The sequence below is a fragment of the Anopheles nili genome, chromosome 2, assembly GCF_943737925.1.
Source record: "Anopheles nili chromosome 2, idAnoNiliSN_F5_01, whole genome shotgun sequence".
NCBI lineage: Eukaryota > Metazoa > Arthropoda > Insecta > Diptera > Culicidae > Anopheles > Anopheles nili.
In genome coordinates this window covers 51506857-51575127 of record NC_071291.1, presented here as the reverse complement: position 1 = coordinate 51575127, position 68271 = coordinate 51506857, and the positions used below count along the sequence as shown (strand labels likewise).

The following is a 68271-nucleotide window of genomic DNA, read 5'->3' as shown; positions in this document are numbered from 1 at the left end:
TTACCGGATGGAGCAGCTCGTTTTGAAGTGGTCCTCCCTGAGCCAGCCCCTGTAACGGTGCTGCCCGCTTGCTGTTTCTCCTGCTCAACACTAGGCTTGCCTGAAAGGCGCTTCTGTCGTTTTAAAGCCTGCAACAGGTTGCTACGACATCGCCGGACAGCAGCGGACATCGGTAAGTGTGCCGCTGCTTGCTCTTCACCGGAATCCTCTTGCTCCGGATCGATCTTCTCCTCTAGCACGTCCTTCCGCTTGGAGGCTCTTTTCTGTATCGTCGATTTTCCTACTGGTACGGGCTGCTCTGGCTGACGTTGAGCCTCGACCGTGGCCTGCTTTGCCACGGGTCGATACTTCACGCCTTTGGGAGGCCTCCCACGTAACCCCGGCACCCAAACGCTACCCGTTGACCGGGCGGTGGACGAGGACTGCTTTTGCGATTGTTCCCGGTCGTCTTCATCTTCTTCCTCTTCGTCTTCCAACTCGTCTTCCTCCGAGGACCTTTCCGGCGAGACGGGTTCTACTTTCTCTTTCACGTTTGCTGGCTTGCCGGCGCCACCGAGCGTTGGTTTCTGTTCCGTGAGTCCCGCAAAGGACCGTTTAGTGGCGACCAAAGGTGATTCGGACCGCCGCTCCTGTTTCACCTTCAGTAGAGATCGTTGCGAACCGCTGGACGCGTGAACCGGCGAAGGTGTTGGTGTCACATTGGCCGACTTGAGATACGTTTTGGTAACGGCTTTTTTTAGCTTCTTTTTAGACGGCTTTGGTTCGTCGGTCCACGGTTCCGGTTGGGCCGCCTCGTCCTCCAACCCTCCCTCCGGTTCGTCCTGTACCGCGGTGCCGTGATGCATGAGAATGGCTTCCAAGCTACAAAACAGACCAAAAGAACGGTTAAAAAGATCGCCTCATAAGGACATGGACAAGCACGCTCCACTTACCAGTACTTCTGTGACAACTCGCTCGCATTCAAACGTGGTGAAATGTGCTTCGGCGATATCTTGAAGTGGGCCATCTCGTGGTGCGTATTCAGCTGATTCGACACATGCCCGTACAACAGCTCATCGGCAATCGAGATCATTTTGCGCGTTTGCATGTGCAGCTGAAAGCGCTTAACCCTCGCGGACAGATGCCGCACTAGGCCTTCCTGTTCCTTGCCGATCGAGAGCATTTCACCCTCCAGCTCCAGCATGTACTCCTTAACCTTCGCACGCTGCACCAAACCAACGGTCCAACGGTGAGCGGTGAGTGGAAGACACGCGACGAGTCAGCATATTTGGGGTGATTTGATTGAAATGTCGTCATTTTTGAAAAACATTAGCCAACATCCCGGAAGAGCGGAAACAAACGAGAGAACACACAGAGCATGAAAATTCGTAATCCGTGAAGCCATAATTACTTCTCGAATTTGACAGTTGCCTGTCGTTTCGTATGAAATGCAGTTTTCGCATCGCTTACCTGGTGCATGGGCAGTATATTGATTTTGGAAGCTAAAATCTGTCAAAGCAACACATGATAAGAAAGAAACGTGTGAAAACGTACAATTCCTTTTTGCATCGTTTTTTTCTTTTGTTCTTTTTGCATCAATCGCTGGATTGGTAGAGAAAAAAACGAAATGCAACACAAAACGCTTTTTGTCTTGCACATGATGTCGCTCGCTTGCGAAATCCCACCACCGACGGTTAGCCCGTTCCGTCGCGGAATGTCGCTTGAGCAAGCCTACCTGGTGCTGTAGGACACAATCCCGTAGGGCCCGCTGGAGATACACGATGCCATCCTTTAGCTCGTTCGGCAACGGGAACTGTTTGATCAGTTGCCTTTGTTTTTGCATCACGGGGCGTAAGGATGTTTTCCACCGTGCACGGTTCGGTTTGGGAAACGGTACGCCTAACTCTGCACGCCAGCAGGACCTTTAATTTTCACAAAAAAAAACCCACAAATCCACCGGGGGACACAAATCGTAACGAAACGGCGGACAGATGCAACCTCTTTCGCGCTTTTACTAATGACGGGTAATACAACGGCCACCCTCCTCCACCAGGAGTCGTCCACGAACAACCGAAGAAACTGTCAGATTTTGTTCAGAGCCAGGCCCAAGAACAGCGAGCTCATCGATTGACAGCCAGCGCGGTGGTGTGAGTGAGACAGCAAACGGAAAGTGGCTGCGTGCGTGGTTGCGAAGGAAGATGCGTGCTCTGACAGACTACTACGAGCAGCGTGGTTTCGAATTTACGGTACAACAAAGTTATGCACTCAAAATTTGAGAACGAAAATGTCCTTCCGACCAATCGGGTCTGTTGTAGGTGTTGGGGGAAAAAAAATATAACGTTAAAAAACGACTTTTCCACGCTATGAATTGCTCCCTTTTGCTCCCGGAAACGTGGTGGCATCCTTTTTCATTTGCAACTGAATGTTTTCCATTGCTTCGTTATGGTAATTTCAAGCAAACGCGAGAATGTAAATGAAGAATGTTTTTTCGCTGCATTGCGAGCTGTAAACGATGCAAATTAAACAACCGCCGTTGGAGGGTTTTTGATTTGCGTTTTGAAAAATGAATCACGAATCGCGTGTATTCCTGCGAGCCACCAGTAGAGGACTTTTGTTGGCAAATATTAGCACACGCCAGTGAAGATAAAACCCACGCAAATGACGGTTTTCCTTCATGCTAACGCGTGCGATAGATGAGAGGTTGCGAAATTGTTAACCAGTGGAACATTTTCCTTCATTTCGATGGGCAGCATAAATCAATGAAACGGATATGAAATATTTAATGCCAAACGACCGACGGGATGGCAAATGCAGGGTTCGCATTGTATACTTTTAAACGAACGAACGCGAGCATTAGACATGCTGCGGGTGATGTAAAAATAGGCATTTTGTTTAGTGAAAAATAGCCTGATTCCGCAGCATGATGCTACGGAAATTGTGTAATTCACTGATTGGGGGCGCATTATGTAAGAAGCAACGGCGAATTTAAGCAACGAAATTCTTAATTCGGTCGCAAGCGCGATTTCGTATAAGCATAGGTGCAAATTCAAAGCATAATGCATGCTCGTTCGATTAGAAACGTATATGGATGGGTTTGTTGCTCACAAAACACGTTCGAGAATAAAAATTACACGCTCAACACCAAAGCACGATTTTACATAAATAGCTCTCTAAGCACATTCATCGTTTATTTTCTCTGTACGTGTAATAATGCCCAGACATGGTACAGTAAAAAACAAAAAAGAATATTTAGGAAGCATATTCCATACCTATGCACTATGAACGCTTAGCTAACATTAATTACTTCGTCCCGTCGATGACCCTGACCCTTACGGAAGCCTGACATTAGTAAACTTCGTTAATATTATTATTTTTTGTCCTCTAGCTAATGGTGAATGCGATGAGGCTACGCGGAAATAATGGTTATAAATAACCGTCACAAAAATCCTCTCCGTAATGGTAAACGAAAAACGAAATCCTTCAATAGCAACAATAGAAAAAGCGGCATAAGTTAAAAAATAAATCGCACTACAACCCTTTCGAGCTCCCCACCATCGTGCGCTAATGACTCGTCGTCATCATGTAAGGCGCCTTAATGAGCCTTCCCCAAAGTGCGCTCGTCTTCCTGAGTTTGTGGTCGATTATGTTTTACGAGGTCTGTCTTTTTTCCTTCTTCTTCTTCTGAATCTCCTCGCAAGCCCCGCAGCCCTTCAGAAAATCATCTTCATCGCTGACAACAGATGCAGCGAGACGATGCCTCGGTAAAGGTAGTACAGGTTCAGCTTCAGTATGCACCACTGTTCGCGCAGACAGCTGGCCAGCTTGCTCCAGGTGTCGCTGGCACTGAGATACTCCTTGCTGCCGATGCTCTTCACACAGCACTTGGACATGACCCAGAACGCGGTCATGCGGTTCTGTGTCCGGAGCGTCGTCTCAATCCCTCGGATGAGGTCGTTGGTTTTCAGCACCAGCAGCATCTGCCGGTCGACCTTCTCCAGCACGTCGGAGATGTGCGGAAGCACCAGCTTTCCCTCTTTCTGAATCAACTCTTTCTACAAAAACAGAAAAAAAGAGAGTTCAAATAACCGCGACGACATTCAGCATGCCTGTGTCGCTCGTTGGTTGAGCTCCACGCGTCACTTACCTCCGCTTCGTTCTGCTTCACCTTTTCGATCCCGTGCATGACCGAGTCCCAAGGACGTCCTGTCACCATGCATGCGAACAACCCCCACAAGCTGCCCTCAACTCCGAGCGCATGGGCGTACTTCTTCATACCGGCCTGATCTACGCGCAGGATACTCAGCCACAGCTTCGAGTAGTTGTACCGGAACTGCTCGGTCAGATCCGCGTACAGCCCGTGGTCGAGCAGTACGATTTCGGTGCCGTCGTTTTGGTCGCTACGCCGCACCAGGATGTTACCCGGGTGCGGATCGCTATGCACGAACCCCTTCAGGAAAATCATGTTCGAGTACAGCTGGCCGATCTTGTTCGCGATGTCGTACGGATCGAGCTTCTCACGCTGGATGTACTCGAGATCGTTTACCTGGCCGCCCTTAACGTACTCCATCATAAGGACGCGCGACGTCGTGTACTCCCACACGACGGAGGGGATCTTTAGCCACCGGTAGTGGCGGAACATCTCGCGCACTTTGTCCGCGTTCTTGCCCTCGTGCGCAAAGTCCAGCTCGACCGGCAGATTGCGTTTCGACTCCTTCACCAGCCACTGGAACTTGAAATCGGGAAAGGTCCATGCCACCAGCTTCACCAGCACCTCCATCGTTTTGATGTCCACGATCGAGTTGCCCTTGACGTACGGGTGTTGCACCTTCACGGCCACTTCCCGGCCGTCTCGTAGCGTCGCTCGGTGCACCTGCGCCAGTGAGGCCGTCCCGAGTGGTTCCGGATCGAACGACTCGAACAGGTCGTCCGGTTCCATGCGCAAATCTTGCCGGATCACGCGGTACAGATCCTCGACCGGGTTCTGAGGTGCGTTGCTGTGCAACACCTTCATCGTGTTGACGTACTCCGGTGGCAATAGGTACTCCAACGCACCGATATGCTGGCCCACCTTAATGTACACACCCCGGTTCGTGCGGCACAGTCCCAACAGCTTTTCTGCGGCTGCTCGGTGTGTGTCACTTTTAAGCTGCAAATACTCGGAGGCCTTTTTGTCTGGCCACTCGCGGGTGTACAAGTTCGCTTTGTACGTCATCGCAATGTCGAATACGGTGGCACCGGCTCGTCCCAATCGCACAATACCGACCGAATTGAGGTCGTAATCGTTTGCGTGCAGGCTAAGGCCCGTCCCGAGCAGGGCACTCCCGGCCACACCATACTTCAGCACACGTCGGAACGTCATCCTTGTCAGCGGGAACGTCTTGGTCACTCGGTCCGCACGAATCGACTCACTGTTGTTGCGGCACTTTGGCCCATCTACGAGCGGATTGGTTCCGAGGCGAGTAACTGTAAAGTGCAAAACGAGCTAATTAGAGTCCGATTTGGTAGATCGTGTCCTGCCCTGGCACCTCCAGCCAACGAACGGATGTCAGCAGATTTTTTTGTTTTTCGTTCTTCGATCACGACCAATTGCGAATGACCAAGGCAGGCTGGGTAAATGTCCGTGTCAGCATAAACACCCCGGATGGTACGGCACACTTGCACATTGAAAGCGAGTCAGCGATCGCTCATTTCGAAGGAATCCGGTGAAAGCGCGCCACGCTCGGTGAGTGCGATTGGCCGCGATGATGAAATCGTTATCCATACGGACGGACGGATGGACGATAACGCACGCGACGCGATCACCACACAAGGGAAAGAGGTGTGTCTTCCCCGAACATATGCACAAGGACTTACGTAAATGGGGCCGCAACTTACCCTGGCGAACGAGAGATCAAATTCACCGCATTCGGTTGTACCATGGGTCCGTAGTCTAGGTGGAAGGAGAAACGGGAACACACCAATGTCAAGGATACGGTTGCCGATCCGTGGCGTGCGCTCGAGAAGTCCACGCGGCACTCGTCCCCGTTTGGTTCATGCACGTGAAAGCGGACCAGCGTCGAAGCGCCCTCTCTTTGTCGGACTGGTTTGAGTGGGTGCGATGGGAGAGGGTGGGGATGCGCGGAACTGATGGGGATGATGATGATTCCGTAAACATAACCGGCTTTGACTCCGATTTCATGGTAAAGCTGTGATGCGCACTTACGGGAGGTTGGAGCGTGTGGTCGGATAGTGATTTTTTATTTTGATTATTGTTTTTAATTTTATGCCTTTCAACAAAAAAAGGTATGCATATTTTTGACAACAAAAATCATAAATATACATTTTAAACTTGTTTCTCGATGTACACAAATGTGGCGATATATGCAAAAACAGGTTGGCCATCAAACGGTATTGACAGACTTTAAGACGATTGACGTTTTGGTAACGTAGTAGCATGGGAACTTAAGGCTCCCATACACAGGGCGAGAATCATCTCATTTATGTATATTCGTCAGTGAAGCTACAGGTGAAAATTTTAACACCTTGAACTCCAAAAATGGGTGACGGCAAATTTTCCAGGCGTCTATGACACCCACGTTTGGCAAAAACGCTTTATTTTAAAACGTGATTTTGGAATATTTAAAACAGCTATAACTCACAAATATCAAATTAGGACCAAACTGGAATACGAATGAGCGTAAAGAAGGCCAAAAGTTTATCACAAACCTAGAACGTGAAGAATTAGAGCCAGTGCAACCGTTGCTAACAGATATGAGCACGGTAACGCTTGAATCGTGGCGTTCTGTAGAATTCCCTAAAAAACACTTAACACTCAAAGTGTTACGATCGCTATATTTTTTTTTTTTCAAAAAACAAAGTTGATTGGAATCTGTACGTTGATCAAAACTAGGTAGGAAAAGCAAAATAAGTTCGTAAACGATAGTACAAAGAATAGCATACAGTTTAGCCGTGGCTCAAAGGAATCAAAAAGGGATGGCAAGAATTTAACGACCAAACCATTTCCGTGCATTTCTCTCCATGTCATCGTTCTGCGACCCACCGCAAACGAACGATGAAGGAAACAATACAAACACAGTGTTTAAAACTTTTTTCAGTTTGTTTATTTTCAGTTTCATTGACTTCGATTCTTCCTGCCTCACCACCAGTGCACTCTTCAAATACGCCGCCATCTAACCGGCTACCCCAGGGGGTGGCTTTGCTAACGCGTTCCAACGCTCACATGTTTACTTATTGGTGGTTTTTTTCTTTCTACAGTCTCTGGGGAAGCAATGCCCCAACATGTGCTTGTTACCGATCTCATGCTCGAGATTCCAGAGCGTTTCCTCGCAGTAATACGATAGAAATAATGTTCTTACACACAAACAGTACGATTAAGGAGTATTGATTGGAATATCCGCATCCCGCTCAAAGGGCGCAGACTGAGAGGAAGGTGTTTGCTTATAAAGGCTACTTAGTAAATGATTATATCGATAACTTAAAGTTAGTGTACCTTATGAGTCGGCTGGGGTTAAAGTAATAAATTATCTCATTTCGGAACTCGCTTGGTTACCCATTTACGTTCTAGCAAAATCAAAAAATTCGCTAGTAAACCATATCAAGAGAGAGGGAAAAATTAACAAGCCCGAAAGACTCGGCTTGTGCTTATTCTACTAAATACTAAATAGCGTTAAGTACAAATGCAGCAATACGCGCCGCCAACCCACGTTTCTCTTTGTGCTAGAGTGAAGCGAGATTCACAGATTGCATCTATTCTCGTTTGGGATAATTCTTACAAACCCCCTTTTTCAAAACGTTATCACACATTTGCGCACTGATTAAAGGCTGTGATCGGGGCGATATAAATGCAGTTTCGGTTTAATTGATTCATTTGCTGTTGCTGATATTTGAATGTTGTTAAATCGTATGCGCCACAAACCTAAAGCGACTTTTAACGAGACTCTTTCTGGAGCCTCAATTGGCGCGCGTTTGAGGAATAGTTTGGAATATTATACGTGATGGAACTTACTTTACTGATAGCTAGCCGAGAGCGAAAAAACATAATCACGGCAGTGATAAAAGTCCGTTGTATTGTCAGCCTTTAATTCGCCCCTTCAGACAGCAAGGGGGATGTTTTTTTTTCTCTTCAAATTTATTTTCTTTTTATCTGATCCCAATATCGCATTTCTTTTTTTTTTTCCTTTTGTGCTTACATCTAAAGTTGATGAGTATGTCTTCCGAGGGCCCTGTTCGTGCCCCCACTTTCGTACATATGCTAGCGTGAAAGCCTTTAAATGATGCGTTTTTTAGCTTCCTATTTTGTGCCGTTGTGATGCGTTATTGACTTTTAAATTTAAAGCCAAATAATTGTGCTACTAATCAGTCGGGAGGGACCCCTGGTTCCAGTCCTTCGTTCGAACCTCGGGGGAAAAACGGTATCTAAAAGTTTATACGCCTTCTCCTGTTAAACGCTAAATTGATCATGTTTAGTGATGTGTTTTTCCTTCCACATTCCGTTTCAGACATTTTCTTTTTTTACCTTTTAGGCGGGAGGAGTTTTGTTTTTACACATTACAATTACTTTTTCTCGCCGTTTCTTGCACCGTACGGGAAAACACTTTGCCATCTAGGTCAACCAACCAACAAACGAAACGGATTTTCTTATCGATATCTACACCACCCCCGTTAGTAGGGGTGCGGTTTCCCTTTCGGTCGAGGGTGGTATGCTGTTTTTTTTTCTTATTTTACTCTCTCTCTCTCTCTCTCTCTCTCTCTCTCTTATAACTCAATATAATTAATTTATCACCCTCTCCCAGTGGTGTGCGTCCGGTTTTTTTGTCTTTTCACCGCGGAACAATATCATTTTAAGGGAGCTGTGTTGATTTCATCGTTTCGTTTTCTTTTTGGCAATCCTCAACGTCTCTCAGTGTCGTTCCGGAACCGCACCCGCCGGAACAACAGTTCCGCGTCCGTTGTATACATATACATTTAATGAAACGGTCAACCGGTGTGTGCACCGGAATTTGAAGTGTATTTTGACACGCTCCAAAAAACGATTCCTCCCTCCCTCCATGTTGATAGCACACCGAAAGGATATGTAGGTCGATTGGTGGACGACCGGTGTATGTGTGTGTTATTTTTGGCCAATTAAAACACCACCAATGATTTTGAAAAACAAAAATAAAAGGAATTACACCAAACAATACCACCGGTAATCCTGTCTCTCTCTCTTGCTCTCACTCTCTCTTTGTTTTCTCTTTAACTGTGGAAATAAATGTAATGAAAAGAAAGCACCCTTCGCACCTTTTTTCTTTAACCAAAAAAAAACTAAACGCTTGAAAAGGAAATACAAGCCAAATATTTCTCCAAATAACGGGTACGGCCACAGGAAACGAACAATCGCTTGGGATTGATGACAGTACGAGATTTAAAGAATACACCCCTTTTTGGCCATGCCTTGGTCTTCTTCCTCGCTCTTTAGTAGTTCCGGCAATTGAACGCCACATACACGCAAAAAAAGTCATGCGATTGGAACAATTCTCCTTCCCACCATTTTGTTGCGTGTCCCATCTCACCCTCCTTGAAGAAGGGTGTGTGTCGAATCCGACACAAAAAAGAAAATAAAAAAAATAACCAAACCGAAAGGTACACAAATACTCGTATTGAGCAATTTTCCAGCAACGACCTGGGCGCCCAGCTTGTGGTCGTCCCACATCTCTCATCGCCAGGGTTTTAAGGGTAGGAAGAACAAAAACGCCACGCCGCGTCATCGCGGATCGTGACGGAAGTGGCCACTTATGTGATTACCTTTGTGTTCGTCTTTTTTTTTGTTTAGTTGGTTGCCTCTCCTCTTTTGTGTCCAAAGGCTCCTCCTGGAACGCGTGTTGTGGAAAAACTAATGAGCCCCAGTGAGGTCGCGAGATCCCACCGTCCGGAAGATTGGGGGACCCCAAAATGATCATTTCCTTCAAATGGGGACACCCGAAAGTCGGTACCTTCTTGATTTGTAGACTGTCCCAGGCTTCGGCGTGTGTGTGTTTGTGTATTTTATCTCACACCCGGTAAAAAAGGAAAAGAGGTGTTAGAAGGGAAGAAATAGAAATTGCCAGGGTTATGCGGAGAATGAAGAAGGAAAAACACCTCGCAAGGGTGTATCGAAAAGAAGGGAACCCGTGATACCTGCTTGTTTCTCTCTCTCTCTCCCTTAACAAACCATCCTGCGCTTCTGTGTGACTCACGGAAAAATACCTCCGGTCGGTCGAAATGCACGCAATCGTTTTCGTCCCCGGGGATTGGTTTCCTGCGGACGGACCAGACACCGGCAACCGGAACCGTGAACCAAACCACAAAAGGGCCGCCCCGATGATCTTCCAAACGAAAGGCCTAATTGACCTTCGATGGCACGGTGCGATATGTGTTCGATCGAGGGCAACACCTTGCGCCGTTGGGTCCGGGTTGTAGCCCATGATCGTTCGGGATGTTTGCTTTTACGTTTCGTTCGAAGCATCGTGGAGTTTACCACGCAACCGCATGGGAAAAAAGAAGCCTCCCAAGCATGGAAACGCCAGGCAGAGCAAGAGAAGTGTTCTAATACTCCCATCGTGTGGCTCCCGAAAATCCAATAAACCAATGTTCGAACGAAACTCGCCCGTTCATCACGCAGGTCTTTCCAATTTTCTCACCAACGTTACACACACCACTGGGATTGGAAGCGAAATTACAATCCCCAGTCTGGCGGGGCGTTATCGGGGAATTCGAGTCATAAAAGTCGAATATGTCCATAAAACCTTGGGCACCTTACCGTCGGTGGCCGAACAACAAAAGGGCGCATGATTAGTGAGGGACGCGTTCGAACGCCGATGAAAAAAAGGCCCTACACTTCTGATGCTGCAAAGGGGCGCTTCGAAGGCGACCATCTGTGTGTGTGGTTGCACAAATTCCCATCCCAAAATGTTAGGGTAGACCGGCGCGTATAAACGCTGCCGCCGCAGGTAGCAACCTAAAACGGATACCTTTCGACAAGGATTCACCCTCGATAAGGGCCATTCGCTTTCATCGCCCGCCGGAAATTGACCACCCTCGATCGGGATGGATGCCTTACCGTTTGCATCGAATCGTCCCACACACACCAGCTAATCGAACGGCGATTAGTACTGCCGATGAAGGATACAATGTACAATGAATATTCCCACTGCTCTAACGCACCGACAGGACAAGATTTAAATCGATCAACGGATGAGACGCGTTGAATAACTTCCGGCCCTGGGTTCGGTGAAGATGAACCCCGTAAAAGTACAGGCACACATTCCGATTCAATTCCGAACAAATCAGATTAACCCACGGGAGCCGAAAGGAAACCTCAAAAGTGTCACGGGAGGGCAACTTCGAACCAAATCCCAGCCCAGCTTGTGGATGCAAAAACCGGTGGAGGACCAAAAGAAGGCAAAGCAAAAACCACAAAACCAAATCCCGCCGTGCCTGATCATCAAATTATCCGCTCGGTGCAGGTTCAAAGAAGCTCTCGGGTTTAAGTTTGATGAACGAACCTCCAAAGTCAGGACGTTGTGTAAGCGGTTTCTCTTTCTTTTTTTTTGCGGTGAATTTAATCACAACCTTTGCCTCCCAACGTTTGTACGTGTTGAAATGCACATCGAAACCGAGACACCGTGATTCTTTCGAGGGAGCAACCACATCGAACTCGGTGATCGGGATAGAACTATTAAATCCACAACATCGGAAAGGAATCGGTCCTCGACTAGCAAAAGTGACTTCTTCCCAACGGTAGTGGTGGAGAACTTGCCATCACACACACACACGCGCTTCCTGCAAAGCTCACAGGTTAGTTTTCTACTAGCAGAGGCATTTTCCTTCCAACAAAGCGCGTCTAGGCGTTTTTAAATTGTCCCATAAATTTGCCTCTCCCTTCGCTTACTAGAGATCCACCATCGAACGGCAATCGAAGGATAATTGATGTCGCTTTTGTTTCGTAGTTTTGTCTTCCCGAGAAAAAAAACACTCCCGAGACCGGTACCCCGCTCACCGATTATTAGCTGGCGAGGGGATTATGATTTGATTAGTAAATGATATGCAAATCCGGCTAATAGTTTTTCGGGCGGTTTCGGTCCTCGCTTCTCGACGAGCTGGACACAGCTGGATACACCGTTGGTGACCACCGCGGTGCCGTTTGGTTCAATTTATGCACCCGTACACATTAAATGTTTCCCTGACGTGAAAGAGAAAGGGTAAAGCACGCGGCAAGAATGGAAACGAGGAGCCAAAAAAAAACACGGAATAAAGGTCGCGATTGCGCGGGTTTCGCGCTTTGATCTTGGTCTAGTGGATTTTTGTTTCTCCTCCTCGAATGCTCCAAAGACGCGTCGTCTAGGGTACACGGATGTTGCTACATTTGCACGTCCATATGTGACAATGTTGGGCTCAACAGCAAGATGAAGAAAAGGCGCACCCCAATCACGCCAAACTAATGCTCACGGTGTACAAGACAACGTTTTTTTTACGAGAACGAACATCTTAGGCAACGACGACGTCCGTACAAGCGTTACATATTAATCGGTGGCCCGCGATCCTACGTTCTGGATAGATCATGATTTGCATGACTAATTAGGGTGATGGGCTGAGTGGGATAAAAAAATGTGAAAAAAAGAATTATCCCCACCGGAGGGTATGGCTTGCGCGTGTTCCAGCGTGGCTTACGAACCGCCTCGTAAGAAAATCAAGCCGCAATTTTCCCCACTCGATCGATCGCGGGAAAGCCGCGGCCAGATGATTCGATCGGCTTCCTCCTCCGGTCACGAATGGTGGAAAGTGAGCGAGAAAGAGAGACACACACACACACCCAACGCTGGTGGCAACAAATTCGATCCGTTCCGGTTGTCATTCGTCCGATCGTCGCGATCGAAGGAATGGAAACTGCTATCAAAGGAAAACGGCGAGGGTCACAGATCGATGGGAAAATGTTTGTGGGTCTCAACGTTTGCGAGTTACCGGTTCAAATAATTAGCCATCGGTGGCAGTTTTAGAGGGCGGATCGCGATACCACCCGTACGAGTTGGAGGCAATTTTCTTTAACGACACCCGGACTCGATGGAAATTAATTTTCCCAGCAGAGCGGGAGTGCTGCGATTTCCACGAATCACCACCGGATCCCGGGACCGGTGGAAGTCACAATTGTTTTCCAATAAACATTGACCACCGACCGGCGCGCTCTCAGGGCAATAAAAAAAGGCCTCGTTACGATCCAAAAAACGAATTAAAGCTTCGTGGAATCGACACACATTCCAGCTTTCCCTGGCCGCGTGTGGTTCTGCTGGGTTAATCAATCGGCCCAGCACGAATTTCGTCGCTTTTGGGTCCATGGTTTAAAGTCCACCTAAAATCAACCTCCAGCTCGGGTGCGTCCTCATTAACGGTCCGGTGATCACGGCGTTAACCCTGCCGTCAAGTTCATCAGTAGCGCCACCCAGGGTGACAGACCTGTTTCCCTCTTCTGGAGGTTTTTTTTGATAAAAGAGAAATAAAACCGAGAAATTAAGAAAGAAGAGAAAGAGGACGCGATCGAGAGAAACATGTCATTTAAAACTAATCTAACCGTCGGAACACAACCTCACTGGGTCATTCACCCAGAAGGGATTCGCTTCCGGTGTCCAGCTCTTCTTCTTCTTCTTCTCGTGCGAACGACACACCCACCCACACTCTGACTGCATTCGTCTCTTTGGAACCGTGTGCACGAAGGAACCCGGTTAGTCAAGCCTAACACCCGCTACACCTAACCTTTAACGCACTCGAACACCCATCCACGATTGGTCCTAAACCAAGCGATCCTGCACCTTCCGATTCCGGCGCTTACCGGTAACGAGTAGGTGGTTCAGTTGGTGCAATATCTCGGCCCTCCTGCTCAACTGCTGCTCATTGCCACCTGACTTGGTTTTACCGCTGCGCTCCATTCCATCCACCCCCACCGGTCACACACTCGTCTCCGAGTTGAGCTTCAGCACAAACTTATTCGATTTGGGATCGACCACCTCCTCGCTGACGGTGAAATGCGGTATCCGGTGGATGGACACCGTCAGCGAGACGTCGTTCTGGATCAGCTGAAATGTGCAGCCATCGGAGAGTGGCCGGGATAGCAGCTCGTCGCAGATAAGCGACCAATTGTGGTTCGGTCGACGTTCCTTGTCGTTCTGCAGAACCGGTGCCTCGACGAGGTATGGCTCAAGGAAGGCACGTGGCGTCATGTCGTGCTTGAGACAGTGTGCAAGGTGCTTCAGGATCGACTCGACCGTGTGTCGGGGTTGTTGGCGTGTCACACGCAGATATTTCTGAAGCGCGCGTGCCATCGACGGGAAGATGGCCTGAGCGGCTTCCTGCGGATCAAGCGGAATTGCTGGTGGTGCAGCACCAGCATCACTTTGCTGGTCGTGCATTTGCTGTTGCTGCTGCTGCTGTTGCGGTTGCTGCATGCGCTTGATGTGTGTGAAAGCTTCCTCGGCGGCGGTTACAAGCCGTGCACGGCGCTTTTTCACACGCCGCTCGTACTCGTGCTCCTCGTAGAACCGCTCGTTGTGTGAGGAATCACGCCGGCGTGCGTGTGCCGCCAGGACAGCACGTGATTGGCTTTGCTGCTGTGCAGGAGTCGCACCGTCTACGTCGTAGTACTTGAAGGACGACACGGCGGCCGCTTTTCGCTGTGCCTTTGAGACGGGTAACCGCTCGAGGTACGGGTTGTAGATGCTGAATTCGGTGTAGTACCGCTGCAGGACCCAAACGGCCGCACGCTGGATGCTTAGCTGACCAATGCTGTAGCTGTGTGACTCCCCATCCGGGCTGCGGATCACTTTCACGTGGTACAGAGGTTGTAGGTGACGAATTTCAAGCAGCACCACGGCCACGTAGTGGACGAACAGCAACGTATCGCAGTAGCTCGTGGCGTACGCAACCAACGTCCGGTAATCGACGACATCCGATCCGGCCACAATCGCACGGGCACCTTCCGTCACCTGCACGATGTAGAACAGCCAGTACGCGAAGGACGCAATCAGTACGAGCAGCAACGCGCACGACCGGAACAGGAAGATCCGGGGCATGATGGCGGCCGGTTTACGCAGGAACAACGCCCACAAACCGATCGCAAGCAGCAACAACCGGGCTGCCAGTGACACCAGCATGCCTTTGCATTCCGCATTACACGCCAGTAACCGTACGCGCTCGTTTGGCGTAAGATCCAGGCTCTCGAAGGCCGATGGGAAGAAACCCAACTTTGGCAGGATCACCATAGCCAGGGGACCGGCGAATGCGACCACACACAGCAACACGGCAAGACCCCGCTCGAGGTACCGCTGGCAGGCGAATCCTACGCCACGGTCATCGGACATCTGGAAGTAACTGACATCCTCCATCGAGATGCTCTGCTCCGACGTGTTGCCTGTGATCGCGGTCGTGTTGTCACCCCACGTTTCGTCCTGCGGCAGAATTGACACCTCGATGATCTCCTGCCCATCACGGCCATCCTCCCCGAGATTTACGCTCGTCTGAAACGGGGCCATATCGGGGCGTTTGTTAGGACCACCACGCGAATGGTTGTTGCTGTTGCGATGCGAATGACGCGTCCTGTGCGATCCTCCGAGGGTGCTGTGTTGTTGCTGCTGCAGCTGCTGGTGATGGTGACCACCTGAGGTGCGTGATCTTCTGCTTTTACTGCCCGGTTCCGACTTCACCGACTCCGTTTCCATCATCGTTCCCATCGAGACGAACAAGCTACTGCTGCTGCGCCTGCTGTGACCGGCGGCTGCCGAAACGTCATTAGCAGTGCTACCAGCTTTATTTCCTCGGTGTGTGTGAGTGTGTGTATGCCTATATTTTATTTATCACTCGTCTGTCGCCCACGGCAATCACGCTGCGAAAGGAAAATTTGTGCAACCCGGCTCGCGCTAGGGGTTTTCGCCGGATATCCTACGTTTTCTTCACAAGCGCGCAACGTAGAAAGACGCGTTCACGTTCCATTCGCCCGCCGTGAGGTATGTTTGTGAGAGAGCAAGAGAGAGAGAGAGAGCGACCTGAAAACTAGAAGGAAACACACAGCTCAAGGAGCTCGCGTGCGCGCGTCGTGGCGTTGAGAGGAACCGCGCGGTGGCTGGACGCTGAAGGGTTTGCGGTGCGCGCTGGTGTTGGTGACGAATAACGACGAAACAAATGAAAAACCGGCCCTTACAGTTAGCTATTTAGCGCTGTCTCTCTTCTTTCACGACCCCCTCTTACACTCGCGCGTGTTTGTTCTAACCCGCCTCGCAGGGATGGATGCTGCCTTCGTACGGTGGCCGGAATTCGACGCACGGTTCGCAAATATGTCGGTCACTTTGCGACTCAAATTTTCCGTTTTTCTTTTCCACACACCTTCCACCCCGCGACCAGTTACTTTCATACACGCACAAACATACACACACACATACGGACGCGCATTCGGGAATGAATTAATGCGTTAGCGATTGCATGCACAGGTGAATGGAATACATTAAACAAGAGCACCGCCAATTGCATTGGGTTGCAACTTACGCACTGGCACCCTACTGACACCAAAGATTGTGCCCGCTACACACACACATACACACTGTCGGAGGTATTCAAATATCTCAAAGATCCTTTTCTATTTTTCTCGACACACTTGCACAAAAATTGCACAACGCCAGCACGGAGGAAAGCGGCGCTGCATCAGATTCGCTTGTTCTCGTTCTGCCGCGCGGCTCCCAGTACGTGCGGCTCGCAGTGCGTCTCATTCATGCGGTAAGTTGAATGACTTCTGTGGGTCTTCAACGCGATACACACAACACACAATATTTAAACAATCACTTAACCCGGCCGGTATGCACTTCTGTCTTCGGGTGCGTTTTTTCGTATCTTCACACCGACGCACAAGCTGGCACTCGGGACAGAGTGGTCTTTCTCGCTTGAAACTAGAGAGCAATTTGATGCGGAAGGAAAAGTCGGAAAAGCACCGAAAGAATGTCTGCTCGCTGTGCCTGTTCCACCATCTTTCTTTTCTCTCCCTCACTCCAGCTCTTTGCGAGAAAGGTTAGCCCACAGACGGCTCAACGGGTCGCCATATTGAATCGAATGTACACCAAAATGGAAATAGCATCATTTTTTCTAACATATATCTGCTCAAAACTAGATAATAACATATCTGCTATATACTAGATCCGTTGCTATTCCTCACCAAAATAACCCTTCTCATTAGACAGTAAAATCTATTACCGTGGATATTTTTTTCAAAACTATAGCTGTCAAAAACACGGGTTGGACTGAGACTGGTTTATTGACTTCGTGAAGCCCCATAGGCTGTCAGATTGAAATATCGCAACACATCAACCGTTGAAACGGTTTCTAGGCTTACTTATTCTTTACTTGCATTTTTTGAGTGCAGTGTCGTGGGCAGTGATGTACAAATACATTCTACCCAACATTTTGTTCAAAACATATTGTTGTTACATTGTCAGTCGCAGTGTATCACTCGAAGAGGACAAATATCTGACACGACTAACCCCTTAGCGACAACGGTGCACTAATACACCTCTGCCAAAGACAGTGACCAGACTAATCCACGTGTTATACAGACCGTTGACAAAGGCAATCGAACCTTACGACAAGAACGCACGAAAAGTAAGATGGGGGACCCCGGATGAGGTTCGGCTTTTGGCTTGTACTACGAGCCATTAGGCCAGAGTCTTACTAGAAAACAAAAAAAAAGTAGTTGAAGGAATTACTCCCGAAAGACCATTAAGGACAGCTAACCCCTTTTTAGTCCGAAAGACTATTGAAGTCGCCATGAATGAACAACCAAAAAAAGTAACCATACTAAAAGACGGAAAATTGCTAGTACTGGTACGCAACAAAAAAACAAGCTGAAAGACTGACCAAAATTTATTTGAAGACCACCAATGGGATTGATACTAAAGTTATAAGCACGAGACGCTAAACACATCGAAAGGTGTGATGCCATTCCGTTCACCACCAAAGAGAAGATAATCACGGGTCTCGCCGATAAAAAGTCAAAGATGTGGATATTATGAAAAGGAAGGACAAGGATCGAAATTGGGTAAATACCCGCACAGCTATCCTTACATTTGACACCACTAACACCCCGCACAGTGTAAACTTTGGCTACTAATACGATCTAAAGGTAGAATGGTTCTAAAGGTAGAATGCATGAACTGCCTCAGATTGTTCGAGCACCTACCATGATAATTGCCAATCGGAACCAAAATGTCTAGAATGTGGGGAACGTCACAGCACTCTAGATAGAAACTGTCCCGTCTACCTAAATGAGGTGGAAATAAAAAAAATCCAAACTACGAACAGACAATAAGAGAAGCGAGGGAAATAAGAAGAGCCCAGGCTCCAACAGTTCCAAGAAGTTACATTGACAAATCATACGCAGAGACAGTGAACACCATAACTATTCTACCACCATCAGAAAACCCAAAACACACTGCAGCTGACACTCCCAGTGCACACCGTCAAAAACAACCAAGATTAGATCAAATAAACACGACGCAAAGAATTCAAAAAATAACTCCTCCTGAGGAAAATACTAAGACAATAGAAAACGGACCAGTATACTCACAAACCCTACGGATAAGCTCATATTATCTGAAACAGAAATTCCACAGTTTACAAACGAAAAAAATTATTCCGTTCGACGATCTCTCAGTATCGTCAACGGCCAATAAATAATCAAACTCTCTCACAACACCTACACCACTATAACCACACATACCAGAACCAATACCGAATGAAACATAGAATTCAGCTATAAACATGCAAGCATCCCTAATTTTTCGATCATCATGTTTAACTTAGTTCAAAATAACATACAAGTGATAAAAAACAATATAGATGAACTAAAAACAGTAACCGCTGAGGAACATTTGGATGCCATTTGTTTGCAAGAAACTTGGACAAACCCAAACAGCAATACGCTGCCCAAGCTTAAAGGTTATAACCTAATATTCCAACTCAGAGAAGCTGGCTACGGGGGTAGCTGTATCATAATAAAAAACAAATACAGGTATGAAGATATAAATATAATCAGGAGAAACAAATTCATACAAGCTACCGGAGTTAAACTGAGTAACCCAAGAATTACAATAATGTCGGTATATGTAAAACCAACCATCTCTAAAAAAGCTATGGAAAAAATAGTAAATATAGCGAATCGAAATAAAAATACAATTATAACCGGAGATTTCAATGCCCATCACGAAGCATGGGGAAACCCATATTCAGATACCAGAGGGAAAGTATTAATGAATCTTATCATTAATTCTAACCTCACCATACTACATAATAAAGAAGTCACATATATTAATTCAGAATAAAGAAAAAAAAAATACGGCGATAGATCTAACCATCATCCCTAGCTACAAAACACTGGACAATGGTAGAGAGGTTACCGACCAACACATTGGAGGTAGTGGGCACCGTGTAATAAAAATCAAGTTGAACTCCCCAACAAGCCCGGATTTAAGAGTGGCCTATATTAAGGCTCGCATTGAAAAAGAAATTTCCAATCTAGAATGTGAAAAAGGCATTGACTCTATCTCAAAAAGGATCCAAGAAATAGTACAAAGTAACAAATATACCACGGTCCATGTTCCCAAGAGTTGGCGGACAACAGAAAACAGGCATGAGAAAACAAGAATCAAGCGAGAAAAAGTTTTAATAATTACCAAACGTTATCAATCTCATCAATAAAACCTGATCAATTTTAAAAGGGACCTAGCGAAATTCAGATATTTAAAGAAGCAAGAGAAAAGAAAGAATTTGGAAATTTGGCTAGAATCAATAGATTCAAGTGCAACCACTGCTCAGCTCTGGCACATTATTAGAAAGTGTCACGGGAAAAATAATAGTTCTCCAAAAAATAACATAAAAAATAACAGCAGTCAAATGCCCAAGGAATTTTTAAAAGTCAACTTCCCAAAGATACATTGTCGAGACCAAACATATAGTAATAACTATATAACAGAAAAAGAAATACTAAACTATGAAAAATGGCACAATATTCTTTCCAAAAAGAAGAACACTACCCCTGATGCGGACAACATATCCTATAAGACACTTAGCCCACTAAGCGCTAGCAATACTTCGACTATAATCAAGGAAATTAATGACATGTATAAAATTGGTAAAGTCCCAACCAAATTGAAAATGATCAAGATTGTAGCCATACTGAAAATAGGTAAAGATCCGTATAAAACCGAAAACTATAGACCCATCGCTCTCCTCCCGACCATTACCAAAATTACAAATTCGGCAATTCTTAGCAACATAAACATCCGGCTCCATAAATTCAACGGAATACCAGAAACTAGCTTTGGGTTCCGCAAAAATCGATCTACTCATACCATGATAGAGCTAATCACTAATTTGGTATCAGTTAACAGGCGGGACGGACTCCGAACTGGTATCATTTTTATAGATATAAAAAATGCATACAACAGTGTAAATACCATACTACTACTAGAGAGTATGCACCAATGCATGATATCCCAAGAAGATATCAGATGGATTGGCAGTTTCTTAACTAACAGATCCTTGGAGCTATGTTCAGGCAAGGATGTGATAAAAAGAAGTATATCTAACGGCCTGCCTCAAGGTGATGTATTATCATCTACCTTATCTTATGAATAAAAATGAATGTTTGTATGTATGTATGTATGTATATATATATATATATATATATATATATATATATATATATATATATATATATATATATATATATATATATATATATATATATATTTATATATATGTGCCTATGTACGCGCATTAATGGGGTTTCCATTGAACCGATTTGCACCAAACTTGGGATTTGATTTTTTTTATTTTTTTAGAGCCCCAAAAAATTTGCGAATATTCATTTGAAAATACAAATAATGCCCGATTTGGCTTAAATTTCGTGCATAGACGTTTCATTACTAAAAATTAACACTGGCAAAATTTAAGCCATCTCAATGGGGAACAAAGGGGGGCTCCCATACGACCCCCCCTTCAAAAAATGAATATTATTTGCTTAAAATTATAGATAATGCCCGATTTGGCTGAAATTTGGTGCATAGATGTTTCATTACTTAAAACTAATACTGGTGAAATTTCAGACTCCTCAATGAAGAACAAAGGAGGGCTCCCATACAACCCCCCCCTCCCCAAAAGAGATAATCGCTTAAAATTGTAAATGAAGTCCAGTTTTTTCTGATATTTGGCAAACATGTTCATTTTGACATTTGGCCCACGTATTCAAAGCTTCATCCACTCCGCGAGGTAAAAAGGGGAGCTCCCATACAACCCATCATGCAGGAGGGGGTGGGGAGCGTCTAACAAACCTTTAATAATTACTAAAAAGTACAAAGAACCATCGATTTGACTGAAATTTGTGATGTATGAACCTTTTTCATTTCTTTAAAAGAATCTGAAACGTCAGCTACTCCGGTGGGGAAGAAAGGGAAGCTCACATACAACCCTCCATAAAAAAATCTATACTATTCACCTAAAAATATAGAACACAGATCTGGCCGAAATTTAGTACACATGCTTTTTTATATTTTGCAGAAGAATCAAATATTTCGGCCACACCGGTCCAATAAAGGAGGGCTTCCATACAGTCAGCCGTTGAAAAGTCTATAATATTCGTTTATCTAAATATTGCGTATAAGTTTCTTAAAACTCTCTATACAATATGTGATGAAGTATAAGTTTCCCGGTTTGGTATATCTGTTCGTCAAACGTCGTAGAAATCAACTCCAATTTTATCACCTAACACAATGAGTTTCAAAATTTTAGTTCTACAAGTGAGGACCAAATAGTTGTCACTCCCCATTCATCAAACACCGAAAAATTATTGAAAAAAACATATGGCCACCAATTCGATTGAAACATGGTAGAAATGCTTCTTATTATTCATATTCTTATTATTCATAGTATGGCAAAGATTCATGTAAGCATGTGCAAAACACATGGGGGTGACCAAAGAACCTTCTGTCTGTATCACCAAAAAAATTATACGGTCATAGCAATAAAGCTCGGTCCGGATGAATTTAGATGAGGATGATTCTTCTTACACAAAATTTTGAAAATAAAAGCTCCCATACAAGCATTTCCTATTAGAGTATTGGAAAATATAGTCAAGCAAACCAATCATGTCTGATTTAAATGAAATGAGGCAAAATTAAAAAAAAACGGTTTTAAACAAATTTGTAGGAGGTCATACAACACCTATTTGGAATATTGAAAAAAAAATGGCCGAACAAATATCGTCTAATCTTACTACAACTTTACATGTACGCCGTAACATAGTCTATGCAAGAAGTAGCAAAGAATCATATTCTCTAATGCGGAAATAGGGGGATGCAACCTTAATTTATTGGCATGTTCAAAAATCGCCCAGCGATACAAATGCTTTTTGTTTATTCTTTCTAACGAGTAACTTTTACATTATGGACGGGAAAGGAATTACCATTTCCAGAATAAAAGAAATTCACAAAAATATAAAGACGTCAACAAACAGTTCAATTTCCTGCAACTTTTCTCTCTTCTACCATTTATTTAGACACTAAACTGCGCTTAGAAAATCAACTCATTTTCTTCCCATGCATGTTAAATTTAAAAGTGTAAAATATTTGCAACATATAGCGCTATGCCCTTATTCAGTAAGATTCAATTTTCAATTGTGTTGGGTTGCGTTGGAAATGTGGTTGGTTTAATACATTTCAATATGGATTTCAGAGCGTAATGATTACGAACTCGGAATGGCGTTTTGAAAGGGAACAGCGATATAGATGAAATATAATGGAAAATTGTTTCCAGGCAGCTTAATGACGAAATAAGAATAAGAGTTAGAAAAGTAGAAAGATTTTGAACGTCATACATACTCAGGATGGAACAACATGCTACTTTTCCGCATTTGCTATGTAAATAAATTGATATGACGGATCCAAGAAAAATGATAGTGGATAAAAAATGATTTTCGAAAAAGAAAGTGAAAAACTCTCAGCATAAAAATAGGTTTTATTAATTTCATGACGTGAAAGATGCAACAGATAAGGTAGAAAATTTTTGGTAAGAACGACTTGATCATACGAAACAAAGTTTATAAAGAGAAATGGTAGTTGTGAAACAACAAGAGAAGAAAGGATATGATACAAATTTTTTTCCTTGATAGCTAAGATGGTCAAAAGGTAAGATTTGTTTAAAAAGGAGTGCAGGATATTTATATATAGGTATAGCCAATTGGATAAGATGTGTCAAAAGGAACAGCCAAATTAAATGACATAGAAAATTTTCAAAGATGAAGCTAGAAATCACGTATATAAAATGAATACAACTAAATGAAAAAAAAATATATACATCAAAAATTGAATTAAACAAGCATACGTAAAAATGCTCCTTTATGATTTCTTAAACTACGTCGATCCGATTGAAATCGGGTTTATCTGCTAGTTTAACATATATACTGCTTGCTGCCACAATATAAATAATAATAACACTAGAATACTACAGTATGCAGACGATTTCACTATCATAGAAACAGGTAAATCGACATGGGAGGTAGAGCTAAAACTCCAAAATACGGCTACCTGGCTCGAAAACACGTTAAACACCTTAAACTTGAAAATCAATATAGAGAAATCGAAGGTAATGAGCCTCCCCAATGAAAAGGATAATCTAAACATTTCTTTAGGCAATAAACTTGTGGAACAAGTCCGAAGCCATCGTTTCTTAGGAGTAACCATTGACAGCAAATTGAAATTCAACATACACGCCAAAAATCTAAGGCTTACAGCGATAGTAGAGGAAGCATAGAAAACGGCAGTGGACTATGTTTAAATGCCAACAAAATCAGTCAAAAGGCTCTATCTACAGTCCTCAACCAATCTATCAGAAGGGTTACAGGGTGTACCAAAACCACACCTATTAACACCCTGCATGCAATTGCCGCCGAAATACCTCTACGCATCAGAAGCAAATTCCCTGTAGCGAAGCAGTTATCAAAATCGGTGGCTCATTCTAAGCTAAATAATAGCACACTAGTCAAGCTAATAAGCCAAAATAAAACGAACAAACACTCTGCTCAAGAACAAATATACCTATAGCATTAGGAGATATACCAGGCCATCGCCACGATGGAATTTAATGCTCAAACAAATCCCAGCAGGGTGACAAAAATTAAAACAAGTGTCTCAGGGGTAATTGCCAAAAAGGACAGCATCAACCCAGCAGCTGTGAAACAATTCACACTAGAAGCTGTAGAATCCTACTCAATCCAAACGAGAATATTTACAGACGGCAGCAAAACCCCAAATGGCTGCGGTATTGGCATTCATATAAGGAGATATAATCAAGCACCACAGAACATAGCCCGCAAACTAAGAATCCCAGCCTCTATATGCACTACAGAACTCAATGCCATCAAGGAAGCATTGGAAATTGCTAATAAGGAAGGTCTAATGCACTCAACCGTGTTTACAGATAGCCAAGCAGCATGCACCATTCTAAAAAATTGCTTCAATGGAACTTATGGTGGATGAGATCATAGCTGACATTCTATATTACTGGGATACTACCCACGCAAAAAATCAATGGATCCCTAGCCACGTGGGGGTAGAGGGAAATGAAATGGTAGATCAACTCGCCAAAGAAGGAACAACCTATGATATTAGCATTAATAACAATATTCGATTAATTAAACAAATAAGATTACCAAATTAATAACAAATTGGTACAACACCATGTGCCTAGTCAAAGGCAAAACATACCAAAAACTACAACCGCACTTCTCGAAGAAAATGTGGCACTCAAAAGTATACATAGGAGCAAGAGACATAAATATGCTAAACAGGTTAATTTCTGGTCAAGATTACAGAAATTACTGGCTTCACAAAATGAAGATAATCAACTCGGGAAGCTGTGATATCTGTAACTGCCCGGACACGGCTAGACATAGAATATTTCACTGTGTTAAACTAAGAATAGAGAGAAGGAATGCCTTAGAGATTGACGAAAACTCCTTCGAAGAAATGTGGAAAAAAGGGGATATTAAGAAACTGAAAACTCTGATTAAATTCATTCTCTGATAAATTCTGATTAAATTCATAAATTCATTCAAATTCAGAATTAAGTTCTAAACACACATATTCCCACTCAGGAATAGAAGAATAAGAGAAAAGACAGCCTAAGAAGCGCACACTAATACGTAAACATCTTGGAGAAAAACGTATAAGCTGTCAGTAGCCTTTTGTGTCAGTAAAGTGCAACATCAAACAAGGCAATTAATTCACCAAGCGAAAGGACACACGGTTTTTATTTGCCGGTTCTGCAGCTATCTAAGATTCAGGAAGAGCAGACATAATACGGAGCAATATTTGAAGGAACAGGAAGCGGGACTCGTGTATCGTGCCGTATTAAAATTTTGATTAAATAAGGAAGAAGTTAAATAAGGGGTGGAGTCAGAACACGGATTAGTACAGGAGGGCCCAGGTAGCTGGACTTCTGCATCGTACCATGTTAAAACCCTAGTAAAGAAGAAGAAGTTACATTGTTGTGACAAGTGTCGTCATCAACTGCTATTAGGTGCAGCAGAGTTAGTCGAGAGGTGCAGCAAAAAGGCTGATGAAATTTTGAGCATAATGTCGGTAAATGTAAGTAGTTACATTTTTCTAATTCTGATCGTTAGCTATTCATGTTTTGCGTTGACTACTTTTCCATTTCTAGAATAAACCATTCGCTGAGGATTTTTCACCTCGCAACTATCAGGTGCAGATGAAAAATGTATGCCTCAACCAGAACACGATTGTCTATCTGCCTACCGGTTCTGGTAAAACGTTTATTGCTTTAATGGTGATGAAGGAGCTAAGCTATCAGTTGCAGAATGTGATAGACCACGGAGGAAAGCGAATGTTTTTTCTTGCGAATACCGTTGCGCTCGCGAAGCAACAAGCGCATTTTTTCTCACAACATATGCCCTTCTCCGTGAGGCTATACACAAGTGAGATTAATGTGGATACATGGAAAAGCGATAGATGGCTCAAGGAGTTAAGCGAAGTGCAGGTAAGGCAAAAACCGCCAAAAAAGGAGTTTGTTTCTATGTTAAAGAATTCACGTTAATCGCTATTAGGTATTGGTTTGTACCAGTCAAATCCTGCTGGATGTACTGCATCACGGCTATATCACTCCGTCTAACATAAATTTGATCGTGTTTGACGAATGCCACCGTGCGGTTGGCCAGCATCCGATGCACGCAATAATGAAGGAAATTATAGCTGTACCGAAAACCGAGCGGCCGCGCATCATTGGCCTCTCGGGTACCCTACTATTTAAGGAACTGAAATTGGCATCCCAGGTGACGGATGAATTAGAGCGGCTAGAAAATACGTTCAGCTCCACTATTGCCACGGTAACCAGCTACGACGAATACTCGAACGTGGCCGCGGTCTCTACTTGCGCACAGGAAGCGGTCTGCCCGTATTTTGCCAGCAGCGTTGCGACTTCACCGATTGTGCAGCAAATAATCGCCAAAATGAAAGAATTCTCAGAGGACTTGGCCATTGTACACCTGCCGGAGTATAAAACACAGTGTGCCAAAACACTGCAGCAGAGCTTATCGAAACCATTGAAGGAAGTGAATAAGGCACTAACGGAGTTCACGTATCAAATGATGGAGCTTGGCATTTACGCGGGTTCGTTAGCCATTCTGGCTGCAATTGTTCAATTGGAGATCGCCAAACGTTCAGCGTCGTGTGATAAGGGTCGCCAAGTGTTTCGAGGGGCGATAACATGTAAGTTGATGTATTACTCCCACAATATAGGGTTCCAGTTTATACATTGCTACATAAGCTGCTTTTATGCTGCCTGGAAAGCTGCTAAAATGATTCACGGTTACCAATAGCTTATAAGCTGTTCGATCTGGTAGATATGCGTAATTCATAATGTTTTACGTTATCAGCTGCAATAGTAGTTCTCACGAGGTTTCCCACAATTGAGTTCAAATATCTCATTTAGTCGATTTAGCCGAACATGAATAAGGAGATTGTAGTGTATTATGTGTTGTTCCCATATTGTAGCTCCTGCATTATTCCTTCAACTTCGAACATATTTAAGCGAAAACAAAAAAGCGCAGTGGCACGACAAAAAGTGATTTTACGTTTTTCTTTTTTCACAGTTTGTGAATGGATTCGTCACGTGTTGGTCGACGCGATGGCTGGCTTCAGCGAAAAGGAAAAAATTTTGAATTTTTCTACCGATCGGATGCTAAAGTTGCTCAAGTATCTTGAAGACTCATACAGCAAGATTCAAGATCAAGAAAAACAGGCACTTATATTCGTGGAGCGACGCTTTTCCGCTAAGGTGTTGTACCATCTGATAAAAATATACTTTCAATGCCAGTTGGAACCCGATGAATTAACGGAACCCATCGTTAAGCCGGACTTTGTCGTCGGTATAAATAGGCGGTTAGTCGAAACTATAGATGATATCTTGATTGTACAGCAAGAACGGAGGGTAAAATATCGCACTAACATGTTGTTGAACAGATAGTTTCATTCCAATCTTTGATGTAACCTAGGTCCTTGATCGATTCCGAAAACATAAAATCAACGTGATGTGTGCTACCAATGTAATCGAGGAGGGAATCGATCTTCAGATGTGCAACATGGTAATCATGTTCGATCCGCCAAAGTCGTACGTTTCGTACATGCAATCGAAGGGCCGGGCGCGGTCGAAAACGAGCACATATTTGATGATGATGCCGAACGAGGATCGAGTTAAGTTCTTAACCCGCCTAAAGCTATACCGTGCAATAGACGATGTGTTAAAAAAGGTAAGCCATCAACGATATTCCATGTGGCGAACCCGCATAGTTTTATTTAATCGCTTTAATTTGCAGGAATTGATAGGAAAAACAATCAACCGACCCGAACCACTGGAAAAGGACGTACAGAATGAGCTGCTAAATGACATCATTCCACCCTTCTTCACACCGCTAAACGCCAAGCTGGATGCTGTGGGCTCAATCCAGTTGCTCAATAGATATTGCATGAGCATGCCGCGAGATCTGTTCACAGATTCGAATGTCACATGGAACCGGATCAGCTCGTCAGATCAAAAGCACCAGGTATCGATTAAACTGCCGATGCAGTCGACGGTTCGCGAAACGGTGTATGGAGTGCCCTTCCAAAACATGAAACTTGCTAAACAGTCCGCTGCGTTTAATGCTTGCAAGCTTCTGTACGAAGCCGGTGAGCTGAGCATGCATCTGCTGCCGGTGACAAAGAATGATAAAGTGGAAGAACTCAGCGAGCAATACTTCAAACATTGGCGCAAGTTGTCAAATGGTAAGCATGCGAGACTACAGTCTAACACTACTTGTACTCCTTGCTGTGAATGTATAGTTTGTGCTAAGAATGAGATGTTAATCAATTTTATTTCTGCTCATTGATTTTAAGAACCGAACCCTAAGTTAGCGGGCACAATGAAGAATGTGCGAGGATACAAAGTTTGCTATCCGAAGGAGACCATGGGCTGCACGCCGCAAGCGGATGGTGTGGACTGCTATGTGTACGTTATACGCGTCCGGGCGCAGTTTGACGCCACCATACACATTGATAACGCGCGGATTTTCAGTGAACTCTACAGTAGCTCCAGTAATTTTGGCATACTGACGTGCAAAGAATTGCCTCCGCTGGCACGGATGAAATTCTTCGTCACTCTCGGCATGATCGGTGTGGACGTGATGCGCGAACCGATTCGTGTGACGTTGCCACCCGATTCTGGTCAGCTACGGCAGTTGAAACGTTTTCATATGCTACTGTTTCGCGATCTGCTGAAGGTGTGGAAACCATTCACCGTACTCGATGCTGCACCGGAGGAGAATGGAATGCTTATCGTGCCCCTGCTGCACTCGAAGGAGATCGACTGGGCTCTAATAAATCGGTTCCCGTACTTGCGACCGGCGGAAGAGGCTAGTACCCGCGTCCGCCAGCAGATGCAATTCGACGCCAACCGGTATCAGTATTGCGTCGTGCATCCTTGGTATAAAAACGATCCAAACCAGTACTACGTTGTGGTGCGTGTGCACGAGGATCTGCGACCGACGAGCCCGTTCCCAAATGCGAAGTATGCTTCTTTTGAGCAGTATTTCCAGACCGAACATCACCAGGTGATCATGCGCCGAGACGATCAGTTCCTGATCGAAGTGAAGGGAATCCCCGCGAGCCTGAACCGGTTGCACCCTGGTGGCGAAGCAGATGGTGGTGCCACGACGCGTTCGAGGTACTGGGAATTCCAGGAAATTCTCATCCCTGAGCTTGTGCACAATTTCGAATTTCCAGCAGACTACTGGCTGAAAGCGACGCTCCTGCCGAGCATTTTGCACCGCGTACACTATCTATTGCTGGCGGAGAACATACGGATGGATCTTGCTGTCAACGCACGGATCGGGTTGGTAAAGTGCGACCAGGTGGCAGAGTTGCAGGTTGATCAACTACTGTCGCCCGCATCGCATAAATTATTGCCCCCTGGTCAAGATCTGTACGACGACAATGATGATGAGGATGACAGCGACGAAATGGATAGTGACGATCCTGGAAATGGACGGGAACCAAATCATCTTGGTGGGATGCAGCTGCAAAACGTGCTCGAGAAGATACACACGGAATCTTCGGCTATAGTAGATCAGATCACGTACCCGTGGGAAGAGAGAGAGCAACCGCTCGATTACGATCGCAACTGGGATAAGGTAGCGAAGATCGATCTCGATTACTACTGCAGCTTTATCACCAAGTACAGCGAGCAGGCTAGTGTGATTGCTAGCGATAACAGCCGTGCGGTAACCGAGAGCAATCTCGACTGTGTGCTGGCGGAGCTCGATATCAGTGGTGATGACGCAAAGGATAAGAGCGACGACGAAACCCGGCTGTATCAACGGGCGGCGATCGAGGACGGTATGGGAAGGCCGGGCGAGATACACATGCTGAAGCTGACGCCGGAAAATACGGCTAACGTGTGTTTGCAGCAGGCAGACTTGCTTCAAGCTCTTACCACTAAATCCTCCGGCGATGTATACAACCTGGAACGGTTCGAGGTGTTGGGTGACGCATTCCTGAAGTTCGCCGTTTCGGTGTATGTGCTATTCAAGCATCCGAGCTGGCACGAAGGCTACCTGACCAGCTGCAAAGGGCGCATGGTGAGTAACCGCAACTTGTTGTACTGCGCCATGAGCTACGGGCTACCCGGTAAGATTAAGGCACACACATTCGATCCGAAGAACGACTGGGTGCCGCCTCTGTCCATTGTTCCGGCACCTATTGGCAGGGCGATGGTCGAAGCGAAGGAGTCACCGGCGCTGCTCTTCAAGCTGGAACTCTCCGAAGAGGAAATCCAATCAGGCATGGTGTCGCAGGCCACCATCGACAAGTTTCTGCCGCTCATCGAAAAGAACGAAACGGCATCCCGCTCCACCCTGCAGAGTGTCCTGCAGCAGGTGCAAATCGCAGACAAAGTGGTGGCGGACGCAACCGAAGCCTTGATAGGCGTGTGCGTGAAGACAGTCGGGTACGAGCGATCGTTCCGGTTCCTGACCCATCTCAGTGTGCTGCCAAAAGGCGTCGACGTGCCGTTGATGTTGCGCACGAGTCAGTTTTCAGTGGCCGATTACTTCCAGTTCCGGACAGAAATAGACCGATTGTTGTGCAATCCGAATCGGATCGAGAAATTGTTGGGGTACAACTTTCGAAACCGCACCTTACTGCTGCAGGCGTTCACGCACGCGTCCTACATGTCGCACAGCATCACCAGCTCGTATCAGCAGCTGGAATTCCTTGGGGACGCCGTGCTCGACTTTCTTGTCACGATGTACATCTATGAGCGCAATCCGAACATGTCACCCGGTCAGCTGACAGATCTCCGTTCGGCTTTGGTGAACAACGTCAATCTCGCGTGCGTGCTTGTACGTAACGGGTTGCATCGCTTCATCCTGTCCCAGTCGCCAACGCTGACCGACACGATCGGCAAGTTCGTGGAGGTGCAGTCCCGCAAAAGCAACAAGATCGGTGACTGGGTGCGTTTGCTGACCACCGAGTCCGACACGCCGATGGTGGAATACGTGGACGTACCGAAGGTGTTGGGCGACGTGTTCGAGTCCCTGATCGGGGCCATATATCTCGACAGCGGTCGCGATCTACTCGTAACGTGGCAGGTATGCTATCGGCTGCTGCGCAACGAAATCACGAACTTCTCAATCGACACACCGATCCAGGTCGTACGCCAGTTGTACGAGCATCCGGAGGCTGAGCCGCACTTTAGCGCACCGTACGTTGAAGATGACGTTGTGATCGTGAAGCTTAGCTACACGCACCGCTGCCAGCGGCAGGTTGTGTACGGCTGTGGCCAGAACAAGGAGGATGCTCGCCGGGCAGCCGCCAAAACGGCCCTCAGCAAGCTCAAGCAATCGTAAACCACAACCATGCCGCGGTGCGAAGCTCTCTTGATAATAAGTTAGACTGCTGTTAAATAAGATCTACATCGCTAGATTTGCCTTCCATATATTTATGCGTTAGCATCGATAAGCAAGCATACCTTGCCTCTATAGTCGTGTTTTTTATGCGACTATCAGTTGATTGTCGTCGACTCGTTGGTGATGAAACGCGACAATTTTTGCGTTTATTACAAGTGACCGTCAATTGCAATTGATGTGCCTACATACTTTTTAATGACTTGCAATACGACACGGTCGTTTTACTTTAAATAAACATATATAATAAAATGCTTAAGTTTTCTTACCAACCAATCCCATACACGCTACTTTTGAGTTGCCTTGTGATTGCCTTGTGTTTCATCAATAACAAACGCACACAATCCGGGACCGGTTGCTGAGAAAACAAATAAATAAACGTTTTATTTGAGAGCAAAGCTCCCCACAAGCGTCTCTTAAAGCGGGCGCCTACAACTGTAACGCTAAACCTAGATGCAGCCTGCAAAACGGAATTAAGTGCACTTTTGCATAGCGGAAATCGTTCAAAGTAGCTCTACTCGACACGTGTGCGCCTCGCGATGTGCTCAAGGCGCAGAATGTCCTCGTAAGGACTGTGATGCATCCTTATACCATTATACGCTTACGTGCTATTGCGCTTTCGCTCTATAGGGCAACAGTTTACAATCTCCTGTGTGTGATTCTGTTTTGCGATTTTCCCCATTCCTCGGCGTGGGTTCGGCCACTACGCCCGGCTTATATCACAGAATCGCGTCCGGTCGCTACACCGGTTCCGGAACCGGCACCATCGTCGAAGTAGCTTTCATCGTCCTCTTCACCGTTCAGCGTGATGATGCTCGAGTCCCCAAGGGGTGCGGCCGCCAGCACCAAGTTCTCCATCGAGTGTCCCCGCCGGAGCAGCGTGTTGCGAAGGGTTTGCGTGAATCCTGATGCCGGGGTGCTGCCGTTCAGTGTCACCGGTTGGTTGACACCCGGCCGCAGAACCTGCCGGACGTCGGATGCCGTGAAGGGTGCCGGTTGTTGCGTTGAATCACTGGCCGCGTTCAAGGATCGATAACGCCGGCCACTACCAAGGGTGGCCGAGTTGTACAGGACACGTGGAGCGTTGGGAGCTAGATCAGGAGCTTCGGTAACACCCGGTGGTGGACCACCGTACTGCTGCAGAGCAGAGCAGTAATCGGGTGGGGGTAGTTCATCGCCTGTGGCGGGATTCGCTGACATCCCGTCCTCGGTGGCCATCGTTTGGGGTAGTGCGGAACGATGCCGGACAAATGTGGCCCCTCCACCACTCGATTCACCCATCAACCGGCGTACGCTGCGCCGGATGCTGTTGCGTAGCAGCTTGGCAATGCGTGCTCCGGTTGCGGTGGTGTAGGACGGTGGCGGTGTATATTTGGGTGGAGCATCATCCGCATCCCGCGGGGTCCGCCCATCCAGCGAGAGTGAAATCGTCGGATCGGAACCGTCCCTACCGGATGTTCCGTCACCGGAAGCACCCTGCTGCAGCGACATGGACACAGGAGCACGGCGGGATTGCATCGCACGAATAGAATTGCCGGTGTCGCCATCTACCGGCGGTCGCAGTAACAAATCCACACGCTGCAAAGGGAACAGAGTGACGTATGATCGAGAAAGCCTCACGGATAGGTTCTCGCACGGAGCGATACTCACGTCAAGGATGTCCGGTGGACCACGACAAAGGTAGCGATAGATTTGGACCACCATCACGATCGGTACGAGCAGCAGGAAGCTCACCTGCACGAAGCCACCAACCTGGCGAGCCCACAGTGGCCAGTAGTTGTTCGCCCCGGTCGTTCCACCGGGCGGTACCGCCGACGACCAATTGAAAAGTGCGGCGCTGTTTGACAGTCGGTACTGGATGATGCACATGAAGATGAGCCCGATCGGCAACAGGAAGTTCCACGCGAATGCCACGAACGCCGAGAACGACTGCAACACCTGCAGATCGTTGACTAGAATGTCGCCTGAAAAGGAACAGAACGAATGGGGTGAGCTGAGAAAGTTCGAGCGCTTGATCGACGATTTCAATGTGCGCTGATCACTTACTTGTGAAAGGACGACCGCGGACGAGGAACAGCGCCAGGATGTGACCGATCCATAGCAACAGAACCCACCAGGCCGCACCGAGAATGGTGTCGAGGTAGTGCACGATGCTGATGCCGCCCTCAGTTGCCAGGGGCATCCCGAGCAGCAATCCGGAAACGCAGCTAAGCAGGATCGAGGACGGTGCGTCACCAATCGCGCCGGCTACCGGTTTCCACATCACGCACAGTTGTCCCAACCCAAACAGCACGAGGGCCAGATAGCCGAGCAGTCCCCAAACCGGCTGGATGTGATCTGGCGTGGCAGCTGCCAGAGCCGCCGGTAGCAACTCCGTGACGAGCCGTAACGCCTGGAAACCGGATTCGCGGCTCGGATCAACGTACGAGCGCTTGAAGCTTTCACCCGTCACGGTGGAGTACCGGATGAGCCATCGATTTGGCATGGTGGCGTGTTGGGGTGGTAGCGGTTGGTTCGCGGGACGCAGGAACACATTTGTGCCGAGGTTTTCTGGAAGTACAAAAAAAACCGTGTGTCCGATGTTAGAACCACCGTACGAATGGACAGACGAAGCGGTGTCTTCGTCTTACCGTAAGATCCGGGGAAATAGTAGTAGCCTCGACTGTTCAGGATCTGCACACAGGCACTTCCGAGCACGGCCGCCAGCAGTAGTGTGACCACCGTGAACAGTGGCACCAAGAATGCGTCACGACGAAGTTCGCGGCGTGTGCGTACGTTGAAGCTACCCTTCCTGCTACTGCGACAGTTGATCGCGTAGATCGAGATCCCGAGCAAACCCCACGTCAGGAAGGTCTCCTGTGCCGCGCTGGTCCAGCTGCGTGAGTTGAGGAAAAAGTCCTGCCAATCGGTGGCCGGAAAGATGTTCTGCACACTGTCGTAGTTGATAAACGTCAGGAACTTGGCACACACGGCGGCAAGCGCGACGAACGCACAGAGAAACAGCCCCACAACGAGTTTTCCTAGTGAACGTATACCCCGGCAGAGGGCCACAAACACGAGCGTCCACAAGATCGCCATGTTGAATGCGAGCTGAAAGCGTATAGCTCCGATGCCACTCACTCGGGTGGCTTGTGGCGTAGGCAGACTTCGACCTCCGTATCCACCCGGGGACGGTGTCACCTGGTGTGCTAGGTGGTAGCGTTGTAGCACCACTCCGTTGAAGTAATCCGCCACGGTATCCGGCAACCGGAAGGATTGATTATCGTTGCCACCACCTCGGTACACCTCGAACGGTTCCTGCCAACGGTACTTTTCGTTGCGCATGATGAAAGCATCCCGGAAGTACACCAGGACCCAGGCAAGCGAAATGGCCGAGTAAAGCGCCACTAAGGCTTGGGCGAGTAGCAGCGCGATACCGATGCCCTTACAGATTGGGCTAATGCGCCACATCGTAACCGGACCGCCTCGAATCCGGGCACCAAGCACCATCTGCAACCAGAGCATCGGTATGCCGAACAGGAGCGAAAAGAGCAGGAACTGCACGACGAAATTCGCCCCAAAGTGTACGCTGAAAACGGCAAACCGCGAGATGTTGTAAAGGCCGAGCGTGCAGAAAGTTGTCGCTAGCGACCGCGAGATGGCGTGCGGCCAGCGAGCTTTCGGTCGGCCATCGCTACGTCGACTACTGCGCCGGGGTCCAGGTTCCGGGTCCGATTCCGGGTCCTCCACGTTGGTACCACGCTCGTCCTGACCACTGGCCCGTTGTTCCTCGGGCGAAACGACCTCAGCTTGCGTGCTGGTGCCGGTGTTGCGCCGTTGCCGTTCGAACGTACCACGAAGTCTTCGACCACTGAGTGATGAACCGACGGATGGAGCAGAGCTAGCAACGGTTGCGATTTCCTCCCGAGCGCCGGTCTCTTGCAAACGGACTACAGATGATGCTCCAGTGTCCTCTGCACCTTCGCGTGAAGATTCCACTTGTCGGCGAGTCCTAAAAAAACGAGAGAATCCCTAATTACTTCACAACACTCTGTCTGACGTTGTTTCATCCCCTCAGCTGCTTCTGAGAGCGCATTTACGCGTTGAAAAAGGGTGGGGTGGCAAACACTGAACCCTTAGCGGCACCGTTGTGGAACATGTTGGTTCGCATCGTGCTGACACAACTGCACCTCCACCGAAAGGCACTTCCGTTTGGTTCAATGTCAAGGACTCCGGGCTGGTCTAGAAAGGGTCCTGCGTTGGTTGGTGCATGGACAAACTGCGCCGCCCTCGCATGATTCGTGGTGCATGGTGGGAAAATATCAATATGCTCCAAAGTGCAGCCCCTGCGTCGCTGCCAAGTTTGTTGAAAGCCGTTGCCATGGTTACGGTAATCACACTATGTGCCAACAACATGCAGCCGATGTCCGGTAAAAAGAGATGTTTTGTCAAAAAGAGGACCTGATGACATTTTAAATGGCTTTGTAGGAATGGTTTGGAGCCGGTTTATACCTGCAGTATGTTTTTATAATTATCGTACGTTATTTTGCTTGTCTTGAGGCATTTGTTACAGGTACAAACGTACCACAAAGTAATATTATCAATCTTATCACACTCTTTGTCATTATGCATAAACATAGTGGTAACGTTGTTCCAGTCAATATCTTATGCGCGCTTTCTATTAGCAGATGTAAAAACATGTCAATTTGCTTTACAATCACAAACTAAAATACTCCGATCGGTTTAAAAGGGATGAAATAATGTAGAACAAATGAACGAAAAAATATATTTGTTTCCGCTTGAAATTTGCATACAAGCAGAAACAAAATTCATTTCAACAATATGAAATTCACCGTCACGTAGTTGGGTTGTATTCGTTTTTCCAGGCATCAAACGCAACATGCTTAAAGTGGGGCGTCATCCGTAACGCTATAATTGTGCATGGTTTCTTTTAGTGACTTTCACGAGCAATGTTGCTAATATCCAGCACGCATAACAGCCTGCTAGAGAGGGTGGGCAGACTTTTTGCAGAGTCATTTTCCTCCCAGATAACCCAGAAAAAAAATCGGCAAACAGATTTGTATATGCAAACAGTGGCATCGAAAACGCAACCTCTCAACAATCGAACCCCTCGTGAGTCAACCAAACGGCCACTCTGGATGGCATATGGCGATCGCGTACCTGTCGTTCGCATTATCAGGAGCTGACGTTATCGAGCTGTAGGTGGTTGTAGTTGATAGCAGCGACACCGGACTGGGATTTCGAGAGCTACCAATCGAGCTGCCCTCGGACTCGCCTCCGTACCGCCGATGGTGGCCATACTGGTGTTGATGTCCTTGTCGATCCTCCTGGGATCCGAGTCCCTCAAATGGTGGAGCTGTCGGTGGCTCAGGGACGCTGTTCGTGTGTATAACCAGCTCGTTGGTGGCCGCATCCCGTACAACTGTAATCGAACCAATCCTGGGTTGGGACTGCGCCCGTCGTCCTACCTGTCGGGGTCTTTCCTGTATCACCACTTGAGCCGCCATCGGATCGGGAACATCTAAATCGGTTTCGAGCGGTACTGGAACCGGCGAAGGTGTACACGATGCAGGTGGAGCTGAGGCAACGATCTGTTCCTGTCCGTATCGCTCGGTGGAGGGTACCGGGGAAGGAGGCAATGCGACGACAAGGGCCGGAACTTCACCCATCGGTAGCGTACTGAGGGAGTTGTACTCCGTGGTCTCGAGAAGCGCCTCATTTCGGTCGGCAAACTCGGCAGGCTCCGGAGAGAAACGGCCATGTTCAATGATCTCCTGCTCGGGAAGCTCGATCAGGTGCTTTTTGCGCATCGAATGCCGATGCCAGCTGGGATGAGGCTGTGGTTGATGATGTGTAACGCCGTCATGCCTTGATTGACCGTATCGGGGTAGAGCAACGGATGCTTGGGCTGGAGAATGGGGGGGGGGGGGTGGAACAAACGAAACAGAAAAAAAAATACACAATCAATATGAAGCAGAATAGGGAACGACGGAACAAACACATTTCAGCGATCTTCCAAAATACAGTCACACCATAGCGTTTCATTTGCCCGGCACTGGAATGAGGCATCAACTCGCTCACATCACCCTTCGCTGGGTTCGGTTGGGCGTTATCTTGTTTCGCGTACGCAGGATCCGGTGGTGTTAGTGAACGCAATTGCTGGCAGAAATAAAAGGCAGAACCTGCGGTACTGTCGGGTTAACGCTCAGTACGCATCCGGCGGAACGTCAAAGCGGTTTAACCTACTGTAAAGTGTGAGATTTAACGACGTTATCGAAGCCAAAGTGGTAAAAAAACGGTCTCCAGATGGAAATCGGCCTGATTACGCTGGCCCTCGTGGTCGGGCTGGTCGTGGCGGCCTACTGGTACTTCACGAAGAACTACTTCTACTTCGCCGACAAGCCCATCCCGTTCGAGAAGCCGTCATTTCCTTTCGGTAGCGCAGCACCGTTGATGATGAGAAAGGTGACACTATTTGAGCATTTTAAAAATCTCTACAATACCTTTCCCAACGCAAGGTAAGTGTACAACGGAGAATGTGCAACCCATTGCAGTTGAAGTACAATTCAACCGCGCTACCGCTATAGGTGTAGTAGCTTCTAAGATAACTATCGCTTTGTGAACTCGTTGTAGAATATCCGGGACATTCAGCTTGCGTACACCGTCGTACATAGTGCGTGATCCGGACATGATAAAACAGATCACGGTGAAGGATTTCGACCACTTCGTCGATCACATGTCGAACGGGATCGAGGAGTCGGAAAATAACAAACACATGCTGTTGATCAACTCGCTCGTTTCCCTGCGTGGTCAGAAATGGCGGGACATGCGGGCGACACTTAGCCCGGCCTTTACCGGAAGCAAGATGCGCCTGATGTTTACACTGATCGCCGAATGTGGCCAGTCGATGATCAAGTACTTCCAAGCGGAAGAGCAGAAGGCTCGCACATCCGGTGGTACCGGGCTACAGCTGGAGCTGAAAGATGTTATGTCACGGTTCGCGAATGACGTTATTGGAACGGCCGCCTTCGGCATCAAGGTAGATTCGTTCCACGATCCCAACAATCAGTTCATCACGATGGCACGTTCGATCACGAACCAGGAGTCGCTTGTTAGAGCACTGAAGATGATCGGTTTCACCTTTATGCCCAAGCTTATGGTACGGTTGAACATTGATTTTCTGGCGCCCGAAGAGGATAGCTTCTTCCGGGACACGATCCTGGAGACGATGCGTACGCGACAGGAGAAGGGAATTTTCCGACCGGACATGATCGAGCTGTTGATGCAGGCGAAAAAGGGCAGTCTCAAGCATCAGCAGGCGGACGAGCAGAAGGAGCAAGCGGAAGGATTCGCTACCGTGGAAGAATCAAAGGTTGGTCGTCGATCGCACGATCGCGTCTGGACAGACAGTGAGCTGGTAGCTCAAGCGTTTATATTCTTCTTCGCCGGTTACGAAACGATCTCGTGGACGTTGTCCTTCGCACTGTACGAGCTGGCCATCGCTGAAGACATTCAGAAGCGTCTGTACGAGGAGCTGTACGAAACGGAACAGGCTCTCGAGAGTGGCCAGTCCCTGAGTTACGAGAAGCTGCAATCGTTGCCCTACCTGGACATGGTTGTCTCAGAAACGCTGCGGAAGTGGCCCATCGGAACGCTACTGAATCGCGAGTGTGTCCGAGAGTACCAGTACGATGACGGTCATGGCGTGAAATTTACGATGGAGAAAGGCGCCCTCGTCTTCATTTCCATCATTGGAATGCACTACGATCCGAAGTACTTCGCCGATCCTGAACGCTTCGATCCGGAGCGGTTTAATGAGGAAAATCGAAAGAAAATCCAAAGCGGGACGTACCTCCCGTTTGGAGCGGGGCCACGTAATTGTATCGGTAAGATTCACCGGAAGATAACCCTTGGCAAACTAAAAGCAAGAACCTAAACCCTCACCTGTTGCGCTTCTTTTCAGGATCCCGGTTTGCTTTGATGGAAGCGAAGGTGGTACTCTACTATCTTCTGCTACATTTCCGCGTGCTTCCCTGTGCCAAGACGCAGATTCCGTTGAAGTTAAAGAAATCGTCCACGCAATTTGCCACCGAACAAGGTGTCTGGTTAGAGTTCCAATCACGAACGAGCTAGAAAATCGTACTACACGAGAAGGTGGGGCTACTTCCGCGTGTGTTAAGCAACGACAGTTTAGGTAGAAACACAATAAACATACGAGTATTCGGTTGCATTCCGAAATTTTAAACATATTTGTTGTTTTGCGTTACTATTCGGGTGCGTTTCAGATGGAGCGCTGAAATACAAACTAACGCCCAACATGGGCGGAACCTTGGACGCTGTCAAATTGTAATTACCAGATTATGTTCCGAAATATGAGCCAGCGTGGCCCCCTCCGGATCGCACACAAATAGCTGCTCCCCCAAAATAATAACTGCTGAGTCAGTGTGCATTCGCTCATCTAGCAGAAATCCCCCTCCAGAAAATAAACATAGCGCCCCACAAACAGTGAGCATCACAGAGTGAGGGAACACATTCATTTGAAGGTCACATCGATACAAAACGCCTATGCGCCTGTCAGCGTGTGCGTCTAACGTCATGCGGCTCTTAATAGTCCGCGGACGCGTCGGGTTCAGGTTAGTTGTGGACGAGGCTTTTCGCGAGCCGGTTGTCGAAATTTTGATTTCCCCGGGGAATAGCCATTCAAAGAGGGATCGAAAACCGCAACAACGTTAATTCTCAAAGTCATCGTCGTCCGTCATCTTATATCCAGAGTGTGTGGCGGTTGAATAGAGGTAACCCCTGAACGCGTGAGTTTGTGTGTAGCCCGGGTTTGGCTTCATTTTCGGCGTAGTATTATTTCGTGACCAAAGTAAGCGCTGACCTGCAGATCATTTGTAGAAGCAGAGCTTTCGCTTCCGCAAATGGCAAACCGTCGCAATCAAAATTCTGCTCTGCCTGATGTTTGCTCCCGGAGTGAGATCATCGCGGCTGGTGAATCGCAGATGGCGGTTTCGTTTCACGATTTTTTTGTTGTGTGTGCACTGTAAAACGACGCAGTTGCGTGGTGTTGCGTTAACCGCGACCGCTTGTATGAACCACTGGCGCTCCCACACGTTGTATATTCGGGGGAGGGACATATTTAATTATGTTTGTTTAAAAGCGCACATTCATGCGCATGCACACGGTTGTCGAAACAATCGCATCCAAATAGGCGGCGGTTTGTCATTAGCAAAACTGGGTGGTGTTTGTTACACTCATTGTTTGTTTTTATAGCCTCCTCCTGGGGCTTGATTGAACCAGATTGAGCTTTGGTATTCGATGGGAGAAAGTGTTTGCGTGCGTTACAACATACAAACTGCATTATCTTATCATGACGTCGCCGACAGGAAACACTCGTGGAGTTGAGGGTGTGTACGTTCCATTCAAGTGCACGATAAGCGCGTTTTAATCGTGGGGTATCATACTTAATATGATGCGTTGAATCCAATTAAGTGGCCGCCGGGAAGCTGAGCTGAGGCCATAAAAAACGAAGCTCAAACCGGTAACAATTCACAGAACAAAGTGAGCGGTTCATTCTAGGTTCCACAGCTACAGCAACCATGGCCGTCGACGTGGTGACGATGGCCGCGATTGGCGCCATTTTGGCGCTGCTGTACTATTACGTGCGTAGTCGATATAGCTACTTCCTGGACAAGCCCTACCCGCACTTAAAGCCCACCTTTCTGTTGGGCAGTTCCGGTCCGATGATCCTGCGGCGTCGTGACATGATCGAGCACATCAAGAAGACATACAACAGCTTCCCGGACGCAAAGTAAGTGGCACAGCGCGAGTGGAAGGTGGCCGGCTTCTGATAACCAGCTGATTGATTATCATAATTTCGATTCCCCCCAAACAAGAGTGTTCGGCGCCTACGATTTCCTCACACCAACGCTCATGATACGCGATCCGGACTGTGTGAAACAGATCGCGGTGAAGGATTTCGACTACTTCACCGACCACACGCCTTTTGTGCCGAACGAGCATGACGTCCTGAACACCGACAACATGTTCCTGAACTCGCTATTTATGATGCGCGGTCAGAAATGGCGTGACATGCGGGCCACACTAAGTCCCGCTTTCACCGGAAGCAAGATGCGCCAGATGTTCGAGCTGGTGTCTGAGAGCGGCCAGGGGATGGTGAAGCATCTGCTGAAGGAAGCGTTATCCGACGGTTCGAAGCAGGAGTACGAAATGAAGGACCTGTTTACGCGCTTCGGCAACGACGTGATCGCATCGATCGCGTTCGGCATCCAGGTGAACTCGTTCGCCGAGCGGGAGAACGATTTCTACATGCGCGGGAAGAAACTGCTCAACTTCACGTCGTTCTGGGCGAGCATACGGTTCATGCTGTTCATCACGATGCCGAAGCTGATGCTGAAGCTGAACATCGAGCTGATGGATCGGGAAATGTGTGAACACTTTCACGCGATGATCATCGACAACATGCGGGTGCGCGAGGAGAAGGGCATCGTGCGCAGCGACATGATCAACATACTGCTGCAGATCAAGCGTGGCGCGTTGAACCACCAAAAGGAGGAACCGGACGTGAAGGATGCTGGGTTCGCGACGGTGCAGGAGTCCACCGTTGGCAAGAGCGCGGTCACACGCAACTGGACCGAGAAGGAGCTGGTCGCGCAATGTTTCCTGTTTTTCCTCGCCGGGTTTGACACCATCTCGACCGCGCTCGGGTTCCTGTGTTACGAGCTGATGCTACACCCGGACGTGCAGGAACGGCTGTACCGCGAGGTCATCGAGGTGGACGAGAGTCTCGAGGGTAAACCGCTGTCGTACGATGCCGTCCAGGGCATGCGCTACATGGACATGGTGGTGTCGGAATCGCTTCGTTTGTGGCCACCGGCTCCAGCAGTCGATCGGTACTGCAACCGGGATTACACCTTCGACGATGGGGAAGGTTTGCGTTTCAAGATCGAGAAGGGCCACACCGTCATGGTGCCGGTTGCGGGCTTCCACAGCGATCCCAAGTACTTCCCCGATCCAGATCGCTTCGATCCGGAGCGGTTCAGTGAGGAGAACCGGCACAACATCAACGCGGGCGCGTACATGCCGTTCGGTGTTGGTCCTAGGAACTGTATCGGGTCACGTTTCGCGCTGATGGAGGTGAAATCCATCGTCTACTATCTGCTGAAGAGCTTTACGTTCGAGCGATGCGGCCAAACGCAGGTGCCACTGCGGCTGAAGCGCAATCCGGCTGTGATAAGCGCCGAGAAAGGGATCTGGATTCGTTTTAAACCGCGAGAGGTTGCCACCAACTAAGCGCTTTTTATGAACCGTTTCCCAACAAAAGCAAATGCCAATAAAATGTCGCATCGGTAAACAAACCTTCTATCGAATTATATCTAATCAGCTAGTGGCACGGGTTGCTGCCTTAGTTATCGATTTAGGGCGTGTTCATGACCTCCGTCTACGGTAAAATCTGTTGCCCTAGTAGGGAAGTGTTCATAGATTCCATAAACAAAACCCCTTGATTTTGCTTATCGCGTTTAGCTTACGGGGTTTCGTCGGATGCGTTAGATTACAAATAGACACAGCTCCACCAATTCTCTGCGATAAGTACCAACGGACCTGTATGATACCGGCGCTTTGAGAATAAAACACAACAAAAGCCAATTAATTACGTTCCCTTGTCCAAATTGGGCGACACGCTGAACCCGCCGAGTCACTGTGAGCCAACAAGCTTTAAATCGTGCATCAATGATTGAGCTTCGCGTGATTCAGGAAAAGTTGTCTTGAGCCATATCATGGTTGAGCATTTGCTTGTTTTTTCTGCTTTGTGTGTGATAGCTGTCAACACCGCTGGTGACGTACAATCAGCAGTAAAATTGATTGAACTCCTTGAACCGGTCTGCCACCGAATGAGATAACAGATGTATCAGGCGCTCCCGTGTACCACACGCCAATCTCCGTTCTGAACATCGTATATAAACAAAAGAGGGGTTCAAAACCTATCATAACCTGTTACTGTCATGTAGGAGTGTCGCTTAATTATTCATTTGGCGTCCAATTTGCAGTCAACGGCGATATTAATGGCAACGGAAAGTGGTAGTTAATTTTCTAATAGCTTCTTGGCCACTCATTCGTTGGAAGATGATTGACTTAACTCGGAATCAAGATGTTCATTATGCGTACCGCGGTGAATTGTCGTAAGCATTGCAAGGGTCAATATCAAATAGAGGTTACATTCGGACGCGGTGGTAAAAAAGACGAGAGTTTGAGGTTAGGTTGCGTTAGTTGGCAAACAATTAATGGTTTGAATGTTCGTTTTTTTCCTCCTAGCAAGATCAGTATTCTAGTGACACGATACGATAGCTGTCCAGTGTTAGTGTCAATAACAACAAAACGCCACCGTTTGACCGAAGATGGTTGCGGGAATGCTGTTCGTGATCGCGATCGCGTTACTGCTAGTGATGATCTACCGCTACCTCGCGAAGATCAATACGTTTTTCGACAACATCCCCATACCCTGCCTGCCGACGGTGCCGCTTTTTGGAAGCTCACGCCGCTTGATCCTGAAGCGCATTTCATTCAACGATTTTATCCGCACGAATTACGAGCGCTTCCCGGATGCAAAGTAAGTCTGGACCGGTCAGCTTCCAGCGATCAGTGGGCAGCATTGGTTCAACTCTCCGTTTTCCACCATTTTCCGCGCAGGGTGTTCGGGATGTTCGAGCTGCTAACGCCGATGTTCGTCGTGCGTGATCCCGAGCTCGTGAAGCACATCATGGTGAAGGATTTCGACCACTTCATCAACCACCGGCTGACGATGCACGAGGATAGCGGAGCGGACTCGAATATGATCTTCACGAGATCACTCTTTATGCTGCGTGGGCAACGGTGGCGTAACATTCGCACCGCCCTTACGCCCACCTTCACCGGGAGCAAGATGCGCCAGATGTTCATGCTGATCGTTGAATGTAGTGAGAGCATGGTGCAGGCGTTGGCCAGACAGATCCCACGTGAGTACGAGGTGAAGGAGCTGTTCATACGGTTCACGAATGATGTCATCGCTTCGTGTGCGTTCGGCGTGAACGTCAATTCATTTGATGACCCAGAGAATGTGTTCTTCCGCTATGGCAAGGAGTTGACGGATTTTGGCCGATTGCACGTGTTTCTCAAGATGATGGGTTTCCAGGTGTGTCCACGGTTGATGGCGTGGCTGGAGCTCGACATTTTCGACCGTAAGCACGTTCGCTTTTTCACGGACGTGTTCCGACAGTCGGTCGAAGCTCGCGAGCGGCTCGGTGTTGTGCGCCCGGATATGGTTCATCTGCTGACGCAGGCCAGAAAAGGCACTCTGCGTTATCAGCCACAGGACGAGCGCGTTGAGGTGGAGAGCTACGCCACAGCCAAGGATGGAGAGCTGACCGAACAACCTCTAGGGACCGGCACGCTAACGCTGGGTGAGAAAGAAATGGTAGCGCAGAGCATGATTTTCTTTTTGGCCGGGTACGACACCGTGGCAGCCATGATATCCTTCCTAGCGTATGAGCTAGCCGTAGCGCCTGATATCCAGCAGCGACTCTACGAAGAGATACGCCACACAGCGGACGTGTTAGAAGGACGTTCGCTCACCTACGATGCCTTACAAGCCATGCGCTACCTCGATATGGTCGTCTCGGAAACGCTACGCAAGTGGCCACCAAATCCTACCACCGATCGGCACTGCAATCGGGACTACACTATCGCCGGGCATGGGGACTTCCCAGACGTAACGATTCCAGTGGGAGCAACCGTGGCCATACCGATTGCCGGGCTGCATTACGATCCACGCTACTATCCCGATCCGGAACGCTTTGATCCGGAGCGGTTTAGTGAGGAAAACCGGCAGAACATACCCACCGGGGCGTACATACCGTTTGGCATAGGGCCTCGAAACTGTATCGCGTCCCGGTTCGCTCTGATGGAGGTGAAGGCAATCGTCTATCATTTGCTGCGGCATTTCGAGTTCCAGCCCACCGAACGAACGTCTGTTCCGATGCAACTAAAGAAAGGTTTCACAACACTGAAGGCGGAAAATGGCATCCATTTGAAGCTTGTTTCACGAGATAGCAATTAAGTAGGCGATGACATTCGTCCTTGTCATTTGACAGTCAAAGTTCTCGCATGAAGTTAAAAAAACCCAACCATACACCTTCTCGAATAGCGCAAAGCATGTGTTCGTCTATTATTGTTTCAATAAATGCACTTATTGTTTCCCAGTCTGCCAGTTAAGAGTTTTAGTTAAGGTTAAAAACCGTTTGTCGTTGTCTAATCATTGGTTTAAAATATATATGATATCCTTCTTATCCATCATCTCATTCGAAAGGTGTAACATGACGTTGCCACTCATTAGCCCCCTGCTGGTGTTTTTCTTGTTGATCACGTTTTACCCCTAAATCACCCAAAACAACCGCTATTTCGAGAATAAACCCATCCCATGTCCTGCGATCAAGCCCGTTGTTTGGTTGCACGCTGGCGCGTTGGTGTTCCGCAAAATCGCATTCTACGACTTCATTCATGCGCACTATCTACAACGGCTTCGATCAGGCCAAGTATTCTGGTGCTGAAGGAATCCTCCAACAGGACACCGCCCTCATTCGATATCTTGCACGTTGCGGAGTGATCTGCATGTTCGAACTAGTAACGACGAGGTTCCGCATTCTGCTAAAGGTGATCACGCACCGCGTGTTTCCCCGGTTGATGGAGAAGCTAAAGATTGACCTGTTGGATGGAGAACAAAACCGGTTCTTTGCGGAAATTATGCGTAAAACGGTGCGTACTCGCGATCGCGAAGGTATCGTGCGCCCAGACATGATCCATTTGCTCATGCAAGCCAACAAGGGCACGGTAAGGCAACACCTGGAGCAACATGACGCACTCGACGAGGGGTTTGCCACGGTGCGTGAGTCTGAAGAGGTTACGGCCGAGCTGCAAGATCAACGTTCCATGAGTGAGATGGAGCTGGTTGCTCAGTGTTTCAACTAATTCCTGGTCGGATTCAACACCGTATCGAACTGTCTCATGTTCCTAGCGTACGAGCTCACTATCAACCGGGACATCCAGAATTGGCTATATATGGAGATCGTGACCACACAGGCAGTACTCAATGACCACCTGATTTCGTACGACGTCCGGCAATGCATGAAGAACATGGATATGGCGGTGTCGGAGTTACTCCAAAAATGGGGTCCAGCGCCATCAATCGATCGTCTATGCACCCACGATTACACGGTGCAGTTGGACGGCAACGAGTTCAACATCAATTAGGAAACGGTGATGTTCATTCCTATCGCTGGTCTTCACTATGAACCACAGTACTACCCCGAGGCGGAACGGTTCGATCTGGAGCGTTTTAGTGACGAAAACCTACACAGGATCAATCGGTAGTGGACCGCGGAATTGTATCGCGTTTTGCATTGACGGAGGTAAAAGCCATCGCCTACCATCTGTTGGTTGATTTCTCATTTGAGCGGACAACTCGTACCGATACGTCTGTAAAAAGGATTCGTGGCGCTGAACAGCGAGAATGACATTTTCGTCGATTTAAAAACCATGCCAGCAATGAAACATACAGCTCAGTAAATTCGCGGTTCGATGATAACCATAGACAGGAGAGTATTAATCTTGACAAGGGAATTAATTCTACCCATAGTTATGATAAGTCTTCTAAAAATAATCTGTACAATATGTATTGGGCTAGGAGCTTGCTGTCGTCATTGCAATAAAGTAACCTTATGGATTTAACAAAACAGAACCCTAGCTCAAACCTAGTAAACCTACTTAGCCAACGACAACGATACTTTTCCATAGCATGGTTAAAAAGGTTAGCAACAAAAAAGCAACATATTACGAACGAGAGGTCCTGTCACGTTTACAACAGCCACCGCCATATGTAAAATAATCGTGTGCATAATGCTGCAACGCGTGTTCTCTCTCTCTCTCTCTCTCTATCTCTCTCTCGCAAGAAATGGAGCAACACTTGCAGGCGTTCACAGCCGCAGCATGCCATTGTACCGTGTCATTCGGAGGCTTAGTGCAGACGTTGTTGCTCTCCTGCAAAACGTCTTTGTGGATCATATCTTGTTACACCGATCAGGCACGGTGTTGTTGGTCGTTGCACCGCAGCAACCACCCAAGTGAACAGAAACCGCTTCGTGACATTTGTGCACGCGAAAAAGACGCCAACCAACCCACGGTATGACTCACGGCAGCGCCATTGTTCTTACGGGGCCACCAGGGCCTGCCAGGGTTATATCAATTATTTCACCTCTAAGTGCCCTCTAGCCACACTTTGGCATTAGGTTGACAAGCGTGAAGCTTTTTCCGTTCGCTGCATCTGCCCTTCTAACCGAAGCTGGCTGCCAGCGATTCCCGATTAAACGTGCGCCTGTAGGTGACTCAACGTTGTGCTCGATTCAGTGATGTTCCACCACTGACGCCGATTACACGCGACAGCCGGTCTCGTTTTCCTACGGCTGACGGATGGTTTACTTTATTGAATTTGTTTGAGGCAGCGCGCGATTAATTTGGGTCAATTGGGTTTAACCGAATTATCTAGCCAATTGGTGCGGCCACCGTCGGGGCGCTCGTCTCGCGAGGGTTTGCGGTGTAGTACGCTCTACTTCACTGTTTGGAGTAGCATTGCGTGGACTACCTTCATCGCATGCTCGATGGGGAGCTCTAGCGACTGTTCTACTGCGAGCCATTGATCCGTCTGACACCCTAAGGCGACAGGCTATGAAAACGGATTGTGTCCTCATGCAGTTTACGTTCTGCGAGGAATTGTTCAAGACCGAAACATTGCACATCAACAGCGAAACTCTGCGCCGTATCGCAACCAACGTCCGACTGTTCGATTCGCGTTTTTGATCATCGTCTTGAAACGATCGTTCCTCGTGGCGATTTCGCACTTTAATACTCACCAGCCTTTCGCTACGAGCTTAGCGAACGTTAAGGGCGTTCTTTCGCCCTTCAGACAACCAAGGGCATAGGTGATTTCGCGATCGTCAGCTGGTTGTCGTCAAGCTAGACCAGCAACCAGCCCGTGAGGATTTCAAACACGTTTGATAGTTTTTGATGCTCAAAATGCAATGCTTTCCCAGCCCGATAACGCGGTTAACAGTTTTTAAAGTAACGGATATGCCTTCTACTTTCATGGCTCACATTTAGAACTTTATCAGAGCTGTTTCAGCGTAGAAAAGAAGTGTTAATAATTAGTCGAAATTACCGTTATCCTAATATAACCATTTATATTTCATCACATCTAGCTCCACCGACAATAACACGGTAACCATGGTAACAAACAGCACTCACCGTCGATGTCCTGATCCTCGTGCTGGCCATCTTCACATTCGATTCTCGTTGCCGTCCTATCTAGCCTCGGTTGCCCCACTACTGTCCTGCGCAGGGAAGCCCCACGCTTGAACGCATTCAGGAACTGGGTGCGCTTCTGCTTTGGCAACGTGCAGAAGTGCTTTATGTCCCCAAACCGGATGCGATCCTGCTGATAGGCAGCATGCGCATCCCGATCCTCCTCAGAGGGCAGATAATACTGTATGCGATCACGCTCAATCTCACCGCTCGCGTCCTGACACATTTCCGGCGATGGTTCGTCCGTGTGCGATTCCGAACCGGTCCGACTGTGTTCTTCACTGTCACACTCACTTTGCACCTCATCGTACGCATCATCTACACCGTCCATCTCGTCCAGGTACGCGTCCAACTCCGACAGATAATCGACCACTTTCGCGTTCGGATCTTCTAAAAAGCTCTCCACAAACTTCCGGTTCAGTTGCAATTTCTTCCGCTTGAGCGTGCAGTAATATGCCCCAGGTTGATCATCCCACCGGGTTCGGTCCTCACCGGGATGTTGCACCTTTACACCTGAACCTGCCCTATTCCGGCGGACCTTTCGTAGAGTGCAGAAGTTCCCCAGCCCATCCTGGGTGGCGCCTTCGCCTGATTCCGCCCGTTCCAGCCGGTGCTCGCTGTTGCGCCTTTCGCAGAAGTTCTCGAACGTGCACATGTTCTGTTCGTACAGCAAACTCCGGGTGGATTCGGTTGGATCCTCCTGTCGGGTTTCACCCACCGCCACTGGGGATTTTGGTAACCTCCCACCCACGGAACCCATTGCTGGTTGACTTGTTCGCAACGTGCAATAGTTTGGATCACCGATCGTACGCTGATCCGATCGTCCGTGTTGTTCTACCGGAGCACGATCCCGGCTGGGTCTGGGCAGTGTGCGATGGCAACCGCGGGTCGCATCGTCCGCCATTGTCATTTTGGCGGTTGACTGTGAACGTGCGAGGTGATTTGCAGCTTCCTCTAAGTTCACCGAAGTCATCGCCGACCCGAAGAAGCTGCCAGGAAGCCGCAATAACAACGGCCCGTCGGGGCTTAGATACCACAAATGGAGCCGATTTGACACCTAGTGCCAGTGACGACGCAGGATGTAACTTAGCACACCGGTGCTAGATGGTCACTTCCACCGTCCGGTGCTGCTCGATCACTTCCGTTGCAGGCTGATCCATACGCATCGTACGTACGAGTGACTCCCGGCCGTGTGAGAATTCTGAAAGAGAGAACACAGCAAGGTATCGAGATCGGTTATTGTCGATCGCTTTGAACGCGTGGTTGATATAAATAATACAAGGAGTACTACATAGTGATAAGCACTGTTGTTTCCTTCTTCGAGCAGCTTTGAAACCAATGACTTTGATGCAACAAATGTGTTTTACATTGAAATTTTACGTTTTAGAATTTCAACAGTACTTATTCGAAAATTTTGTCGGTCTCATGGCCACCTGCAATCATCCTATACAAATCAGCTCGTTTTTGGCATTTTCTATAACTTTTTGATGTGTTTCTTGTTAAATGGTAACGATTTCACACCCGCTCAATTGCTGAAACGTGGTGGCATTATTTTCGTAAACCTTTCCCTTTAGGTATTCCTACACAAAGAAGTCAAAACCAGTAAAATCCGGTGAACGAGCCGGCATGTCGAAATTCCCGTATTTCGATAACCTGTTTTTCCCAATTCACGTAACATCCAATTACTTAATTAGGTTTAAAATTATACAGCCTCATAAAAGGCAAACTGAGCATACTTTTCAAAGAGCTTAATCAGTAATCAAACAGTAGTATACATGTAATTGATAATACTACTAAAATAGTCACATTATAGATTCTCAATCTATATATTTTTTAGCTTTATGAAAAGCTTTTTTGACTTTGAAAGTTTGTATTTTGGAAGCTGTAAATGCTAGCCTGTAATTTAAGAAGTTTCTTTCAGATTTTCAATATAGAATATCAGTTTTATAATTCGACGAATAAAAAAGGGACTTATGACCGCCCTTGTCCCTATGTGCCGTGCATTGCAGTTATCGTCTTCAAAAAAGTACGGCCTAATGATCTTTCCAGCACTTACAACGCACCAAACTGTACTTTTGGCAAAGATGTTTTTAGAATTATCAGAGAACCGAAAGCGAGTGTTTGGTGTATTAACGCTACGCAACCTGAAATGTGCTTCATCGGTTATGATAAAGCAGCTTAAGTAATCCGATTGATCGGCAAAGATATCCTGTATGTTGCGATCGTATTGAATGCGAAGTGGGCTATCTATTGGCAATATTTTTTGCGATACGAAAATTACTCCTTCGCAGGCACCACACGAACAGTCTTTGCTATAGGATGGATCTTTCTTGTCAGGATACTAGCTAGCTTAGCTTTGTACACACAATGCGTAAGAGTACCAGAAGAATGGGTTTGAAAATAGAATTTCACTATTTCAGCACGTTTTTGTGGAGCGTGGTGGTATTCACGGCTAAAATTTTGTTGAACTATCGTCTGTTAATTTAAAAAAATGACAATCTGCCAAGTTATTAAAAAAAACCTCTGTTTCCACTAGGAGGTACCGCCTGTATTATTAGTTTTATCCTCAACAGACGCTAAACACGCACTTTCAAATATCGCATATGGGTGCGTCTCGGTTGGCCGGAGGAGCAAAAAAAAAACAGGCAGCAATCGCATCACTTCAAATCTCAAAATAACCTCCACGGTTACTTCGAACCGTACCCGGCAGTATGCGTGTGTGCCAACCCGGAAGCGATGCATGCAAGGTTGAATACCACCGAGCAGCACGAAACAGAAGAAACATCCACTCTACAATTCGATTTCTGATCGATCAAAAATCACTTCAGCCCCATCACACCGTAATAAATGCCCATTTTGCATTAATGATCGCGAATGCGAGAAGAAGCGGTTAATGTATGACATATCGAGCCCAGAGCGGCGGATAGTTTTTTTTCTTCTTCGTTTTTTTTTTAGGGGAAAATCGAATACAAACCCCCCCCCCTTCCGCCCTCCCCCCTTCTTGAGCCGGGTGGCATGAGAGATCGCGATCAATTAGTCGGGGGTGTTTTCACTTACCGCAACCCCGCGTAGACGATATGTCGTCGGGCAGTTTTCCTTTTCTAAAATTCCGCACGATTGGGTTTCCATTTCAATCGTCCGATGACGGCGTTGCGGCCGAGACGATTGGTTTGGGGTGAGTGGGCACACATACACACCCTCACACACACACACACACACACACACACACACGAGCGCGCGTCAGAATAATGACCGATTGTTGCGCCCCCTCAATGTGGGGGGAGTGGGTTTTTCTTTTCACCCAACCGCAACCGAGCGTTAGCGCTGCAACGATGTTGTGCCATTTTGTTTCCTTTCCGTTCACCTTCCATAAAAGGCCCACGGCCAGAAGAAGCCACCAGCTTTGAACCGAGCTCGCTGAACCGCGGCGACAGGGAAAACTGCGGCTGGAAAAACCCCCATGCCCGGCGGGAGTTTTGCGTTCTTGCACGACGCCTTCTCCACGCCCCCAGTAGACGTGGCCGTGTTGAGGTAACCGCTTTTCCGGTGGCGAAAGGGTACGAAAACCGAACGTGCCGCACCGTTGGGTCGTCGTTCGCACGTGCGCGTGGTGTCTTGTTTTGTAGTTGGGCGGCGTGCTGGTTCGGCTTTCGGCATCCGGCTGCCCGGTTTGGGGCAAAAGCTCTTGGGAAAGTGAACCGCAGGAAATCGGTGCATTTTTGATGTCGTGTTAACGAGATGCGACCCGTCGGATTGGGTGGATTTGAAAGCGAGAGACTCGTGCGTGGATGAAAACGCTTTTGCTGAAACACGGATGGCTTCGGATGGTTTTTTGATGGAAAATTAAAACGCCCACCCATCCGTGTTTCATCAACAAGCAACCGAGTGGGACGCATTATGGATTTTGCATGGGGAAGAATGAGACAGAGAGAGAGAGAGAGAGAGAGAGAGAGAGAGAGAGAGAAAATGATCCCCTATCTCCACGAGTGCGCCTTTTAACCCGTTTTAACACTTTGATTATTAAACTCATTTTCATGAAATTTCCACCACGACGACGCAGTTGAAAGCGTGCTTAAATCTTTTCGTTGAAATACGTTCTTAGAAATGATTCATTTGTATGGCTATTGGATCTTCCAATAAATGAATTTATTTAATGTGTATCATTTATCAATCATCGCTATATGTGTGTATGAAAAACGAATGGAAAAGATACAATAGTTTTCTAGAACTCTTCAGAGAATGTTTTGAAATAATCGATTTAACGTACATTTACTACGGTTACGCATATTTGATTCTAGAATATTCTGAAATATTCGTATTCGAAATATACATTTATTTCTTATTTATTTTTATTTATTCTTTATTATTTCTTTTGCTTATTACCATTCAATTCAATATCAATTGAATTCAAATGAATGATATAATCACTTTCAAGGTGTTAAGCGAAAGTTAGATAGTTCGGAAATATTCTTTTGGATCAAGTTGTTACTAATGCAATAACGATTCCAATAAGTATCAAATTGTATCGTGTACTTGATATTGAACTTCTATTGTGTATTTCCGTTGTGAAGGTTCTTTACAAAACAAAAAAGAAAAAGAAAAAAACAAATCACAATAAAATGTAAGAAAATAATTGCTGCTAATCCACTATGGAAACAAGACAAATATGTAGTCAATGCCTGCAAATAACTTCAATTATTATTTTATAAGTATATTCTAAAGCTGTTTTTAAAAGGGCTTCTTTTGCACTATACATGGAATGTGAAACCCATAAAAAAGCGTATAAACCGATGAGATGAAACCGATATCCACGAAAAATTCCATTGGACAAAAAGTGTCACTCATTTTGTTTTAAACAACGAAGACGTGGCCTGTATGGAAAGGCAATTAAAGTGTTAATATGCCCAACATCCCGTCCGCAACCCGTTCGACGTTAACAAATGAAGCATAATGCGGATGGAAAAAAATAAACGCCACCTCAACTCGACCATCACGCACAAGAACGACTTCAAGCGGCCGCAAGCGACGAACCCTCCCCATTGGCGGATGTTACCGGATCTCGCATCCGGTGGGCCGGATATGAGTATTTCGGTAAATTCTAGCACCAGACCCAGCTGGCTTCGGATAGGCTTCCACACTCCTGAGCCACGCAATCGACCAAAGCCGACACCGACAGGCTTAATGAAGGCGGAAATTGAGCAGAACGGCGGCATAATCGAGCCGATCCGGGATCTGCTGAGAGCCGCTGAGACGAGACAAGCGGGGTTGTTTGGCACACCCTGCCCGTAGCGAGGTGGCCACGGTTTCTCTCGGTCACGGGCCATAAACGCGGGGAGCGATCCCTGCGCACCCACTCAACGTCCCTTTTCCAGCCCGCCCCCTGAGCGGTACGGAAGGAAGGCGCAAAAAAAAGTAATCATAAACCATCCAGCACCGTGGCCAGCAGCTTGCTAACGGTACTGCCGGGGTAAAACGGCAAGACGGGAGGGGGGTGGGGGGATGATTTCACCCTCATGAGTGGTTGTGATGGCGGGTGGGGTATTTTGTTTTTCTTTCACGAAAGAAAAGCTTCGTGAAGCGGTGCCGGGAAAGGGCCGCGTTTACTATCGCCCGGTGGAGGAGGAGCGGTACGTTTCAGCGTATTTTTCCTTACTTTTCTTTTTTTCCCTCACACGCCAGTTCGGTCGATTTGAGGCTAACCACCTTCACTCTCACCACACTCGTCCGGCACCCCAGCTGACCTCGATCGTGTGAAGGCGCAAAGTTTTGGTACGTGAAAAGCACCGCGAAAATCCGGCACCAAACCACGTGAGATGAGTTGTCTCTCTTTCCAGGAAAGGACACCACGAACACGACAAGCATCTTGGCGTCAAAACGGTTCATTTGATCTCGAGCAAAATGGTACGTCTGGTTTTTCGCGTTGACGCGGATGCAACAATTGTCGTTGCAAACGCATTCGCCTATGATTCACGGCTCTCGGTGGTGGCCAGACAAAAGCCGCCAGTCACAAAGCGTACGATTGGATGCCATCATTCGAGCCGCTGAAATGTGATCCCTTATGCTTCATTCATCGGTTCGGTTCGCGAGGTGGTATCAGTTGCGTACTCGAGCAAGCACTCGAGCTCACACCGATAACCTCCTTAACGGGCCATATCCCCCACCTCCCCATACAAAGGGCTTTGTGACACAAGCGGGATCTCTGGTGGTCTGGTAAATTCTTTTTTTCTCTTTGCGGTTCCGCATTAAAAGCATAACGAGCGCGCGCGCGCGCCTCGTGGGCTTCGAAACCGGTGGCAGAAAAGTGACACAAACAGCACACCCAACACACGAAATATGCCCAAAATGCAATTACGCAAAACTTACCCCCACCTGGTGGAATGAGCGGGTGTGTTCGTTGTGCGTACGTGTGTGTTTGTGTAAGAAGTCGTCGAAAGGAAGAGAACCTTGAATTTAATTTTGGCTGCGACACGCCACGCAACCGGCACCGTGTCCGAAAGGTGGGGCTTTGAAACGAAAACTCCACCTGGTCGGAGAGAATACGGCTTTCCATGCCACGGGACCCCCTTGTTTTTGTTTCGTTCGGTTTCTACGCATTCTACTTTATGCCTCATTTTTGGCGTGACGTTTGTGGCAATTTTTAACAATAGCCAACTAAGATGGTGAACAAAAATGTAGCCAAAACGTTAGAAAAAAAACCGAAACGAAACCAATGCCTACTAAAGGTGCATTAACACCGTTTGCAAAACTGTATGTGCCGCTGCTTTGTCGTGGACGGATGCGCTAATGGCACTGTTGCAAATGCGATCGCAGGCATTGTGTTGGCAGCCGCCAGCGAGAAGGTCAACAATTGCACTTCATTGTCACTCGCTATCCCACGCAATCGAAGCGGCACAATCAAAAGCGGGAAGTTGCGAGAAAGCCGGCAGCAAAAAGGAGAACTTACGCCAGTCTGTTGCGCTGAATACGGGCATTCCTTGTGAGGTGTTCGAAGCATACATGGTGGCAAACCAGCTTCTTATCAGCTTCCCCGGGGCAGCTTCCAGCTGCTGCAATGGCGATTTTATGCCCACCATCGCGCATCATAAACCCGGTTCCGAGTGGCCTAGTTTCGGGGAACGATGGCCCGGCACGCTGGAAGCTGGGCCTGATGGCCCTAATCTAAATAGTGCTAGGGAAGGCCGGGCAACAACAACGAAGAAAAAGCCTTTATGAAAAAAGAGCACGAAGATTTACAGCCCTCTCATCACGTTCCGGAGGTGTCTCGTTTCATTGGGCTATGGCCTTTTTTTCTCTCTTCATTTGCTTCTCTTGCGCAGCAACATTCCGTTGAGGCTTTTTTTTTTAATTTTCGCGTGTTGGTTTTTATTTACTTTAATTTTATATTCCACTGTACAACACCGATAGTTTTTGCTGGTTTTTGATCGAGTAGGAAGTTGCAGTTTTTGCTGTACGATCATTGACAAAAAAAACCGCCCCACCAACTTCGTTTTATTTCTCGCGTATATTTTATTACACCATTTGAAGGCGCCTGAATTTACCGTGTGCACATGCGAGGCATTTTGTTGGCACATTTCACATTTCGGGGTGCGAAAAAAAAGAAGCAAAAACTAGGGAAATTAAACCGTGCCAGGGCTTACGAAGGGCCCGGGAAAAACCGAGGGAAAGTAGGCACCCATCGAAAGAATTAACCTAACGCGCCTGCACCATCATGACTCAAGCGATCCTCACCGATCATGCGGCCTTCATAGTCACGGCGATGTTGATGATGATGGCAATTCTCCGTTGATCGATAGGAGAGAGCGTTTATCATCAGTGGGATCTCGGGCCCCGTGCGGTGAGTCATTTCACTCGCCACGCAAATGGTGACCTTATTAGGTGGCGGATATTGGCCAGGTAAGGTCGGCCTGAGTGCCCACCGATTACGGTTTTTTTTTTCAGGAATGACCCATTCCTGATGAGGCCATGGTCAGCCTGGTGAGAATTAATTGAGCGTTCGCACTAAGACCGATGGTTAACTTGATGCTCGCTAATGCACGGAAGTGTCTTGGAGGGGCAAATTAATACTTTCTAAAGCGTGTTTTCTATAAATAGCACCATGCAGAGGAACAATCCGCTTTGAATCTGAGCGCAAACGTTACAATTGAGCGAAAAATCAAGATCTCAAAAAACAACGTTACACATTTTACCAACGATTAATCACTTAAAGCTTCTAAATAAAAGATCGATGTGTCTAATTTGATTCAAAAATGGATATTTGTGCTATGAAGCAGGTGTTTGATGTGAGTTTTCCATGACTAGCGGGAAAAAGCCCCACAACACCCCACCCCTCATGGGAGGCTGGTTCTTGAGAATAGCAACAAAACGTAGCCTGGCAACCCGCCGCCGGCTGTTCGTTGACCCGGTTATTTTTCCGTTTAACGCAACGCAAATCTCCATAGCATTTGTTGAGCCACTCCGTGACAGCGGGAAGGCTTCCGTTACTTTCGCGGCCCTCGGTAGCCGATGTTGGCTCAGAAGTCCACTAGAAGTTGGAAACACCCGCAGATGCCGTACGCGAGATAAAACTACAACGAGCGAGTCGTGAAAACGGGGCAGGGGGAAATAACTCGCTTGGTGGGCAGAAATTCGATCAAATGAAACTCCAACCTAGGGGGTGAGCGAGCGCCCGGACAGGGTGGAATAAGGGGCAGGATCGCGAAAGAAAAATGGCATAAAACACGGGGGGCCCACAGTTCGCGATTACAACAACGATTCTTCGGTGTTTGGGCTGGTTGTGGGGGGAAAGGGAATTCACAAAAAAAAAAACCCACGCTCGTGGGACAGAACTTCAGCACGAGCCGGTGATTGTCTGCAGGAGTAGCTGAAACCTGCGGAACTCGCGTGTACAACCCTTCACCAGACTTAATATTGGGCAATCGAGCGGCATCAAGAAGGGGGCGCCATTGAGAGAGCTTTTCCACAAATCTGGATGAGCTTTCGGGAATGCCCGGCTCACACAAACACACCCTTAGGGGGTTGTACCTGGAACTCGAGCAACGTAAGGGAGGATATCGTAAACCTAAACCGGTTCATTCGTTCGTTCCCGGTGTGGCTGGCAAGTGATCTTTTAGATTGCCGATCTTCTGTTTCTGTACAAACGGTAGAAGGAAAAAAAAACCTCATAAAACGTACATCCTTAAAAGGGCACAGGCAGTACGTAAAAGGGCCTCCAACCCAGCCTCCCGAAGGGTAGTGACACACTCTGGAGTGGTTCTTACTTACCAAAAATGCTTGAAGTCTGTTGCAACAGTGCATTCGCTGGCAGTCGGAACGAATCAACGCACGAGTGCAACGGCCTGACGTTGAAGAGAGATGCGTCACTGCGAGGGTTGTTTCACTCGCTAACAAGCCAACCACGGCTACTAAACTACACACTCGCCTTAACCAGGCTCCCTTTATCAAACTACTGCATCAGCGGAGCACAACAAGAACAACAACAAAAAGCACACACAATCGGTGGCAAAACGGGATGCAGCGCTTTGGAATCGGGAAACACACACGCTCTCGCACCCTAGCACACAAGCACGCACACTGCACACGTTAGTTGCGAGCGACGATCAGCAAACGATGATAAGAACTATGAGAAGCGATCTACAGGGGCCACTGTGGCGTGCCGTAGAAGGCAGATTTTCGAGTTAAAGCAAGTTTAAAAGCACATCGTCGAAATTAGCGGTAAAAAGGCCCACCCCACACTGCCGTTTGCCTGGTTCTTGCAAGAGAGAAAGGGTAAGAGTGCCGCGCGGCGATCTGTCACCGAGAGGACGATCTGTCACGGTTGCATTTTAACGCTTTTCTCGCTGGGGCGAGATAAGCCCGAGATTTTTCACGCGTGCTCGTTGCACCGCAAGATCCAGTGGCTAAAACACACTGACACACGAAACACGAGAAACAACACCGAATACAGCCACCGCGGTACACGCGCACCTTCGAAAAAAAAGGTCGTTGAATTCTTTCGCGAATCCACGAGTGGGTTCACCGTGCGTAGGTGAGAAGGTGTGCTTATAATTTCCGCCCGGGATGCGAACGATCGCACACGATCGGTACGATGCACTCACGGGCCACGGGTGAAAAGAAGAAAAGAAAAAGGCCACGCGTTTCTAACCGCGCCTGCGACTGCGTTTTCCCGACGACCACGGCCAACTGTGTCCACAAGAGACGGTGGTTTTGCTTTGTTGTCCCGGGCAACAATCGACACAAACACACATACACACGCGCGCGCACGCACGCTGACACACCAGCGCGAGACGATAGGGAAGGGGCTAGTTATGATTGCTTTCCTAGTAGATGCGGCTGCTACTGCTGGTGCTGCTGAATGGAACGGTTGGTTTTGGGTTCGCAACCATTTCCTAGGTGTGAGCATGGCGATCATGCTCGCTCTCCAGTGTGCCGTGCCACCACTTCAGCATTAGCATACAACACGCGTACAAAACGCGTGCATCCGCTCTCTACTGCGCTCTTTGTCTCTCTCTCGTGCTCAGGAGCAACCGCTTCTTTCCAACATCGAAACGCGGCAAGTGCTGCGCGGTGTCGAGAGAGCATCAAATGCGTGAGACATGTGGCGATCTTTCGTGAGAGAGAGAGAGAGAGAAAGAGAGAGAGAATGAGACCTGCCAGTACGGGTTGGAGTGTTCATGTTTCGTTTCTCGTTGCTGCATAAATGCTAGTGTGGATGTATGCGAGATCATTGCTATGGTTTCCTGCTCTGACGTTGAACTAATACAGTGACATCCAAGACGCTCTGCACGGTTACTTGAAACTGAAAGAGGGAGTGAGAGAAAGAATAAAAAAATAAGAAAAAAGGGAAACCCCGTAGTTGGAGCATAGCAGCATAGCCATTTATGCCTGTATGAGAGCGTCGGAAGTTGTTGAACGCGAAACAAACAGTATTAATAAAAAATGCATGCCACATGCATACGGACACTAGCACACGCATCCACGCACACGGGTGAGTGAAACAACTGGACCCAACCGAGCGTGGTTTTCAACATAAGTACACCCACAAGCCCCTTGCAAGGGCTGTTTGAGCGGGAATTATGCTGCAGGAAAAATGAGACAGCTGATCGCACCTGGTCTTCTTTTTAGCATGTTCATGTTACACTTCTGGGGATCGTTACTGATGGCACTCTTATGCGAGTTGTCTTTTTTTACTAGCAATATTATTTCTGGGTTTAATTTGATTATCAATTGTCAAGGTGAATTGCTATTGCCAGGATTTCTACATCGCCAATTCGTATTAAAATGGTTAACTGTCGCCTATTTCGATTCTTGTTCCTCATTCCATTCCTTGTCCTGACCACTCTCTGTGTTTATTTATTTTAGTTTTTTTTATGCTTATGCTATCTATTGCTTTATTTTATCTATTATCGTATCTTGTTTGCGTTAAATGCTAACCTAATCTGTTACACTAGAGAGTTTTGATGATCTATAGTGTTGAACTGGGTTTGTCTATGTATAGCTATTAAGGCAAACATATGGTTCAACAAATACAATACTATACAATTGATAAAATAAGTGCGAATAAATTAGTCTTAAAACGAATAGCACATACTTTTGGTAATATATGATATGACGGTAATATAATATATAGACTAGCATATTTTCAAACAACCATCCGGTATGTCGCCTCGCAGCGGAATCCTATCAATCGTCGAATAGATTCAAGACGCCATCAACTCCTACTACTGTTCAGCATGCGATTCCCTGCGATAACTTAAAGTTGTGATTCATGTGCCAGATAACAAGTTACAAAGGGTAACTTCATGGGCCAGATAACTACACTCGTAAGCTAATAAAATTAAAATGCTCAACCTCGAATTCTTATCGGCACGCTCGAAAGAAGCAGGCACGCTTTCACGGTTTGCTTTTATCAAGTAACATCTAGCACAAGTGTATTCAATAAAAATTTAAATTTGAAACCATCACATGATCACATTGTAAAGGAAAACAACGTGTTCGCTAAAAACAGTAGCCCTTTTTTGTAATGTATTTTTGTTATTTAATAACGTAACAAATCTTGTCGCAATTAGGGTTTTCTTGACTTTGATATTTCATGTAATCGAAAAATGAGTCCTTCGGTACGGAAGGGACTTAGTCAAGGTATGAACTCGGACTCGTGCCAAACGCTTTGACTATCGAGTTCCCCTATTTGAATCCTGATATGTCTAATTCTTGATTTATTATGTGAATAAAAACTGCTTTAGTATAAATGACTCATGGTCTAGTGTAACAATAAATTGGCATTAATGTTACTATTTTACTAAGAGTTCCAAAACCTTCGGGAGAAATATAAATTTTTGGTTTGAATCTCTATTCTGCAGCCAGGAGTGCATCAACTACCAGTACCAACGTTTCATGCAACTTAAGGACAAACATCGAATGCAAATTCAATTTATGAATCCGTTGAATTTCGAATTGCAATCCATGTGGGTTCACAAATGAAAAATTGAGGGCGCGATGCGTTATTCCAACTCTCACAACTACACGCGGCGTCATGCGTTTACGATTGGCTGCGAATTTCTCTTCATCTTGTTTTCGTACAAATCTGTCATACTTTCGAGCCGGTTTTTGGCCATTTAGTATTTTTATCATTCTGGTTATGCAAGCTTCCCTTGCCACCCTGAGGATTTTTATACCATGCATGGTATAAAAACCGTGTATGTGTCGATTAAAGTCAGAGTATAAAAGAAAGCATCGTTTTCGCAAAAGAGTTTCATTAGCGACGGTGCTCTGATCAAACCTAGCCAACACATTGTAAAGTGATACACTGCCGCTCCAAAGATGGAAATTAATTTGATCTGGGTTTTCATGCCGATAGTGTCTTTTCTTGCCGTCGTTTATTGGTACATCACGAGAAACGATAAGTACTTCCACGATAAACCCATTCCGTGGTTGGCGGCGGAGTTTCTCTTTGGAAGCTCGCGGCGCTTGTTGCTGAAGAAGATATCCTTTCACGAGTTCATCATTGATATCTACAACAAGTTCCCGCTAGTGAAGTAAGTGATAATACCTCCTGACGATACCGTTCTGTCTCCTGCGCTCCAGGTATGCGATATCTTCCTTTGCTTCTCATCCGCAGGGTGTTTGGTATGATGGAAACGATGAAGCCAACGTTCGTGGTGCGCGATCCGGAGTTGATCAAGCGCATCGGTGTGAGGGATTTTGAGTACTTCATGAACCATCGACCAATTTTCGGTAGCAGCGAGGATCGCCACAGCACGGCTCTGTTCGGCAAGACGCTGGTTTGGCTCAACGGGCAACGTTGGCGGGATATGCGAGAGAAACTCAGTCCGGCCTTCACTAGTTGTAAAATGCGCCAGATGTTCGACCTGATCGTCGAGTGCAGCACCAATATGGTGGAGTTTTATCAGAGCGAAATCCGTAACACCAAAGTCCCACAGGAGCATGAGATGAAGGACGTGTTTACACGGTTCGCCGCGGATGTGATTGCGACGTGCGCCTTCGGTATCAAGGTGGACTCACTACGTAACCCGTACAATGATTTCTACCTCAACGGGAAAAAGATGATGATGTTAAATCGACCGATCGTGTTGGCAAAAATGATCGGTTTTCGGGTGGTTCCGAAACTCATGAGCTGGCTAAACCTAGACCTGTTCGATCGTGAGCAGAACGCATACTTCACCGAGATCATGCGGGAGACGGTTCGAACTCGGGAGGCACTCGGTATTGTACGTCCGGATATGGTCAACTTACTGATGCAGGCTCGCAGGGGAGGTCTCAAGCAACAACGTGAAACGGAAGACCGAGAAGAGGTCAAAGGCTTCGCCACCGTCGAAGAATTCGTGGTGGATCAGAGCGAAACGGATAAGAGCATGCCGATGACGGAGCAGGAAATGGTAGCCCAGTGTCTGCTATTCTTCCTCGCAGGGTTCGACACTGTCTCAACGTGCCTGGCATTCCTCGTATTTGAGCTGACGATCAACCGCGAGGTACAGGATCGGCTCTACGAGGAGATCTGTGCGACAAGTGTGTCACTGGGTGGAAGTCCACTCACCTACGACGTGATGCAAGGTATGCGATATATGGACATGGTTGTTTCGGAAGTGTTACGCATGTGGCCACCAGCCTCAGCTACAGATCGACTGTGCGTACGTGACTACGTTTTGAACGATGGTGATCGCCTTAAGTTCACTATTGATAAAGGCACGGTAGTGTTTATCCCGATCTCTGGACTGCACCACGACCCGCAGTACTTCCCGAACCCAAGCAAATTCGATCCAGAGCGCTTTAGTGAGGCGAACCGGGAAAAGATTAACCCGAGCACATATCTGCCGTTCGGTATCGGACCGCGGAATTGCATCGGATCGCGTTTCGCCCTCATGGAAGTTAAGTCCATTATCTATTACATGCTGCAAGAGTTTTCGTTCGAGCGTACTCCAAACACTCAGGTGCCGCTTCGTCTTGCAAAGGGCTTTTCTGGAATACGCAGCGAAAAGGGCGTGTTCGTGGAGTTTCGGCCAAGAAAGTGATTTTAGTGTTTCTTGGGAAATGAAACGGAAATTTTGTGTTGTAAACTAAGCTGGTAAAATTAACTTTTTACATTGTTAGGGTGAATATTTGTTTGACGATCTACCCTAGCCAGTGAAACTTTAAAATAAATACTTTGAAGCATCTTCGATAGTGTTTCCAAAAACTTCCTGAAAAGTGTATTTCGATATAAAAAATTTGCGAAAAAATGGTGTCAATCCGTTACATCGGTTTAATAATTACCAACAGCTGTTTCGCTGGGTTTATAATTTAAAATTGTTTGTTAGTGAGTCTTACTGACTAAAACGACAGAATTTAAAGAGGTCTTCCTTTATTTGAGATAGCGAAAACAAGACCAAGCAGGAAACTTGAACATGAAAAATTACATTTAATCAGTAAATATATTATTTCATTTTTAAGAGACGCAGCACAATTAGGCTTTACAACTTATGAATAGAGTTACACTTGTTGGTATGACAATTTAGTGATATCATTACGATTTTATAATATTGGAAGTCTACAGACTTTTGTTTATTTTCTTTATAAGACTGCTCTACCTAATACTAAATTAAAACTAAGACTTAGACTACTGATAAGAAAACTAACTTACACTTAACATTATAGCACTGTAGGGTGAATTTAGAGATTTAGGATATCCCTGAGGTGAGGAAACATCGAGTTCTCACATTTTAATTTAATATTTAGCGTTTTCCTAGCTAAGACTTCTTCAAGTTTAATAGTTTAACATCATGCGCAAAACCCTATTGAGCATGATTTGAATTTTCCTCCTATTTGGCAGTGAACATGACTCCCACGCCGTAGAGGCATGTTTGTTTGAGAGAGGCTTTGAGCTGGCTGGCTAGGACATATGGCCTATAGCTGCCGGTCCAGTATCCAGAGAGTCGGATGAAGGATCAGTCCTCTTAGCCACGGATTAATACAGGAGGGCCCAGGAAGCTGGACTCTTGCATCTTACCGTGGCCAAAGTCTAGTAAAGAAGAAGAAGAAGCTGGCTGGCTTCATTCGCTTTAATCGTTGAGACATTTATCACTACAGGAAAAAAAAATCTGGCTATATACTGCCAGTTCATTGGTCAATGACAGTAGTGCTCTTCTTCCAATGAGCGGATAAAGAGAGTAAACCAGTAAGTGTCCTCTATCCAAAGTCCATCTTACATGGTCACTAAATTTCAACTTATAGTCTATTGTCAACCCTAAGTATTCGACAATAGATGGTTAGTTAATTATTTTGATAGACTTTGAGCTTGAGCTTTTTTCGCCTCTAATTCGACAATAGAAGACCCTGGAGGACGCCCGTTCAGCCTTTTATATGCGATTGTCCTTCGCGTTTCAAAAGCTCACGTCTTTGAGCTTTTGAACCGGCTCACTCAGTAGCGGCGTGAGAACATTACAAATGTCATTTGTAGCAATAAATAATTAGTAAAATATCAAAATTACTGCATACAATCAAACAATGGATCATAAGAAAACATCCCTCTCAGATGGTCTGTATGAAGCATCACGATACATCAATCCAAAACAGCCCGTCGGTGGAGCCATTCGTACCACACTAACCGTTTTACATTTTTTTCACTTATCAACCATGAAGCATAAGCTTGGGATGTGATTCGATTTTCAAAAAGCAAAAGGCATTTTCTATTGCACTCCTAATAAGGAAATAAAATTAAAGCTGTCAGCCTCATGCGTTATCAGCACCCTCGCTACCAACGAATAGCTCGCGTGCCATGGCACGTTCCTTCCATTTGTTTTATCAATCATTATATACAAGAACACCGGGAGAAGCGATGGAACCAAAGCATCGCTCGAAGCAGCACATGGTGTATTTAGCTTTTGTAATTACAACCTCTTGATCGAATTTGTTTGCTTTTCTTTAAATAGTTCTTGGAAGTATCTCGTTTTCGGTTACATCTTCACACATTATTATGTATGATGTACTACAAAGCCGTTCGTGATCAAAAGTTTACTTGTATTTATTTGCTCGAAACTTGGCTCTTGTATGCTTCCTTTGAATCAGGCCTATTCCCACATTAAGAACATGGCTGCAAAGTTCATGACAAGCTGAAGGCGAGCAAATTCTAACGTCGATTAGATCCTCTACCAACGAAGGGAACCCTACACTGGCACATGTGACGACACGCGCTGCCCCAATCGTATCGCAATTTCTGTATGCTTTTATTTTCGTAAAAATCTGCACGTCATGCTGTCCGGCCGGTTTTTGTTCAATGGGCACTTGTCTCCCGTCGGTTACATCTCCCCCGGCGTCTTACTTATCTAACGCGCGTATGTGTTAGTTTGCGCACCATAGGACGGGGTATAAAAGGGGGCATCATAACCACGCCTGAGTTTCATTCGCTACGGAAAACTGCCGTAACTTGGCGATCTGTGAAGTGCTACGTTAACGCTCCAGCCATGGAGATCGATCTGATGCTGCTGATGCCGCTGGTGGCCATCCTTGCCGCCGTTTATTTCTACATCACGAAAGATAACAAATACTTCCACGAGAAGCCCATTCCGTCGATGGCGGTGGAACCGCTGTTTGGAAGCTCCCGCCGATTGATGTTGAAGAAGACGTCCTTTCACGAGTTCATCGTCGACATCTACAACAAGTTTCCGCTGGTGAAGTAAGTGATAACGCCTGTCTGTCGGTGGGAACAGAACACGTTTCGTTCCTCGCGAGTAGTGAAAATTTGTCACTGCTGGCATATCTACTTCCTAGGCGTGAAATGTTTGCCATGATTGTAACATTCCCCTATCGATGATTGAACCGCCTATCTCTCATTTCTACTCCGCAGAGTGTTCGGCATGATGGATATTACAACGCGCGTGTTCGTTGTGCGGGATCCGGAGCTGATCAAGCGCATCGGTGTGAAGGATTTCGACTACTTTGTAAACCACCGGCCGGTATTCGGTAACAGCGAGGACACCCATACCACGGCTCTGTTCGGCAAAACACTGATCGCCCTCAACGACCAGCGATGGCGAGACATGCGGGCCACACTCAGCCCAGCCTTTACCGGAAGCAAGATGCGCCAGATGTTCGACCTGATCGTTGAGTGCAGCACCAACATGGTGAAGTACTACCGGAATGAGATTCGCACCGCCGGCGGCACGAAGGAACAAGAGATGAAGGACGTGTTTACGCGCTTCGCCAACGATGTGATTGCGACGTGCGCCTTCGGTATTAAGGTGGACTCACTACGTAACGCCGATAACGATTTTTATCTCAACGGCAAGAAGATGATGATGTTCAACCGTCCGATCGTGATGGTGAAGCTGATCGCGTTCCGGGTGGTACCGAAGCTGATGAGCTGGCTCAATATTGATTTGTTTGATAGGGAGCAGAGCGCATACTTCACCGAGATCATCCGGGATACGGTGCGGACTCGAGACGCCCACGGTATCGTTCGGCCAGACATGGTCAATCTGCTCATGCAGGCACGCAAGGGCGCTCTCAAGCAACAACGCGAAACAGAAGATCGAGAAGAGGTGAAGGGCTTCGCCACCGTCGAGGAGTCGGAAGTGGGTCGACAACAACCGAGTAAGGGCATCCCGATGACGGAGCTGGAAATGGTGGCCCAATGTTTGATATTCTTCCTCGCTGGGTTCGACACCGTCTCCACCTGCTTGACATTCCTTGCATACGAACTCACGGTCAACCGCGAGGTACAGGATCGGCTCTACGAGGAGATCCGTGCGACAAGTGAGTCTCTCGGTGGAGGTCCTCTGACGTATGACGCTGTACAAGGCATGCAGTACATGGATATGGTGGTGTCGGAAGCGCTGCGTATGTGGCCACCGGCTCCATCCACGGATCGGCTTTGCGTGCGTGATTACGTTGTGGACGATGGCGATCGGCTTAAGTTCACCATGGACAAGGGCACCTCGGTGTTTATTCCGATCTCTGGACTGCACCACGACCCGCAGTACTTCCCGAACCCAAGCAAATTCGATCCGGAGCGCTTTAGTGAGGCGAACCGGGAAAAGATTAACCCGAGCACATATCTGCCGTTCGGTATCGGACCGCGGAATTGCATCGGATCGCGTTTCGCCCTCATGGAAGTTAAGTCCATTATCTATTACATGCTGCAAGAGTTTTCGTTCGAGCGTACTCCAAACACTCAGGTGCCGCTTCGTCTTGCAAAGGGCTTTGCCGGAATGCGCAGTGAAAAGGGTGTGTTCGTGGAGTTCCGGCCACGGAAGTGATTATATGTACCGCTAGTGTAGCGTCTAAGAGTATTCAGTAATGCTGTGAAGGCACACTATTTAGAGCACCTGTATTTCATTTTTTCACGCAAAAACTTTATATAACAGTAGGAAAATTCTGATGAAAATTATATCAATAAACCATAGAAAATGGCTTTACATGATATACTATAAAACAAACAATAGCTCAACCACAATTGTCAAACAGCAAAAAGAGAGATATCGCAGATATCCATACATGATAATCTTTTCGATTCCCTTATTTTTTTCAAAAAAACGGTCGGTGGCTATTTCCGTAATCCTTTATAAAAAAACGAAACAAAGCTTATAATTACTAGAATTCGTTAATATTCTTTTCTACGTTTAGTCACATAGCTTTATAGGAGTTCATAGCTACTCAGTCTGTCTACTCATATATACACACTTTAAAGTAAACAGTAGTAGTAACAATAAGGATATTTTAATAACACACTCGATTTATCCTCGCGTTCAACTGGGAAAAATTCTCCGATGATAATTTGCGGTGATCATCTGGTTCATCTAATAGCTTGCAGCATACAAATACGTTTAAAAAGCGCGTGCAAACGT

General features: G+C 47.0%; 10 protein-coding genes across 11 annotated transcripts in view; 6 read left to right on the top strand and 4 right to left on the bottom strand.

Annotated features, from left to right (window-relative positions):
- Window positions 1-1822, bottom strand: part of LOC128725568 (uncharacterized) — a 2752-nt gene extending 930 nt beyond the window's left edge. Inside the window, exons 1-4 of the mRNA XM_053819325.1 lie at window positions 1715-1822; window positions 1450-1488; window positions 933-1204; window positions 1-861 (exon numbers count right to left, since the gene is read on the bottom strand). The exon at window positions 1-861 is cut by the window's left edge and continues 563 nt beyond it. Coding sequence (XP_053675300.1) covers window positions 1-861; window positions 933-1204; window positions 1450-1488; window positions 1715-1822 — 1280 coding nt within the window. The remainder of the gene's footprint in view (window positions 862-932; window positions 1205-1449; window positions 1489-1714) is intronic.
- Window positions 1823-3150: 1328 nt separating this feature from the next.
- LOC128732128 (aarF domain-containing kinase 1) lies at window positions 3151-5338 on the bottom strand. The gene is made up of 2 exons (XM_053825295.1): window positions 4124-5338; window positions 3151-4031 (listed from the first exon to the last, which is right to left on the bottom strand). Exons 1-2 carry the CDS (start codon window positions 5336-5338, stop codon window positions 3690-3692), a joined length of 1557 nt encoding a protein of 518 aa, XP_053681270.1. The 3' UTR covers window positions 3151-3689.
- Window positions 5339-13934: 8596 nt separating this feature from the next.
- On the bottom strand, window positions 13935-15713 carry LOC128720249 (vang-like protein 1). 2 transcript variants are annotated; one of them, XM_053813909.1, is made up of 2 exons: window positions 14428-15701; window positions 13935-14379 (listed from the first exon to the last, which is right to left on the bottom strand). In XM_053813909.1, the coding sequence occupies exons 1-2, from the start codon at window positions 15699-15701 to the stop codon at window positions 13935-13937; spliced, it is 1719 nt and encodes a 572-aa protein (XP_053669884.1). The 2 variants fall into 2 exon arrangements, with proteins under 2 accessions (XP_053669884.1, XP_053669883.1); XM_053813908.1 differs by having other exon boundaries at window positions 13935-15713.
- A 9939-nt stretch (window positions 15714-25652) lies between these two features.
- LOC128725557 (endoribonuclease Dicer) lies at window positions 25653-31713 on the top strand. Its single transcript, XM_053819314.1, has 7 exons — window positions 25653-25664; window positions 25738-26073; window positions 26141-26801; window positions 27185-27522; window positions 27587-27841; window positions 27908-28355; window positions 28467-31713. The coding sequence occupies exons 1-7, from the start codon at window positions 25653-25655 to the stop codon at window positions 31472-31474; spliced, it is 5058 nt and encodes a 1685-aa protein (XP_053675289.1). The 3' UTR covers window positions 31475-31713.
- A 4-nt stretch (window positions 31714-31717) lies between these two features.
- On the bottom strand, window positions 31718-49910 carry LOC128725546 (uncharacterized). Its single transcript, XM_053819302.1, has 6 exons — window positions 48872-49910; window positions 36692-37433; window positions 34162-35522; window positions 33578-34081; window positions 33182-33495; window positions 31718-33109 (listed from the first exon to the last, which is right to left on the bottom strand). Exons 1-6 carry the CDS (start codon window positions 49908-49910, stop codon window positions 32246-32248), a joined length of 4824 nt encoding a protein of 1607 aa, XP_053675277.1. The 3' UTR covers window positions 31718-32245.
- LOC128727096 (cytochrome P450 9e2-like) lies at window positions 37816-39743 on the top strand. The gene is made up of 3 exons (XM_053821343.1): window positions 37816-38049; window positions 38165-39417; window positions 39495-39743. Exons 1-3 carry the CDS (start codon window positions 37838-37840, stop codon window positions 39662-39664), a joined length of 1635 nt encoding a protein of 544 aa, XP_053677318.1. The 5' UTR covers window positions 37816-37837; the 3' UTR covers window positions 39665-39743.
- On the top strand, window positions 40919-43047 carry LOC128728251 (probable cytochrome P450 9f2). Its single transcript, XM_053822241.1, has 2 exons — window positions 40919-41342; window positions 41428-43047. The coding sequence occupies exons 1-2, from the start codon at window positions 41131-41133 to the stop codon at window positions 42842-42844; spliced, it is 1629 nt and encodes a 542-aa protein (XP_053678216.1). The 5' UTR covers window positions 40919-41130; the 3' UTR covers window positions 42845-43047.
- LOC128729313 (probable cytochrome P450 9f2) lies at window positions 43948-45781 on the top strand. The gene is made up of 2 exons (XM_053823089.1): window positions 43948-44159; window positions 44240-45781. Exons 1-2 carry the CDS (start codon window positions 43948-43950, stop codon window positions 45642-45644), a joined length of 1617 nt encoding a protein of 538 aa, XP_053679064.1. The 3' UTR covers window positions 45645-45781.
- Window positions 49911-61753: 11843 nt separating the features above from the next.
- LOC128731447 (probable cytochrome P450 9f2) lies at window positions 61754-63462 on the top strand. Its single transcript, XM_053824571.1, has 2 exons — window positions 61754-61968; window positions 62052-63462. The coding sequence occupies exons 1-2, from the start codon at window positions 61754-61756 to the stop codon at window positions 63460-63462; spliced, it is 1626 nt and encodes a 541-aa protein (XP_053680546.1).
- A 2427-nt stretch (window positions 63463-65889) lies between these two features.
- LOC128730487 (probable cytochrome P450 9f2) lies at window positions 65890-67767 on the top strand. Its single transcript, XM_053823538.1, has 2 exons — window positions 65890-66101; window positions 66273-67767. Exons 1-2 carry the CDS (start codon window positions 65890-65892, stop codon window positions 67681-67683), a joined length of 1623 nt encoding a protein of 540 aa, XP_053679513.1. The 3' UTR covers window positions 67684-67767.
- Window positions 67768-68271: the final 504 nt, after the last annotated feature.

What these genes read in the sequence shown, in the direction of transcription:
- LOC128732128 (XM_053825295.1), bottom strand. Translation starts at nt 5,338, where the DNA reads ATGACGTTCCGACGTGTGCTGAAGTATGGTGTGGCCGGGAGTGCCCTG. An exon ending in TGAAGCAGAACGAAGCGGAG is followed by an intron (nt 4,032 to 4,123) that starts GTAAGTGACGCG and finishes CTGTTTTTGTAG; the next exon opens with AAAGAGTTGATTCAGAAAGA.
- LOC128720249 (XM_053813908.1), bottom strand. Translation starts at nt 15,713, where the DNA reads ATGGGAACGATGATGGAAACGGAGTCGGTGAAGTCGGAACCGGGCAGT.
- LOC128725557 (XM_053819314.1), top strand. An exon ending in AGGAGTTAAGCGAAGTGCAG is followed by an intron (nt 26,074 to 26,140) that starts GTAAGGCAAAAA and finishes AATCGCTATTAG; the next exon opens with GTATTGGTTTGTACCAGTCA. An exon ending in TTGTACAGCAAGAACGGAGG is followed by an intron (nt 27,523 to 27,586) that starts GTAAAATATCGC and finishes GATGTAACCTAG; the next exon opens with GTCCTTGATCGATTCCGAAA.
- LOC128727096 (XM_053821343.1), top strand. Translation starts at nt 37,838, where the DNA reads ATGGAAATCGGCCTGATTACGCTGGCCCTCGTGGTCGGGCTGGTCGTG. An exon ending in AATACCTTTCCCAACGCAAG is followed by an intron (nt 38,050 to 38,164) that starts GTAAGTGTACAA and finishes AACTCGTTGTAG; the next exon opens with AATATCCGGGACATTCAGCT. An exon ending in GGGGCCACGTAATTGTATCG is followed by an intron (nt 39,418 to 39,494) that starts GTAAGATTCACC and finishes GCTTCTTTTCAG; the next exon opens with GATCCCGGTTTGCTTTGATG.
- LOC128728251 (XM_053822241.1), top strand. Translation starts at nt 41,131, where the DNA reads ATGGCCGTCGACGTGGTGACGATGGCCGCGATTGGCGCCATTTTGGCG. An exon ending in AACAGCTTCCCGGACGCAAA is followed by an intron (nt 41,343 to 41,427) that starts GTAAGTGGCACA and finishes CCCCCAAACAAG; the next exon opens with AGTGTTCGGCGCCTACGATT.
- LOC128729313 (XM_053823089.1), top strand. Translation starts at nt 43,948, where the DNA reads ATGGTTGCGGGAATGCTGTTCGTGATCGCGATCGCGTTACTGCTAGTG. An exon ending in GAGCGCTTCCCGGATGCAAA is followed by an intron (nt 44,160 to 44,239) that starts GTAAGTCTGGAC and finishes TTTTCCGCGCAG; the next exon opens with GGTGTTCGGGATGTTCGAGC.
- LOC128725546 (XM_053819302.1), bottom strand. Translation starts at nt 49,910, where the DNA reads ATGACTTCGGTGAACTTAGAGGAAGCTGCAAATCACCTCGCACGTTCA. An exon ending in CCTGATAATGCGAACGACAG is followed by an intron (nt 35,523 to 36,691) that starts GTACGCGATCGC and finishes TCGTTTTTTTAG; the next exon opens with GACTCGCCGACAAGTGGAAT. An exon ending in CCGCGGTCGTCCTTTCACAA is followed by an intron (nt 33,496 to 33,577) that starts GTAAGTGATCAG and finishes GTTCCTTTTCAG; the next exon opens with GCGACATTCTAGTCAACGAT.
- LOC128731447 (XM_053824571.1), top strand. Translation starts at nt 61,754, where the DNA reads ATGGAAATTAATTTGATCTGGGTTTTCATGCCGATAGTGTCTTTTCTT. An exon ending in AACAAGTTCCCGCTAGTGAA is followed by an intron (nt 61,969 to 62,051) that starts GTAAGTGATAAT and finishes TCTCATCCGCAG; the next exon opens with GGTGTTTGGTATGATGGAAA.
- LOC128730487 (XM_053823538.1), top strand. Translation starts at nt 65,890, where the DNA reads ATGGAGATCGATCTGATGCTGCTGATGCCGCTGGTGGCCATCCTTGCC. An exon ending in AACAAGTTTCCGCTGGTGAA is followed by an intron (nt 66,102 to 66,272) that starts GTAAGTGATAAC and finishes TCTACTCCGCAG; the next exon opens with AGTGTTCGGCATGATGGATA.